Source organism: Chenopodium album, chromosome 7, assembly GCF_948465745.1.
Source record: "Chenopodium album chromosome 7, dcCheAlbu1.1, whole genome shotgun sequence".
NCBI classification, from domain to species: Eukaryota; Viridiplantae; Streptophyta; class Magnoliopsida; order Caryophyllales; family Amaranthaceae; genus Chenopodium; species Chenopodium album.
This window is the reverse complement of record NC_137840.1, coordinates 67,269,788-67,325,194: the sequence shown is the minus strand read 5'-3', so window position 1 is coordinate 67,325,194 and position 55,407 is coordinate 67,269,788. Positions and strand designations below refer to the sequence as shown.

General features: G+C 31.8%; 3 protein-coding genes across 3 annotated transcripts; 1 reads left to right on the top strand and 2 right to left on the bottom strand.

Annotated features, from left to right (window-relative positions):
• Positions 1 to 13,330: 13,330 nt before the first annotated feature.
• Positions 13,331 to 15,637, bottom strand: LOC145638149 (uncharacterized). The gene has a single exon (XM_081689110.1). The coding sequence runs from the start codon at positions 15,128 to 15,130 to the stop codon at positions 13,787 to 13,789; it is 1,344 nt and encodes a 447-aa protein (XP_081545236.1). The 5' UTR covers positions 15,131 to 15,637; the 3' UTR covers positions 13,331 to 13,786.
• A 10,207-nt stretch (positions 15,638 to 25,844) lies between these two features.
• Positions 25,845 to 33,332, bottom strand: LOC145638148 (biotin carboxyl carrier protein of acetyl-CoA carboxylase 1, chloroplastic-like). The gene is made up of 7 exons (XM_081689109.1): positions 33,014 to 33,332; positions 29,758 to 29,811; positions 29,520 to 29,665; positions 29,128 to 29,434; positions 28,885 to 28,956; positions 26,266 to 26,331; positions 25,845 to 26,169 (listed from the first exon to the last, which is right to left on the bottom strand). Exons 1-7 carry the CDS (start codon positions 33,179 to 33,181, stop codon positions 26,146 to 26,148), a joined length of 837 nt encoding a protein of 278 aa, XP_081545235.1. The 5' UTR covers positions 33,182 to 33,332; the 3' UTR covers positions 25,845 to 26,145.
• Positions 33,333 to 44,767: 11,435 nt separating this feature from the next.
• LOC145638147 (TPR repeat-containing thioredoxin TTL1-like) lies at positions 44,768 to 48,563 on the top strand. Its single transcript, XM_081689108.1, has 6 exons — positions 44,768 to 45,829; positions 45,917 to 46,112; positions 46,216 to 46,388; positions 46,477 to 47,015; positions 47,099 to 47,199; positions 47,961 to 48,563. The coding sequence occupies exons 1-6, from the start codon at positions 44,994 to 44,996 to the stop codon at positions 48,111 to 48,113; spliced, it is 1,998 nt and encodes a 665-aa protein (XP_081545234.1). The 5' UTR covers positions 44,768 to 44,993; the 3' UTR covers positions 48,114 to 48,563.
• The last annotated feature ends 6,844 nt before the right edge of the window (positions 48,564 to 55,407 follow it).

Below are 55,407 nucleotides of genomic sequence, written 5' to 3'. Positions count from 1 at the left end.
TTGAAGCAAGCTGAAGCAGAGGCTATGTTTGTGGCGTGTAAGGATCCAAATCTGATAAAAACAATTTAAGCAAATATCAATAATAAAGTACTCAATCCCAACAATACAATAATATAACAAACACAAACATCAATTAAAATAAAAAATACAATACCATATAATTAAATTATGGTTTGAATAACAACTAAAACAACAAACAACATCAAAATTAGGCTTTGAATAGCAAAGAAAAACAACAACAACAGACATGCAAGATTCGTATCTAAACAACCAAAAAATCGTATAAAAGCAAAATTCAAAATAGCAATTACCTTGAAGGTTGAAGTGGTGAATCTTTAAACACTTAAATTATGAAGGAGAGGAAGATCTAAGGATGGGAAAAACCGAGAATAATTTATTTGGATTGGAGGTTTCAACTTTCAAGAGTTTAGAGTTGAAGAGAGAGAGGAGGAGGAGGAGAGAGGAAAGAGCCTAAACGGCTGATTGTGTGAGGAGGAGGCATTAAGGATTTTAGATACTAGTTACATATTTGGGCTTGGGCTGAATTTTAATCCATCAGGTTTTTTTTTTTTTTTTTTTTTTTTTTTTTTTATTATACCGTATAATGTTCGAGTTTATCAGGTCGGGTTCGGGTTGACCCGACCTGATTTTGACCTGAAATTTATTTTGGGTTAAGTGGGTCGTTTTCGGGTTGAGATTTTCAACCTTAACCTAACCCATTTAATTTCAGGTTCGGGTTCGTGTCGACCCATTTAAGTTTTCGGGTCGAAAAACTCAACCCTAACCCACTTTTTCGGGTCGGGTTCGGGTCGGGTTTTCGGGTCGGGTCAGTTTTTGCCGGCCCTAAATAATATCTACCTAATTCACTTTCTCTCTCTATCTTTCTCTCTCTCCATAACTGCTTTGTTATTCTTCTGGAAGATTATTTCCGCCATTGATGGAAGCTTGAGCTTCTTCGAGCAGAAGCTATTCAGGTGCAGCTAGCACATTTTATCAATGCTTATAAAGGTATTCATCTACTCCATTGATATAAGCCCTTTTGACTTTTTGAAAGGGTGTGTAAAAAAAGATGTTCAGAATAGACCCCAAGCGGATAGTAATAATAATATCATATGAATATAAAGTGAAGTGGTCGATCCTGCTTAACATCCGGTCTATTCTAAATGTCAATCATATGTATATTTCTAAATATGAAATTTTCATGATTTATTTAAGGATTTTTTTGTAAATAACCACCCCTAATTGTACCCTATGTTGAATTAACCACCCATTTTTTTTAAAATTAAAAAATACCACCCCTAATTTACAAAACCAATAGGTTTTACCACCCTACTACTATTCGAAGCGACCAGTTTTCTTGCCAATTTTTGAGTTAGGATTTTATAATAAAAAAATAAACTAAAAAAAAAATTGAAACCCATCCATGCCACCTCCGGTGGCGCAGCAGTCCTGCCATCGATCTTCGACACCTCTCTTCCCTTTCCTGTCTCTAGCACCCCTTCTTTTTCCGTCCTTATTTTCGGCCCCCTTCTTTTCCCTCTCAACAATTTCAACCCCCCTCCTTGTTTTAGGATAGTTTTAGAGTTAGGCACTACAAGAATCAGGTCAAATAATGACGGACTAGTTCCGACGGACCCAAAGTTCCGTAAAAAAAAGCGATATTTCCGACGGATTTAATTTCCGTCGGGTAATTCCAACGAAATAAAAAATTTCGTTGGAAATCCGTCGGATTTTTCCGACGGAAAATAAATCCGTCGAAAAAAGTGGACATTCCGACGGAATATTCCGTAGGAGAAGGTCATTTCCGACGGAAAAATATTCCGTCGGAACATGTAATTTAAAAAAAAAAAAAAGGAAAAGCAAAATATATATTTAATTCTAACCCTAAACACCTCATTATATTTCCGCCCCTTTTATTCCCCTTACTTCTGTTTCCTCTTCTTTCTCTCTCCTCAACCTTCCTCCTTTCCTTTCTTCTCTTTCTCTCTCCTCATCCCCTCCGTCCGCCCCTTCAGCCCTTCTCTCGTCTTCTCTTTCTCTCTCCTCATCCCTCACTTCCTCTTTCACCCCCTACCACCATCAACAACAACAACACCATAATCACTGTCACAACTCCTCTTTCACCCCCTACCACCATCAACAACAACAACACCATAACCACCGTCGCAACATACAACGACGACTACAACAACACCGGCGACCAGCCGACCACAACAACAACGGCGACCAAAAGAAGGACTACCACATGCGCATAGATCTAGTTAATTTTCTATGTAATTGTAATGTTAATTTATAAATTTAATTAAATAATTGTATAATTATATATTTCCTTTAATTTTTATGGTTTAATTATTGTTTTTGTGAATTTTCTTTATGAAATTCTTGTTAAATATGTAGATCTATTGGTTTTGATTTATTTGTGTGGCGTTTTTTGATTTTATTGTCTCAATTTTCGCATTTTTGGGTTGATTTTCGATTATTTGGGTTATTTTCGGTTATTTTTTTCTAAGTTTTGTGTTTTGGGGGTTTATTTTTGGTGTGGTGGTGTCAGTGGAGGTGTTTGAAGGTGGGAAGGGGCTGGTGTGGGTGTCGGTGGCGGTGTTCGAAGGTGGAATAGGGGTTGGTGTGGGTGTCGGTGGCGGTGTTTGAAGGTGGGATAGGGGCTGGTGTGGGTGTCGGTGGTGGTGTTTGAAGGTGGGATAGGGGCTTGTGTGGGTGTCGGTGGTGGTGTTTGAAGGTGGGATAGGGGCTAGTGTGTGGTTGTGGTTGGTGTCGGTGTGTAGTGGTGCGGGGTGGTTGCTGTTGATGTGGGTTGGTGGTAGGGTGGGGAGGCTTTTTTTTTTTTAAAAAAAAAATAATTTTCCGACGGACTTTCCGTCGCAACATACCGACAGAATACAGTCCGTCGGACACTTGCGACGGACTTTCTCGGGCCTGAAAATATTTTCCGGCAGACTGAATTCCGTCGGAACAGTGTTTCCGACGGAAATTCCGTCGAAAAAGGCCCATTTTCCTACAAATGATATTCCGACAACTAGTTCCGACGGAAACGTGTTTTCTGACGGAAAACAGGGTGTTTCCGACGGAAATTTTCCGTCGTTATTTGACTGTTTTCTAGTAGTGAGGGTTTCAGGTGAGGAGTTTCAGGTTAATAGAGGATTACAGGGCTGTGGAGGGTGGCTTAGGGTTTCGGTTTCAGGCGAAGGATGGGGATACGAGTTTTAGGCGAGGGATTAAGGATGTGTTACGGGTTTTCAGGCGAGTGAATGGGGAGCGATTGGTGCTTCTTCAGGGGGTTGTTCAACAAGATGCGAGTTTCAGGGTGGAGGAGGGCCCGAGGCTGGGGTTTTTAGGCAATTTAGTTTGCCAACAGTTCGGAGAAGATTGGTTGCCGATAAGGAGGTTGTGTTGGACGGTTGTAGTGAAGGGGGAGGGGAGAGGGTGGCGCTGGTTGATGTGGGTGTTCCAATAGGAGGGTGGCTGTACCGCTGGCAGGAGAGAGGATGGTTTCTTTTTTTAAAAAAAAAAAAAAAAATATATATATATATATATATATTATTTTTAAATTTCGTTATTTTAGACCAATAGGATAATGACACATGGACCCTCAATCGGAAAACTGGTCGGAATATAGGAGGGGTGGTAAAATCTATAGGTTTTGTAAATTAGGGGTGGTATTTTTTTAATTTTTTTAAAAAATGGGTGGTTAATTCAACATAGGGTACATTTAGGGGTGGTTATTTATAAAAAAAACCTTTATTTAATTACAAAACTAGAGATAAGTAAAAGCAAATGAAAAACCTAATTTGATGTGATAATTTCTAAAATAAGCTATAATTCGCTTAGATAAACTATACATAGCCTAATATATGTGGATGACAAAGAATTACAACTTTATTTACGTGAATCATACTTCTATTGTCCATAATTAACGTTTTTCATTTATTCTAAATTTTGTCTTCAAATAAAGTTTTCAAATTTAACCTAATGTTTTATTCACCAAGTATATGCATGTTCTTATTTTTAATAATCAGTCCATGCATGCACATGCATCATTAAGGATGTTTGGTAAACACATTTTAGGCACCCTTTTCATTTACTTTTGACTTTGACAATGTGGTCAAACAACAAAAATATACTTCGTATGTGATAAATGACTTAGCTTTTAGGTAACAAAAACCTTAACTTTTTAGCTATAAGTAAAAAGTTGGTTTATTAATGAACATTAGCTTCTTCAACCTAATGGTATTGAACAGGCAACAATAAATTAAGTATAGTAGTTAATTTCACTAAATACATTTATAAGAGTCAATAGTCAAAGAACTAATATCACAACAAATACAAGCAACTAGTCAAACTAATACACAAATAAAACAGCCATCAAGCTAAGCAATAATTGTCAAACGCCCATTATCATTTTACCTTCTATCCGAATTCAATTAAACTCCAATGCACGGTAAAATTATTAATAAGAAAAGGAGGCATTCTTCCTCTTTATATTTTGATAGAAATTTATTGGCTAAACATCTTAACTCTGGTCGATCGAATGGTATTGAAACCATATTGCTAGAGGCCTAGATCATTATCGGCTTTTTAATTTATTGTCAAAAAAGTTACTTGTATATTATATTGTTTTATTACTCATACAATCTAATCTATTAATACATAATTCTATCGTATTCACCTCTAACTTGTATTTCAAACAACGTACGTTACTACCAAATACTTGGAAGTAGGAAGTAGATCCAGGACAATTTCAGGTATCATAACTTCAAGTGAAGGTCATAAATTGAGTGTGTATCCTTATCAATTACATTAAACAAGCTTAGCTTGATTATAAATTGATAATGTATTACGGAGTATTAAAATACCGTGTACCATTACTTCTGTTGTCGTACTGTCATGCATATCCGTGTTCGAATTCGTTTTGAGGTAATTTAATTAGCCAATCATACAAGCATAATATTATGTTGAGTGTACTTAAAACTTAAAAGGGGGTCCTCGAGGAATTAGGGGTTGGTTTTGCATTAGCAATAATTAATCGTAGATTGGAAAGTAATACAGTAATAATGAAAGTAAATGGAGCACCGCCCCCTACCCTACCTCCACGTGGCAAACCTCATCCTGTCATCCTATGTGGCACTTCTATTCCTTGAATTCCGCTCTCTTGTTCCTAAATTGTCTAGCATCAAATTATCTGATGGTTAAATTCCAAACTTAAGGTCTGTTCTCATACGTTTATTTTCACTTTAGTTCAGCTCCTAATTTTCTACTCTTATAAAATATTCATTTCAGTTCAGTTTAGCTAAGTTCAGTCTATGAAAACAGACCCTAAATTTATATACCTACAGAGTAGTATTTTATGCTCTGTATTGTGTTAGGTTTTACTTCGTATTTATATTCTATCACAATTATCACACATAAGAGTCATTTAGGATTGAATGTGAAACGTGAATGCAACACATACTACCTTCCTATATTTAACGATAAATATTTTATGTAAAAAGGAAGGGTGTGAATGAGAAATGAAGCCATGAGCCCATGACCTTCACATCACGTAAATTCTTAGCTTGATACTAATATACTATGTCAAAACACTAGCTCAACTAAAAGTTTAAGATTATATAATGCTTAAAGACTTAGCGTATGTCCATGACTGTATTTATACTCTATTAAGTACGAGTAGTCGAGTAAATAATATCTTGTTGATAAAACATATTGTATGATTTTTGTTAAAATTAAGCCCATGCGGAGGTAGCTTAGTGCTCGTGTATGTCTTATGGACAATGGACTTAGAGACTCAAATTCAATGCCTCAATAATTATAATTGTCTTCTTGGGCCATAAAAAACTTTAAAAAAAATTTAACAGTTTACCAATTATCTATTTAAGGGTCTGTTCTCATATGTTGAAATTCAGTTCAATTCAGTTCAGTTCAGTTCAGCTCCTAATTTTCTTCTCTTATAAAATATTCATTTCAGTTCCTTCTCTTATAAAATATTCATTTCAGTTCAGCTCCTAATTTCCTTCTCTTATAAAATATTCATTTCAGTTCAGTTCACTTCAGCTGAGTTCAGTCAATGAGAACAGGCCCTAAGTCGAATATTTTTAAAATGATTGGTAACATACAAATCAATTGTTTGATACTTGTCTCATAAAACAATGAAGTATAATAATTCATAATATATTCCGAGTACTTCTTACATTATTAGACATCTCATTAAAAATCTTCTATATATCAAGTAATCAAGATATGTCAATTTCCAATACATATTGAACTTAAACAAGCTAAGATTTGACATAAAAATAAAGAGGAAACAAGTCTGATTGTTGTAAATAATATAAAACGGAGGTAATATATGCGACTATACAAGTCTCTGAAAAAAAAAAAAAAAAAAAAAAGTTTAAAAGTTTATGGATGACACAACTGAAGCTAAAGTCACAAACTCAAAAAAAAAAAAAAAAAAAAAAAAAAAAAAAAAAAAAAAAAAAAACATTTAACGGGATTATTACGGAGTATTTCTCAAATAGTTACTTGAATTTGATGAATAAAAACCTTCATCGCCACATTATTTTATTTATACCACCAAAGTTAAGAAAAACGGAGAATATAATTGGACGCCCATGGTTTGAACCTATCATGACGTCACTCAGTACGTCAGATTTTGCGTAATTTACTTTTGTGTCATGCTAATATGACCTCATAATTTAGAATAAGCTAATTGTTGTGTAATTAAGAACTTTAATTGTCAAAGTTAAATTAGTACGAGACTATCAATAGTACGAGTAGTAAATAACACAAAGCATTATGCATGCAGTTTAAAGGTCAACACCGTTGCTAATCTAGCTATAACATTATGCTTTTGTAGATTTTACGGAGTAATTAGTTCTTTTTTAAACGACAAATCAGAGTAATTAGTTTAGATAAATAGAGATAATAACATTTTAAGAAAATCCTTAAAATGATAATGAATTTCTTAAACGAATTTCCTCATTTAATTTTATCCAAATTACGTAGTATTACATTTAAGAAGATCAATTTCCTCATGTAACATGACTTATTATATGATATGACCAATTAGTAGCAGCTAGCAAATGACTTGCATAGTTGCATGTACTTGTACCTTAATTAATAAGAAATAATAGATGTCATTATATATTAGTTGTCGGCTAAATATATAAGTAATCCCCTTTAAAAACGTGTTAGCAAACAATTAAAAATATCAACAATAATATTAAAAGGTTTGTCTTTTGGCCCTCAATTGTTTAAACATAAAATCTTTTAATTGCCGTATAAGTGTGTAACTATCAAGCACACAAGCTTTTAATTGTCGCGTAACAATCAAGCACATACGCACAACTTTTCGTGCATTTTTTTCAAAAAAACTTATTTATTTTAATTTTTGAAATAGTTTTTGTACGATGCAAATGAGATACGAGTAATATAGAAAACTTAAAAAAGAACATAGAGATAGAGAATGTAGAAGAAATCCAGAAGTATGATTGCCTGTTAAAAACAAGAAAAAAAAAATCATGATTTTATTCTCTAGGGAAGGAGCAACTTAACTATCATTGTAATTCTAGGAGAAGGTCTGGCGCATAGCTCCTATATGCAAACATTGCATATAGGATGGCAATGTAGTAATAAAGTTGAAGTTGTAGTTGGAGTATAAAGTACCATTTGATAGGTAAATAGTACCATTAAAAGTTGTAGTGGTATAAATATTATGCTAATAGTACAAATAAGTATGTAAATGGTACATCAAAATATTATACCATTGTGAGATATAATAGTAGTACTAAGATCTAATGGTACAATATACATGCATAATAGTACAAAAAATGTACCACTGTAACCATAAAAAGTACCATTCTGGATGTCAAACCTCAGCGCTTTTCCACTTTTGCCCTCCTATATGCATTTTTGCATATAGGGACTATGCGACTAGTGGGACTCGAGAAGTGAGAACCCTAAGTACATTATATGACAAGTCACAACACACAAAACTAGCCATCCATGCTCTATACATAGTGTAATGGACTGTTCAAAGTGGGATACTCGATCCGATAATTATGCAATTGAGTATGGTTACAGACTTACGGGTATTATTTTAAAATTTTCAAATACTAAATAATCGATATAATAACCCTTTCCTTACTACTACGTTTTTTTTTTAATCTCTGTTACTTTCTCTATCTCTAACCCTAACCTGATGATTATACAAAATTGTTACTAATTACATTATACATGTATCCAATGTTCCATACTAGGTTTTTGTGTTTTAAATTACATTGAGATCACATGTTAAAGTTGGAAATACGTGTTCGGCGTGATATTTTGGTCACTAATTAAGTATGACTATATGAGTTTGTCTTGCTAAATTTTCATATTAATACAATATATACAAAGTAATATGTATTAATGATGGTCAAATCAGTATTTGCAATTATGTCAAGTTTGATTGTGTTTACTGGAGCATGAAGCTCAAAAAGTTGTCGTTTCTAATTATTGATTTTTAATTGTAATTATTAGTTGTATTTAGTGATAAGTAGAGATAAAAAGATTATTTTAAAAGTGATTAGCCAAAGGTCAATGTTAAAAGCTAGACTACCATATTATTTTGGGGTACTATTGTTTGGCAATTGATTGTTGGCTTTGACAGCATGAAATATTAGCTGTATGGATTGACTTATTAAGTTGATGAATTGTTTAAGCCATCTATTTATATTACAAAAGTGTTTGACAAAATTAGCTATGACGGTTAGCTATTCATTAGTGAAAAAGTGGGCCAATAATCAGAAAACCAGTAACAAAAGCTATTCCTAATAATTTTTTAGCTTTTAGATGAAAAACCAATTTACAACCGCACATATTTATTTGACTGTTAGACCAAATTAAAAAGCCAAAAGCCGAATATAAAACCATTTTTCAAATACTTCCTTGTATTTCAGCCAAAAATCAATTAAAAAGCCAACTTATAGAGATTAGCCAAAGACCTTTGATATGGGGACAAAATATTCCATAAAAATTGAATTAATTGGACAAAGAAAGCATCTAGCTATAGCACAATATAATGTATGTAGAGAGGGGGGGTGGGGGATGGGAGACAGAGACACAATAGGTTAGCGTATCCTCGCAAAATCTCATGGCTAATCATTTCTTCTGGCTATATTGCCTATTCATATGATTTTGACACACTCACTCCTTATCACCCTCTTTTTTAATCATCACATTTTTGTGACTATGCTCTACATTTTTTTTCCCAACTTTAGATTTTTTTTTTGTGTCTCTTTCTTTTCTTCTTTTGTACCTCTATTTTCTATCTCAAAATAGGAATAATTATTCACTCAAGATAATTACAGAAATTTCAAATAAACAAGAATTTTATTAAGGAAATTCACTAATAATAAAGAAAAGTAATTCTTGTCTCCATTGATAAAAAAATAAAAAAAATAAATAAAAATAAAAAATAAAAAATAAAAATCTTATCTAGGATCTTGAAAGTGTAAGGGTTTATCTAATTAGATATGGAGTAGAACTTTTCCACAAGCTTAATTATGTTAATTTAATTTTATTTTTTCAAAAATGTTACAAAGTAATTAATTGAATGATTATTTTAAACTCGTAGAAATACTTTTCTTTTTATTGTAGTTAAACCGTACCTTGGCAGTCAAATCTTGCTGCAGTTTGATGAGTGCATTGTGTAGAATTTAGAACACATGCCGACTAATCATTCTAGTTTTGAAAATAATAATTAGGATCAATATCTAGATTGATTAATCATGACTATTGATAATTGTGTTCTTATTGCTTAATTAGCTAGCTAGGAACTTTTCATCTTGTCCAAAAAAAAAAAGCGAGGAACTTTGCAATAGTTAAAGGCTTATACACGTTAGTTAGTAGCCATAGCTCTTAATTAGCACACAAATGAAGTCATGGTGACTCATGCATCGTTTTTAAGAAATATTCTCTTTCTTTTTTGTATGATATGTAATTCAACTCCTTTTATTTATTTATTTATTTGGTTTTCCCTTATATAAGGGCTAAACTACTTTTTTTCAAGTTATATTGGTGCATTCTATTTTAAATATTACCTCCGTTACAGGTTATATGCAACGATTAGACATTTTTCCTCTCTACTTTATGTCAAATCGTTGCACATAACCTGTAACGGAGGTAGTATATGATTACAAGTTAAATAATGTGTCCATTACTCAATATAAATTCAATATCAATATAAATTCAATAATCATCATATTCATGGGAGAATTGTATTTATGTTTGTCCATGCAACTACTTTGTACGTCGAACCCTACCATGCATGAAAACAAGCTATTTATTTCACCTAAAATTCGACAAATGATGGATTACTCTAAATACACTAGTGTGCTTCTATGAAATAAAATCTCATTTTAGCTATATATTTGGACAGGCTTAATGGAAACAAATTTCTCATTCAATATCATAAATATTTGCAGTTTTTTGTCAAAAAAAAAAGTTAAATTAATTATTTGCACTTATAGAAGTATCCATTTGTACTCCTTTGATCCTTCCGTATGTTTTACTCCACTTTTGTAGCATTATTTAAGAAGGCTTATTTAAGAATGTTACAAACATTTGTCAAGGTACAAATAAAAAAATTCCAAAAATACACAAAAATTCCATATACATTAAACTGGTCAAACAAAAAGTTAAACAAAAGAAGCAAGTCAAAAGCAAAATAAGAAAATCCGGGGATATAGTACTGATAGAAATACAGATGAATAATAATGTACGAGTAATATTTTTGTTGGCATCTTTGCTAGGGTAACTGGCAGTCATCTGTAGAGAAGTTGCAGTCCAAAACATGTGCTTGGATCGAGCCAATTAGACTTTACATTACATTTACATACCCATTTTTATTCTTTATAGTCAATCATCTCACCTGCTACTATATTATTGACAGCTATCTATATCTACTTTGATGGATTTTAATTCACTGCTCTAAAAGAATTATGGATGTTGTTTGTGTTACATATCAGGTATGTTGTGCTTCATATATCTTTCTACATTTGGATTAGAGAATCTGTGTCCATGAGTCGATACTCGATAGACAGTGTGGTCGTTTAGTTGAACATACAAAGTACCACTCCCTTCGATTGTTTTAAGTGTCTCATAGTGGCATGATATGTATGTCGATGCAAAACTTTGACTAACAATATCTTTAATTATGCTTAACTAATAATTGAATATTACTCCGTAGTTATCTACTCTTGGGACCCACAAGACTATATTTCTTCTTATGTATTTTCGCAAAAATTGGTCAAAGTATGTTTAGTGAATACTAAATAGTGCCAAAATTCCCAAAGGTCAGGGCACTTAAAAAACCGGAGAAAGTATATTCATGTAATTATATTTTCCTCAAGTGATCTATGAGGATATTTCTACGGTGAATTATTCATGTACGACTTTTACAATAAACCATTAAACCTTGTTCGTTGTTTTAAATGACTTTAATTTGCTAAGGTTTTGTTAACTAAAAATTAATTTGGCCTTTCATGTAGCTAGCAAACTCAAACATGTGTTAAAGCCAGCTATTTCAATGAAAAAGAAAAAATAAACTAGAACACCATTACTCGTATTATTTATACACCTTTCGTACCGTTGTTTTTATCCAAAGATTGTTACTCTGTAGTTTGCACCAAAATTTGATAAGTAAGCTCACTAAATATCATATTTATATGATGCAAATATTACAACCAATGAATTAGAAATACTACTAGCTGGTCAAATTAAATAAGCAAACTGAACCAGTGATCTAGTGAACAACTAACTAATAAATTCCAAATAACATTCTTTCAAAAAATATAACCACACGATTCAAGCAGACACACTCATATACTTTTCAAACTTTCACAAAAGTCTAGCTGCGCTTGAATATTTATTACCTTAAAAAAAAATAGAAAATTAAAGAGTGACATAAAAAGTATGGTTAAAAAAGAATATAGAAGGCAAATTTTTGATCTCATATGAAATGTGATGGTAGAAGAAGCTTAAAATTTTCAATAAAGTCGCCTATGTTCCTTTGAAATCAAATATCATTCCTTATAAGAAATCATACACGTCTCACCATACACCTATCTCACACAAAAATTACTCCGTACTTGTTTAATGATAATTGCTAACGGAAGCTCACTTCAAAACTTACATGTTCTCTCTCAATTGATCAAGTTAATCAATTGCATAATAAATTTCATCTACATGCTTTCTTCAAGTTTCAACATTCATGAGCATGGATTTTTGAAATAATTCCTCCTTTTTTGCACACAATATTTATCAAGGAATATATATTTTTACGCTCTCATTATATGACCAAGCTGTCCATAAAAAAATTAAAAAAAAAAAAAATCAAAGTATAACCTAGCTAGTGAAATAGAGTAACAAGGACTAATAAACATAATGATGAGTTGATGACTATGTATTACTATACACCCTATTTAAGTATTTATCATCATTGTACACATATAAAACTCACAATTTCACAATATAATTAATTAAAAAATACTTTTTTTAATTAAAACTTTTTTTTATGGAAAACTTTTTCAAAGATACCCAAAAAAAGGACTTGAAATCGGAAAATACTTTTTTATACACACCTTTCAGCACGTTTAGGATTTTTTTTTTTTTTATTAACTTATTTAAAAATAGTGTGATAATCATTTTAGTGTTAAGGCAATTCCATGCAAATGCATGAAAAAATGGTGCAATGCATATGAGCACACAATAATTATGGTGGAAACAAATAATAAATGAAAATAATGTTGTAAAATTAATACAAAAGCCAACTATACTATATCAATGTTTCCCATGCATTTTACATTATTTTTTGCCTCCTTAATCATGGACTTTTACTATTTCACATTGGATTTGATCCGCACTATAACGCAGTACTACTGCCTAATTAATTAAATGGTTTTCCAAAACGACAAATCATATTATAAATATATTAGGAAAAAAAAAAAACTCAGAGAAGAACTTTCAAAGCAGCTACAAAGGAACAAAATGAGTACACTAATTCAATTTTTTTAGTGCCATAAAATCACCGACTTTAATTCAATTACCATACTTAATTTTCTTGCTAACTTTGTCATTCAATGACATGTTTTGTTTGGATTTAGTCGTCACGTTCGTTATTATTACTGGTTGTACTAAACCATTTTGAACGGACTTAATACTTTATTTTTAATGGCAATTACAACAACTCTCAAATTCGGTTGTAAAGAAAGATAAGGAGAAAGAAATAGATTCATTTAACCTCAACTTTAGTTCTTGTACTAGTACTAAAGACAGTTTCTATTGGACGCGTAATTAAAGTCATCAATTGTAATAATGATTTATGCAATGAAAACAAATTGATCCAAAATTATGAACAAAAAGTACCATTCAAATGTGCATATAATAATTTCACCTCTGATTAAGATAATTAAGATATAAATAATAATTAAAAAATAAAGGAGAGAGAAAAAAAAGATGATATGATAAATTGATAATTATAATAATGTGCGTGGTTGATATTCAACCTTAGATTGTCTGATCTAGTACTATGATTACAACTATAATTATAACAACAAAACTAATCAATTATCTAATCCACCCTCCTTTTTTTTCTTTTTTTTTTCCAGCCCAAAATTCTTCATTTCTTGTATTCATTCCTAGGACTATATAATTCGATCCTAATCTATATAAAATTTGGTATGTAACAATATAATATAATTAAAAAAAAACTAAGTAGAAAATTGAAAAAAAATTAACCAAGAAAATCACCCAACGTACCTTGGGTAGCATTGTCTAAGGCTTTATCTCTTGAACAATTGATATTCACATTATAATTGGACGAAGTCCCACCCCCACTAATTGACCCCCCCATTTGCTGATTACTAACATTATTATTATTATTATTATTACTCTTTTCAGCACCCGTGGTTTGGTGTTGCTGACTCATTGCACCTCTCATATTCCCATCATCATCACCTTGTTGTTGTTGTGGTTGTTCTCTACCACCTCTCCAACCACCACCACCACCACCACCCGTGGTATCCGGAAGCAATTGCATCGGCGCAAACCCGAACATGGTTTGATCATGATTCCCAAGTACACCACCAAGGTCCGGGAACATAACGGGTGGTGGTGGTGGTTGAGGGTTAGCTGCTGAGGCTGAGGCTGATTGCAGAAGAGACTGAAATGATGAATGATGATTATTAGTTGTATTGTTGGATATTGTACTATTTATATTTGTATTAGTATTTGGTTTTTGAGGTAAGGGTCTAAATGGGTAATTGTTGTTGTAACCAGCAAGGAGACGTTCGAGTGAACTCGGGTTGTGACCCGACATCGGATGTGGTAGACCCGACCTAGCTCCGCCCGAACCTGAACTTGACCCGGATAGAAGATCGGTGAGTCTTCTAGATATAAGAGGTGATGCTGCTGCTGAGAATGGAGATGATGGAATGCCAGTGAACTCTTGAACCATCGCTCGGAAATTAGTCGTATCCGTCGTTAATACCGTCGTTGGCGCTCTTCTTGACGCTCGAGTTCGCTTCCTCGGGTTCTTACCGCTGCTGGTGGTGCTACCACTAGCACCAGCACCAGCACCAGCACCAGCAGTTTGTTTATGTGTTGACATATCTTGTAACGGTACCGATCTTGGAGGCGGAAGGTGGGTGGTGTTAGGGGTATTGGTGCAACTTTGACTCGGCATCGAAGGAGGAGGTGGATGAGGAGGATGATGATGTTGGTTAGGATCGGACAAGCTGTTACCAGTAGAGAATTGGTTATTAGCGGACCACCCGAACATCAAGTTCTGATAATTAGTTTGAGTATCAAAAGAGTCCAAGTAACTAACAGATGGTTGAAGTGATGGCGGAGGAGGTGGTATTTGATTGTTGGGAGATAATACAAACATAGAATGATTATGATTATGACTATTGTTAAAATGATTTGATGAAGGTAAGGTGTTATTAGTAGTACTACTACTAGTATTACTCAACAAGTAATTACCTCCTGTTGTTGCTGATAATACTCCGCCGGATTCATATTCCTGTTCATCGCCACCACTCGATGATTGCATGCTACTACTATTCCCCGATTCCATGACGGAGGCGGGGAGAAAGCGTGAGGAGCGAGATCGATCTAGAGAAGAAGATATGGAAGATTTTGGAGGTTCAAAGCAAAATCTAAAAAGATTGGATATGAAGAAGGTTTATGATCTCTTTTTTCTTACTTTTTCTCTTCTTACATTTGAGAAAAAAGGGGTGTTATATGATCTAGAAAAAAGATTGAATTACTGTTTTTAGAAATAGTGCAGTGCAATAGCTAATTACTTTTTCTCTTCTTACATTTGAGAAAAAAGGAAGAAAGAAAATAAAAAGGAGGGGATTTTTGAGATTGTTGAGCACTCTCTATGTATGTAGCTGAGCTACCTGCTCTATGTTCTGATGAGAAGAATGATTAGGGTTTATTTTTTGGGGAGAGGAGAAGAAAAGGAGAGAGAAAAAGAGGAAAGGTGATATTTAATGAGGAACTTTTTGTTAAAGAGGAAATAAAAATTGTACAAAAATTGAAAAAAAAGAGAGGAAAAATGGAAGTAGCTTACGTTTGAACTTGGGAAGAAGATCCTTTTAGGGATTGAAGGGGATAGGTGGGGTTTGTGTTTCTCTTTCTCTATATTTTATTTTCCGATTATATATTTTTTTAAATTTCAAAAGTATGGTTTGGACAATGGAGGATGACTCTACTAGCCTATTAGGCTATTAGTATCGTTGTATGTTCACGTAGTTAAGAGAAAGGATAAAGAAGTCACCACTTTTAAAAACTGCAACTTGTATAAGCGTAGCTGGTACGTGACATTTACCATTCGTACCAGCTACATGTCACACACTCACACCAATGTTTATATTATGGAGTATACTTTTAAATATCGAAAAAAATGAATAACACAATAATAATAATAATAATAATAAAAAAAAAAAAAGTGAGGTGAGGAAGAATAAGCAGCAGTTGGGTAATGGGAGGTGAAGTAGTCAAACTCAAACAAGGAGAGAGAAAGAAAGGAAGGAGAGGGAGGATGGGGGGTTGGTTGGCGAACTAGTTAGTGGAGTGTGAAAGCAAGAAAACTACGAAAAGGATGTACTACGATTACTCATTTTTGTGGTATTTAAAAGGGCCCAATGTATCCAATGCCAATAAATATTAATATTATTATAATTAATTATTTAATATATTAATTGGTTTTATTTAATTTAAAACACTAGCATTGTAGCACGCAAACATGAAAATATGATAAAAGTTATGGGCATTAAACAAGGATGGGTTTATATGGGTAAGCTATCCTTTACCTAAAAGTGAAATTATAAAGAAGGGAAAAAAGTGAACATAATTAATTGATGCTAATTATTATATGGAATGAAAGCAAGGTTTTGCTTCTATGGTCACTATTTCATGCACTCATTACCTTTTTCAACATCTTTTTTTCAATATTCCCTCTTGTATTTTGTGTTTTGTTTTTACTTTTATTCATAAATTAGGTTTTTATTGCCTTAGCTCATATATGGTGAATAGCTTTAATAATTTACCACCTTTTTCGAGCTGAGTTTATGTATGTCTCTAATTTTCGTACGGATTGTAATGAAAAATAGTTATCTTAATTATAATTATGTTATCACTCAATTATAGAATATGTAATAACATTCTTAAAGGAGGCACCATCACATTCAAAGTAACTTTTTTTTTTTAAAATTTATTATTATTATTATTATTATTATTTTATTTTTTTTTTCTTTTTTTGAAAAACATTATTATTATTATTATTATTATTATTATTATTATAGTATAAAAATTGATTTCCATCCCACTCCCTTAGCCCTTTCGAGTTTCAACTCCTTGTCTTCTCATTTTGTTTACCTTGACACAAGACATGCAATGTTGCAATAGTTATAGAACCTATAATAGACACATATATATAACAGTGATACGAAAAGGGTAGAGTCAAGCATAAGATGCGATGATGTTGATAATAAGGTATATTTAGTTTATTTGGCCCTCGAGTAGCTTGTGAATATGTTAAATTATATCAATGAACCTTGAGAAATGTTTGGTTTTATCATCACCCCTATCTCATTAACTTAGACCAATGTATTTACTTATTTAGTTATCCACTTATACCCCTATCTATCACTTGTTTATTAGACTGTGTTTCAAACAAGTTGACTAAAAGTCATACCGTATATATGAACCAAAGAAAGAATGTATGTATACAAATTACTCAGTATTATATATTTTGGTTGGTATAGAGCAGTTAGCTAGCTAGCTTTCAAATTAATGAATCTTGGTTTCTAGCACTATTGCATTAGACATTAGTGGTTCTCGAAGAAACTCGTTACTATACAAATTACAAACCCATAAAAAGTTTATGAAGCTATATTATATATTTCTATAAAATTAAAATAAATTAAAAACATAGACCGTGGTTGGCTGGTTGCCTAACATCAACTTCACAAAGGCTAGCTACTCCGAGCATGGTATATGGGTTGCTTAGCAAGTAATCAACATTATCACATGCCCTGAATTTATAGTAATTTTTTATATTTGTATTTCTTATTTGGTAGGTATGTATATAAATATTTCTTTATTAATTTAACTTTCTTGCATAATTTCTTGAGTTCTTACTTGGTTTATGTCATTTTTTAGGTGCATAATTAAAAGTGTATTATTTATACAATCATGCGTCATGAACTAGATTAAATTATAGTAAATTCAATTAAACATAATTTGAATGCTTTGACCCAATTAATTACGAAGATATTATATTAGTTAAAAATAATAAATGTAAAAGGTTACGTTTACAGAATCTCTTATTTACAACCTTGTTAGAATTGAAGAAATAGATATTTCACATGATTCTAGAAATTTTTTTGGTTGAACGACTTGACTGTTCTACCTACTTGTCGTGTTCGTAGTAGAAATTTATATTTTATACTCTATATCACTTAATTGTTTGGCTAATTTTCATATTAACAACTTACATTTGGGCTTTTAATTAATTTATTTGGTTAGTATTTTATTTTAATTCTACTATTTGATATGATTAGGATTGCGTTATGCCTAACAATATAATGCAAGATATAGCTTACGTGATAGTCTAAACACCATCTTAGACAAATGTCATTAGTACGTGTATATCTAGCTCAAGATCATCTTGTAGTACGTCAACTACTTAAGCAATTAACCTTCTCTCAGTTTTTTCACTTATAGCCCCCTTTTTTTTACTACTTCCTTAGGCTTTACCAATAATACTTACTGTTTTGCAAGCGATGATCATTCATGGCCTAGCTAGCCTGAAAAATGTGGGTTTGAACAACACGAGAAGTGTATTATAGCCAAAACCTAGCTAGCCTGAAAAGATCGGTCGTGACATAAACAATTCTACATACATGATTTTGTTGATCTGGACATGAATTATTTTTTTACTTAACCCGACTTGGCTTGGAATTTGATCACCTCTACCATGATGCTTACATCTCACCAATAGTAAAAATCAATTAGCCAAACCTCGGGGTTAGGGCTATCCATGAAAAATAGGATTAGTTGTCGATAAATTACAATACATCTTGTTTTGACATTGTATATTATTCTCTCGGCAATAATATGTTTGGAAATTTATTTGTTTCAAGGTAAAAATTCAAACCTAAAACATTGTTGGTAATTTTTAGATGAATTGAAACGAACTTATCTAATACTTTGTACCTATTTAAAGACGGAGTGAGTAATGAAGATCAATTGTTCAAAATAATAGCATTGTGTAATATGAAATTATAATCTAACTTACAAGCCATACAAAGATTGATCTACGATTTCGGGACACATACACCAAAAAAAAAAAAAAAGTGACTAATGCATTTGGAATGGAGGGAGCCTCAAATACGTAACATAGTTCGTATTGCTTTTAATCTTAAACTATATGGTAGGGTATAATAATTAAGGAGTAATTAAGCACCTAATCAAAACCTTTTGTGATTAATTAATCTTTTGTCACATGGTGTATAATACATCCTTGATCGCTTTCATATTACTTGCAATTGCAACGTACGGAGTAATATTTTGACACGTATTTTAAGGAATGAAGATATTTAATGGTGTTGCAAACGAGCAGAATAATTTAAACACGAGTAAGATGAAAACTAGCTACGGAGTATTTGTTACTGTGTTGTTAAAGTTATTTTGATTATTGTATCGTTTACAGTGCACTCTTATATCTATTTTTTAAAATAAGTGTCAAAATACTAATAGTATGTTGTGAGTAATATGAAACTAAGGAAATATAAGCTAATGCTAATACGCATTTTGAAATCAGTGGCTAGTAATGATCGTTTGATCCACATCCATGACAACCAAAAATTTGATTACTTGATTGCTAATATTATCATTACTTGTAAAATTCTAGATCACTTATGTTAATTGACGATTTGACGTTATACGTGATCAAATACCACAATTGATGAATTTATCACTTTGATTAATGCCCCCTTAAATATATGCTGGTCACTTCATTATTCTAAAGTGACTAACTAATACAAATTAAAGTGATAATTGTCTTCAATTCAAAAAAAAAAAAAAAAAAAAAAAAAAAAAAAAGTGATGACAAGGGTCGGAACTTGGACAACTACACAAATTAAAAGTTGTTAAAGGAAATAACCACATGTTAATTAATTGAATGTAGTTATTCCACATTATTAAAGAAAGAGAAGAGGATGATTAACTTTATAAATATGGCGTTTACTCTACATATATACCAATTGTTTTAAGGTTGAAATCATGCAAGAGATCGCTTGTATGACATCAAACTCTCCTTCGTTATAGTTGTATACTAATGAAATTCTACGGATCTTCTTGCTCCAAGCTAGAGATCGAGGGCCTATTGAATAAATAATGAAAGATACAAGGGCCTATGGTGTCGTAAAGCCTTGGTCGTCTTTTATTCCTACATGTTTTATCTAATGTTAAAGACTCTTTGTATCTTTTTGAACCCGAGTTAATGTATGCTAACAATCGCGTGTTCTCCGCCTTTTCGTTCTCTTCCCAATTAACATCAACATAAATGGGGATCCAAAGCCAACACTGGAAAATTTTGGTATCTCCTACAGCATGTTCGAAGGCAACGTGGGTGTTCAAGCCGGCATTTTCTTGTGAGTAAGGGCCTGTTCTCATACGTTTATTTTCAGTTCAGTTCAGCTCCTAATTTCCTTCTCTTATAAAATATTCATTTCAGTTCGGTTCAGTTCAGCCCTGTTCAGCTCAGCAGAGTTCAGTGTATGAGAACAGGCCCTAAGTTGGATTGTACTTATGTTTTATTTGTACCCTATATAATCTGGGAGCTAGTAAAACTCCTCTAAGGAGTGTAGCGAACTTATTTCATCTTCTGTAATCCTTATCTTTAATTTTTAAACATATGTCAAAAACAAAAAAAAAAAAAAAAAAAAACAAAAAATTAAAATGCAAGATGCATGGAGAAAATTTGAAAAGAATTTGGAGCAATTATTCCAACAGAATTGATTATTGCTCTCAGTAGTGTCTATAAATCCTTGAATTGGTTTCAATTAAGTTGCAATTTGATTGTATATTTTTTTTTTTTAATTCTCAGGGCATAATTTATTTTTGGAGTTGGATACAGACTAATATGTAATTCATAAAAATAGGATTGTACACCTGGGTGTACTGGTGCACCCGAAAGGCGGAAAGAACATACGGTTGTTTGATAAAGAACATACCGTATTTGACAAAGAACGACATACTTATATTTGACAAAGAACATACTCATATATGTTTGATAATGTGTTCTTTTATACTTATATTCTTTAACATATGTTGATTAAAGATGTTATTTGAATTTGGCTCGTATGTTATTTGAGGTAATGAGTGATGCACAAACTCTTTTTTTTTTTTTAATTATCATATATCATTTTTTTTTAATTATCGTATGTTCTTTGAGTTTGATCAATGTGTTCTTCGGGTATGAATTATATGTTTTTTACATTATAACTCATGTTCTTTTAACCTGTGTTAATTTGAATTTTGAAATTTAATTTGAAAATGAAATCTTGAATTTTATTTAGTTGCAAATATTTTAGAGAAAACTAAAATTATTATGGAAAGTAGAGTTTTTGGAGAGAAAGAAAACTATTTTTGGAGAAATGATATCTTTGGTAAAGATTTTTTTCCTTTAATGTGTAATTTTTCATAAAATTTTAATAAAGTTTATGTCACGTTGTTTTTGTAATGTCTTTATGTTGTTTAATAATGAATGTTCATTGTTAAACACAAACATGTTCTTTTTCAAAAACCTGCATGTTCCTTTTTGAAAATCTAAATGTTCTGTCCACCTTTTTTTTATTTAATCGGGTGCACAAATCATGCATTAATGCATTATGTACTTCATATATTTTGGTTGGTTCTATGTGATTTGACCTAACTAGTCTAATAGACTTTGTACATATATGACAGTCTACAATTTCTATTTAATTTAATATTAATCTCATGTATATAAAATTATAAAAATTTGATAATATTTTACATTAAAACAAATCTAACAAAATCAATAGAAAGTCTTTACTATTTACCCATATGTATAGAATAATTATCTCCTGATAAACAATAAAACATATCTGATTAGTACATAAAGAAACTCCTAATTATTTGAATTGTGTGAAAATTTTCTTGTTCGCCCACAAGTATAGCTATAAAAATACTACTCCTCTAAAGGAAAAATTCCAATCCACTTATGACCTATTCTGATTACTGAATTGAACTGAAATGAATTATTTATGAGAGAAGAAAATTAGAAATTTAACTGAATTGAACTTATTTGAGCTAAACTGAAATTAAGCTGAAGAGTGCCCTTATTGTTACTATAATTTTATAATATAGTGCCAATTTTGTACTATACGGTGTTCAAGATGCATTTTTTACCATCAAAATGGGGTATGAATTAAAAAATATATTTTAAATATAAAAAATTGGCATAATTAAACTTCACATTGAGTCGAATTAAAAATATTGTACATGACTATGGTTTTCGCAAATATTATTAAGATCAAACTTTTAAAATTTTTGACCATGAAGATATAAATGAGCATTATATTACAAGATGACAAGGAGAGTATATGAAATGAGATTTATCGAAAAAAAAATCAAAATATAATAAGAAAGGAAGATCACATATTTCTCTCTCCAATCATTTATACACGCCAACAATTAATAAATAACATGTCATCTCCTTTCTCTACCTTGCCTTAATTAACTCGTCTCTCCATTTTATATCAGTTGGCACCAATACTGAACTAACATATCTCTTCCTTCCACATTTCTCTCTTTTATGAAACGACTGCTTAAATTGTATGACAGACACGTTATATAATGAAAATTATTTGATATTTTTGTCATAAATAATTTGATGGAACTATATATAAATTCCATAATACATACAAGCTAAGTCAAAACTTTCCTATTTCTATTAGCATTGTACACAATAGTTTTTAACAACAATAATAATTGTTTTTTTTTTCTTTATTTTATTTGACTTCATCTCCATTACCTACTCCCACTACCATTATATTGCTAGTTTGCTACAATGTCAATTCCTCCAACTATTCTTTCTCTCTACCTTATAATTTAAACTCTTTTATCAAAGCCAATTCAAGCAAGTTTCTCCATGCATGTATCCGTTTATGGCACCATGCATGAATGAAACTGCAACTCCGGCGAGCTTCCACCCCTCTCCTTCCTCCTCGCCGCCGTCGTCGTCCGTCCTCAATCCATCACCAATGCATGTAGCTAGGACTACGTACAATCACAAGTCCAACACATTACACATACATTCATTCTCAACGTAGCCTAATGAGCTTCCTAGAAGCATTGGTTTGACTAATTTTCGCGTTTGAGCGGAAAATATTTCTTCCAACCAAATGTAACTTAGCAAATACTCCTTATGTCCTTGTTATAAAAAAAAAAAAAATAAAAAAAAAAAAATAAAAAAATCCTTATGTCCATTTGACTATGTACGGTCTCCAAGACGCGTTTTAAAACGCCTATATCTTTATTTTCATACACATAAAAATTATAAAAATGTGATAGTATTAATATATGTCACTCATGACTATATTATCTCTTATAGATTAACGGTAATTTATGGTTAAAGTATTTAAAATTTGACTCAAAAAAGGACAATAGGACAAAAATAAAGGGACAAATGAAGTATATTTTGATAAAATTTACAACTAATATGGTATACCAAGTATTCTTATGTGATCCATGAAAATATGTTAAGGACTCTCTGGAAATTTATATCTTAAAATACTTTTAATTTAGATGGACAAAGTGATTTTTTTGGTGAAGTAATATTTTTTTTGGTGAAATAATACTTTTAATTTAGATGGAGGCATTATATTAAGTCTAGATATTTTCAAATAAAAAAAATAAAAAATAAAGTCTAGATACAGGTAAAGTATAATAATATGAAGTGACAAGAATATGGCCTAACTATTATTAAATTAAACTTTGCTTATAGTGTACTCAATATATTAATGATATAACAGCTATACTTATTTATTAATTGAAAAACCTTAACATGAGTACTAATGAGCAATTGAATTCAAAATAATTTAGTGAAATCCAATCGAAAAATAAGCCATTAATTTTAATAAATAAACTTCCATTACTGCACAAATAAAACCAATGCTATATGTCAATCAAATTCGTCAATGATTCTAGTTGTTAAACAACTAATATGATTAAGACATTTCCCCCATGCCTAAATAAACAAATGGATTTAGAATATAAATACTCCACTCTTTGCTTAAATGTTGCAACAATTAACATTTAAAATGAGTTTGGGCAACTCGAATAAGAAGGAGGAGAGTTTGATGTACAAACAAGGCTAAGAATATTCCATACTAAAACAAATTGGTGATAGTAGGGGTAAATGAGTAATTCTCTACCTTATAAAGTGAAACAATCGCTCCTCTTTTTGTAATGTGGGACACGTAAGTGGGTTTACAACGGGTTTCAACATAATTACATAAGGTGATCATTTTTTCCGGAGAACATTGATTATTCTACTAAATGGAGATAGTGTATGAGAGTTGCTTTATTGATATGGTAAATCAAGTTAATCAATAACTTGAAAAATTCCTATTCTTTTATGATAAGTTCTCAATAATTCCTTCAAGCCTAGCTTTTTGGAGGATCTCGATTTGAATGTTAGTTTTATATGCTCCCCTTTTTCTTTCAAAAGAAAATTAACGAAAATGAAAAGATTGCACCACTTATACGATGCTACTACTTTATAAGGAATTTTGAGCATTATAAACCTAGAGACAATTACATTTGGAGTATGATTTAACACATATGACATATTATAATGAGAAGCAAGTCACACACACAATGAGAAGTCATAAACACAATAGTAAATAATTTTAAGATGAAACTTTTAAAACCGATCAACGTTCCTTTTGTACAGAGTGATTTGTAGACTTACTTAAAATTTTAATTTAACCATCTTAACTTCATAGCAAATTCAAAAATATGTTACCTTTAATTCAAAATCGAGGAAAATATTTAAGAAATGATTTAAATGTACTACAATATATAAAAAAAGTTGAAAATTTTTTATTGAAATCCAAATTAGTTTGAGACAATTCTTAATCTTTCTAGAGTGGTCCTTGGTGAGTTGGATATTCGATTACTTGCTATCTATTCTCATCTTTGAATTTGATTGCTCGAAAAGACATAAATTTTATTCCACCAAAAAAAAAAAAAAGAAGAAAATCCCTTTCCGTACAACTTCTTCATGGTAGTGAAAGGTCAAAAAATACACAAATAATTTGTCGACTGCAGCTGTGATGGTGTTTAGTGATAGCTATATTTCATTATTTCTTCAGGTTTTGCCTAACTTTTTAGCACCACTATACATAACTTACAACAATTTTACTTGAAAAAGAAATGTACTTATATTATTAGTAGACCAATACATCACCTAATATTTGGTTATTATCAGCTGCCAACTAAAGTCTAATCTATTATGCCAAAATAACAACCAAATAATTTATTTGCAAACATGTTCAAAATCTTTGATACCATAAGGTGGTAAACCAATTATTAATATAGGGTCAAATTTGATTTAAGTAAAATTTATGACCAACACTTGTAGCGATACTTGTTTGCCGTGTGTCTTATATAAGGAATTTTTTATTTTTTATTTTTTAAAGATTCCTCGATTGTATATAATATGCTCAATTTAATCTAAATTACCTATTCGTGGGTTCACCTCGAATTTTAGGATAATCTGGGTTCATTAACAACTATTGATCGAGTAGAAATGTAGAATCCTAATTATATTGAACTATTACCAACACGTTAAACACATGTTAGTTGTGCTTTGATTGATAATATTCTTTAGAAGCACCATTATTGCTAGGATAAATTGGGACTAAGGCGAATCTATATAACGACACCATTATACAAGTATACATTACAAGCAACATGTGAAAGACAAATATACCCTTATGACCAAAAACCAAATACTTTTGGTTACAAGTCTTTTCAATTCTTTGTACATACTACATAGTATACCTGATTATATTTAAGATTATTGTCAATTAGTCACATTAATTTTCAAATCGGACCAATAAATTTAGCTCAAGTCAAAATAGTTTCAGGTTAGATAATTGAGTATGGTTCAAATTTGCTGCGTCTTAAAATTCTTATTAATGGTCGTAAAAATTTCCAAAAATACACGTTCAAATACATCATTCTAGTCATGGAGAAATATAAAAGGTCCAAATAGAAATGCACAAAATAGGAGAAAGTTGTCCTACAAAAACTTCATGTCAGACAAAAAACTAAAGTAATTTTAGCAATATGGAACAAAAAGGAAAAAAACAACTGACAATTCCCCAACGTGCAAATCAAAATGGTTAAAAATAATTAAATAAATAACAATTTCTTTTTCGACTTCATCTAGCACCTCATCTGAATTAGAAAAAATTTTCATCTACGAGTTTAGAAGTGTGTTTAACCAATAATCATACAGACGCTGGACCGGCTGGTTAGCGTTATCTACGGCTGAATGACAAATAGAGGCTGCAAAGGCACCAAGACAAGTCAAAGATGATTTTAGTTGGAAGCAGAAAACAAGTTTTATACTCCATAACAAAAACATTCAAGAAGGGAACTTACTGTATCTAAGCTGACGGGTTTCCCATCTTCTGCTACAACTTCGACAACTGTCCCGGCTTGATCAGCCTACAAAAAACAATTTTTATCAGATTTTACAATTTGCAGGCCATACATACCAAATTATCGCCATCTTAAGATGGAAATGTAAAAGTGTCCATCTATTATGAACATAGCATTCACTCATCATGAAGGATCTATAGAGTACATATCCAATAGTCTGAAGACGGAAAAGTGCTTAACTTTATGATAATTGATCATCAAGAAAAGGTTTCTCTTCTAAGGCAAAGCCAATTCAGCTAGCAGAAGGTGTGGCTGTTAGGCTACCAACTCAATCAAGTTTTACCTCACACATCAAGAATCAAATTGGCAAAGGGTCCCCTACTAATTTGAAAGCGAAATGAAATCAGGATCTGCCAAACTACAATTGACCGACCCATATCTGGAAATTATAAAACAACCTAGCTATTCAATCAGCTACAAATCATGTAAAAAAGGTCGCTAGAATATTTCCAAAACAGCTTAAAGAAAAATAGTTATGAGGTGAAAGAGGAAAGTGACATTGTTGCAATATTGTGAAAATAACAGCAACTCAGTGCTGACTGTGAGGCCTAAAAGGCTCAGAGGAGCACTTGTTAAATCTCTTAACAGTGAATGCTGATGGGGCAGGAAACAGAGAAAGGTCAACCCTAGGCTGGGATGTGGCATGCCCACCTCACAGGAATCTACAACAGAAAGGCTAAATCATAGACGAAAAAAAAAAAAGTTCGATCTTAATAAGAAACAGTAGCAATAAGCTTAGCATATGTAGGCAAAATCCTTTCAGAAAGCTTGGTAGAAAGAAAATAGGTAACATAAAAAAAGATCAGTCAAAAATCTGAAACCATAAAATAGCAATTTATCATAATCCATAAGCTTGTATCCATTAAAGTTACATTATTAGAGCAATGCCAATGGTAGTAAATCAAATTCTTCATGAGGTGAAATTATGAGGAAAAATTTGACTCTACATCTTCCATCAATGTTGCGGGCTAGTCTTCCTCATGGGGAAAGATAGTTTTCCTCACTCGGCGAGGAAAAATTAACAAATTAGATCCTGCCATGTGTCCCTATCAGCTATATTTGTAACATGTTACTATTTGTAACATGTTACTATTTGTAACCGTTGTTTTAGCTAAAACTTAATTATATAAATAAGAAGATATATAACAATAATCATAAAATTTTGAGATCTATATATAGAGACCCATTTTGCTATATTTTTACACAATTTATAAAATCACTTTTCACTATCAAAACTAATTAAATCAACATTTCATTCCCCAACACTTTGCTTAGATAGAAGGAAAAAAAGAGAAAGGGAGGAGGACATTGTTTGGGAGAAGGATGGGAAAGGAAGGGGAAGGAGAGAGAGCGATCCATTGTCCCTCTCTCTTTAATAAAATATAATCCCTACAAAATTGAAGAGATTTGGAGGGAAAATGAAGTTCACCTTAACTTCTTTCTTTCTTTGTTGTCCAAACAAAGCTAAAATTATTATTACCATAATTTAGATTAGTTAGATAGGAGAGAAAAAAGCGAAAGTAGGGGAGCACGATTTTTTTTCCTCACCAAATTTCCTTGTGGGGATAATGGTGTAGAAGAGTAAGAAAGTAAGTAGAGAGAGATTGGTGAGGAAAATTTTTCTCATGGAGAGAGTGTTCTGAGTCAGACCTCTGAAATCTGAACAGTGAACACAGCTGAATGAGTATATGGAAAGAATGTTGATTCCATTTCAGCAAGTCAAGTTTTGACTACTTTTCCCTATATACACTCATTATACTACCTCCGTTAACTTTTATGTGCAACTTTGGAATATTTTATATCTCACAAATAATACCCCAAAGTTGCACATTAAAAATTAACAGAGGTAGTAATAAATCCCATCTCTTTACAGTGATTAGGTAAAATGTATCTGAAAAGTGATATCTATACAGAGCACTGATATAAATCCTAAGAAATCCAAACCTTTTTTTTTTTTTTAATCAGAAGTATTTCCAAAAACCCTACAATGCTCAATTAAAGAGTCTTGGGCTTAACTATGGAATTTTACCTGAACTTTATGCACTTTGTCTAAAACACTAGGTGGAAATACAGTGCAAAAACTTTACCTACACAAGTTTAGCCTGACATGAAAGTAATGTATCGATACCATATAAGCGATCAGTGGAATGGACTGCTGTTTTTATATCTTCTATTTCTAATAAATAATCTGTCAACATAATTGGGAATATGTTTGTAATGCTCTTTGTTGGTCAATCAGCAGCATAAAGCCAAACGAGACTCATGATATTAATGGGATTTCTCTCATTGGTATTAAAAGATCCAACCTCCAACAGATAGGACCATTCATTTATTAAGCATATTTCACATGGATTTCAGAAATCACAACTGAAAGGTAGACAAATATGTGAACATGGAGGTACAGGAAAAATAAACCTCAAATTTCAAACTGACATACAATAACTAGTTTTCGTAATGTTAGCTAAATAACATGAAAAAAAAAAATATATTACGGAGTAGGATTGAATGGTAGCTATCAAAATCATCATAATCTAAGCAGACTTTAGATAAGAGACTTACTTCAATTTCGTTCATTAACTTCATGGCTTCAATAATACATACAACCTGTCCTTTCTGCACTTTGTCTCCAACCTATTATAATAATATTGGGAAAAAAAAAAAAATTAACTCAATTTTAGTTACAATCTTTTTTTTAGTTACAATCTACAATGAGTCAATGATGGGTGAAATTCTGAACTTGAACATGCAAGATAAATCAACAAATTTCATGGCAATCATGGAAATGCAAATAAAAATACTAACCTTTACAAATGGTGGGGAATTAGGTGCAGGACTTCGATAAAATGTCCCAGACATAGGGCTCTTTAGGGGAGGAACTGATGATTTGGCAGCTGGTGGAGCAGGTGCTGGGGACGTTGTGGGTGCAGGGGCGGCTACTGCCAAAGAAGCAGGTGGGCTAGCTTGTGGTGGTGCAGTAGGTGTAGAAGGTGCCTGCATCATATACATAGGAGGGGGTGTTGGTTGTGAAATGGCTTCCTTTTTACGAATCAATAGTTCACAGTCATGTTGCTTCATCTGCAACTCCACAATGTCTCTTGAGTCTACAAGCCTGCAAAATAAAAAAAAAATGATTTGTCACATATTTAAGCTTGATTAAATTACATACAAAAAGAAAGAGTAATTAAGTCCATTACTTGATAAGACCAGCAACTTGGGTGATAAATTCAGATATAGATTCCTCTGTAGCCACTGGTGTTGAAATAGACTCACTTGATGGTTTGCCATTCTTTGTCTCCTTTGCAGAAGCTTCAGATTTACTTGAAGCTTCACCTATGCTAGCCTTTAAAGACAACAAAGTGGGTAACGAATATCAATGGAGAAATTTCATGGAATAAGGATAATCCTTGAAAAACAAAATTACAAGAAGCTTACATTGTTCAATTGGGCCTTAGCTGCAACAGAATGTGTGATAACAGATCGGGAACTCTGCAACAAAACAAAAAAGAAGGAATTCTTAATGATGCAGAATTGCAGATGCCCCAACAACGCCTACCATTCTCTGATTACAATTTCATCAATCTTCACTGTTTGCTTATAGACGCAGTTTGCTGTTAATAGCGTTTTACCCTATTCATATGCCCTACTTTGACCACAACTTTTACTTTTCAATGTATTTTTGTAAAAGATTGTTTGATTCGTCCCCATGTATACTTCCAAAATATAAACTTTTTTATAATTTTTACTATTACATGGTTAAAGATATTAACGGTCAAAATAGTGTGTTGGCTAGTGTGAAAGTTAAAATGTTGCAGTTAAATGTTAGTATAACTTTGATTCAGGAGTGCTTCACATATTTACCATTTAAAAGTACAATTTTTTTTACACATCACATAATGAGTCACAACAAGAACATCCAAAATGCAATAATATGCCTGTCAAAAAAAAATGCAATAATATGATGTGTTGCACGCTGGGACTATGGGTGGGAGGATACTTTTGCTACAGACCTATACTAACTATATTCAACAAAACTTTGCATGGCTTTGGTTAATTCTATAGGGTCTTAAATGCTAAACTTATATCCATTTCAATCTTTTAAAAAGTTCAACTGTTATGTCAAAGACTGAAAATGTTGACTATGAAACAATTTAATCAAATAAAAACAAAGATCAGTTTCATAACTTGAAACAACCATTTGTGTTACACTCAATTTGAGGAAAAGTAAACATTGTTTAGGATCAAAGTGAGAAATAAAGAGACAAAAGGAGAATAAAGGAAAAGATATAAAAAAAAAAAAAAAAAAAGCAAAAAGGTTATATTACGATATTAGAACTAGTAATAGATTATATACGGCCTACATATGCCATAATGCCGAGTTTTTTTTTTTTTTTTTTTTTTTTTTTTTAGCAAATGAATGTTCTTGCATGCTTTTTTGTGGGGGTAAATATTAAAATTTGACCTAACTATACAGCAACATTATAGTTCCTTGCAAACAAATGCAATAGGAAATTTTCTTTTCTCATGTTCATGGTCAAATGAAAGCCGGTTAAAAGATTAACTCACACAATGAATCCTTTACTCCTATAACCTAACAGCTACTCCTTCCACCCCTAAATGCATGCACCATATTCTTTTTTGGGTGTCCTTAAACGAATTCTCCATTCCATTCATGATCATGTGTTCTCATTGCATTATTCTCTCTTCAACATGTAGTCCCACACTCCCACTAGTTTACATTTTCATCAACATATACTTTTAGGGATCCCTGATAGGGATACAGGAAATAATAAAGATCCCACATAACTCTATAGTTAACCCTCAAGAAGATAGTTTAGTTGGAGGGAACATAGCCTACGAGGCACAAACACGCACTAAAGGGGTTGAAACCTCTACCATTTTTGCACTCCTTGGCCAATTGATTGAGACACATTAACTTTTCAACAAATAATCTCTCTCCATGAAAGTATCAAGCACAAATTCCAATACTTGTATTTATAACAGCACTATGCACTACTATTTCATAAAAGCTTAAACTGCTCAAAAGTTCTTTTATCTATCAGCTACACAGAAGTACCTTCAACTTAGCAAGACCACCAACCCATTACAGCTGAAAACCTATGTTTTTTTTTTTGTTTTTTTTTTTATATGTTGCCTATTGCACTATAGCCCTATAGGTGCTGAGAGAAACTAATCCAAAGCCAAAGTCTAAACCTTTCATCATCATCCAATTCTCCATTTATTAAATGTTAATTGTGTATACTTCATTTAAGCCCATTTATGCCCTATAACAAGCAAACATCCATGGAAATTTATTCTCTCAAGTTAATGATCAAACACATGAAATATTGGCAAGAGTTTCCACAAAAAATTACCAGACAAAAGTTTAACTCAAAAACCGAATCTTTCACTTATAGCATAGCATTGTTCCATCCCTAAAAGCATACACCATTTTCCTTTTTTTTGGATGTACCTTAATAAATGCTCCATTCCAATCGAGATCCCAAATCACTCAATAATTTATCCTCTAGAGGATAGATTAGGTGGATGTAACATGGGCCTAACTCATGAGGCACAAACACGCGGTAAAACAAAACCCCTCAAACATGATTGCACTTCTCAACGAGATGATTGAAATACATTAACCTTTCAATATATAATCTTACCCTTTCTCCGCGGAAGAAAGTATTGAGCTCATTTCCACTAGTTGTATTCATGACAACAATAAGCATTAAGATTTCTTAAAAGCTAAAATTGCTCAAAAGATCTTTAATCTAAACTTGCTCTCTTGCTTAACTATACCTAGTAATAATAATGGTGAACGCACTTACAGTGTATAGCAGCAGCAAAAATCTCTACAAAAAAGTGCTCTTATCTTTGTTAGACCACCATCCCATCACAACTGAAAACCCAAGGTGGGCAAGGTCATGAAACGATGCCTATTCCACTATTCATATAATGAGAAATTAGCCTAAAAGTGACGAATCATATCTTAATATCATTCCAAACAACCCCACAAACTGAAATTACCCGATATCATCCATCTGAAGTCTACACCCTTCCATCATCATCCAATTCTTAGTAATTCAAGTGTTAATAATACTCAAGCTCCAAAACAAACAAACATCCATGAAGCTTGATTATCTAATATTTCGAACATTGAATGTTTTCGGTGCTTGATTAAAGCAGGAAAGCTCAAAACAACACAAAGTACAACAGTACAAGCATAATAAAGTACCATCATCAATTACCATACAGCTTAAAGTACATCTCTTAACTCAAATAAATCATTCTTTTACCAAATGTGCAACCCTTATACCATTAAAGGTTGATTTGAGCTAATTTGTCAACTAAAAAGCCAATTCTTCATTAATCCTAATTCCAAACCCTTTTCAAATAGTAGAAACATTAAACATTCAAATAATCAATTAGTTTATAATTACAAATCCAACTAATCTCCAAGATTTAACAAATTCATAGTTCATAGAAATTAACGACAAATGCATCAAGCAAATGCATAAATAGCATCAATTAAACACTGCTGAAAAACATAATACTCAATACAATCAACATAATATAGCACACAAATTAAATTCACAATACATCATTAATCGATCTAGCACATACAAATCAAATCAATCAAACAGATCCAGTAAAATAAACAGAAATATAAAAAAATAAAAATAAAAACCTTGGAAAAAAGACGAAGGTCGGGTTTAGAGGAGAGAGAAAAGGCAGCATTGGAAGGAGAGAGAAGTTGACGACGGCGGCCGAGGAGAGAGAGTGAAGAGGTGGTGGTGTTAATGGCGGATTTATCGGCGACAATAGCGACGGCTGGAGTAGGAATACACGACGACATTGAAAGAGTGGTAGTGTTGGTATTGGTGAGTTATAGTTGGACTATAGTTTGAATTGCAGTGATAAATTTGGGGGAAAGGTGGGAAGTTGAGAGATTGGAATTTTGGTTTGGGGGAGCAGGAAGAAACTCACTGTTTAGGATTATTTGTTTTATTTTTCAGTCTCAACTGAATTTTGTGGGGTCGCATTTATTCATTTATTTTATTTTATTTTTGACATTTTGTGTTTGGAGTATGAGGAAAAATATGATTTTTGATATGAGGCCCAAGGGGTTGGTTTGGTTTTGATCCATTGGTTGTTTTAATAAGGCCGGGCTACAAGCTTGGTAGTAGAAGTTTATATAAATCAACTTTTCATAAAAAAAAAAACAAAGGGGTTTCATAATTGTTGATATAGGTACAAAAATATATTATGGTGATTGGATTTTTTCAAATTGATTTATTTACTCCATTTTGTCATATCAATGTGATAAGTGGGGACTTTCTCCTTGAAACAATATACTACAAATTGATTTGATTAATTTGAAAGTTTTAATGGTTGTTTGGTTGACAAAATAATATGGGAGAAGTGAAAATTCATGGGATTTTAATTTGGATAGTTGTTTGGTTGATACAAAAAAGCAAAAATGAAGGAAGTTGGAATTCATGGGAATTTCCACTCCCCACAAAATATAGGAAATAATTACCTACCCCCCGTCTTGATCATTCAAATTTCATGGGAATTCCAACTTTCCATTGCACAACCAAATAACTTAAAGAAATTCCATTTGGGAAATAATTTTCCATGAAATACAACTTTTTATGGGAATTTATTTCCCATTTCAACCAAACGAGGCCTTAAAATCTGACGCATTATTCATTTTATTTTTTTTATTTCTGGAAAGTATATGAATTTAGAGCCCTTCATCTAAGAAAAAGATCAATAGAATCTAGAAGCCCTTTCTCTTATGGATAGCTTAATAGATTGAGATGAACGAGTATTAATTTGGTTTAATAGTTATATTGTTGCATGATAAATTGATAATTGATAAGGTTCAAAATATGTGTTCTTGTGGAGAAAACTCTAGCTAATACATAAAATCAATAATCTATTGTCGTTAAGTAACTCATGATCTCCGTCCACTATATATAGATTTGACTCCAATCGCCCCTCTAATTTTGCATTGATATATTTGTCAAAAACAAGTATAAGGCCATGTTCTCTTCACCTTAATTTTGCTGAACTGAAATTATTTTTACTGAACTGAAATTATTTTTGCTGAACTTAAATTAATTTTACTGAACTGAAATTATTTTTGCTTAACTGAAATTATTTTTACTGATTTTCTATTATAATTCTTCTTTAAGAAAACTGAATTTTACTGAACTGAACTTATTTTTACTGGACTGAAATTATTTTTACTTAATATTATTTTTTTTAAGGTGAATAGAACAAGGCCTAACTGCATATGCTTAATATTATTTTCAGCATTTAATTGACGTTTATTGTTTATATAGTTATGCATAATGTAGCATCGATGTTGTGACAAATTTGTGAATCATATATATTATGTTTTAACAAAGTATGTCTTTCAAAGTTTCAAACCAAATAAGTATTAATAGCAATATTGAACATAACCAACATCAAATTATATGCCGATCTAATTATAACACGCGACGTAAAAATGTAGGGAATATATATTTGATCATCAATGAAATATTCTACTATAAGGAAGATTTTATAATCAAATATGGCCGATCGATAAACACATTAGGTTAATTAGAAAAATACCTTTCACAAAGTTTTGTTTGTGTATCTTCATAAGATCTATGATACTTGATACCTCCCTTTCCTAACTTGTGTGTTTTTTTTCTAGGTTCTACTTCGTATTAATTAGATTTGCGCAACTAACCTAACCGTACGCTACCCTTTGGACGCCATGCATGAGTGCATGACCAAGAATATTGAAAATTTCCAAATATTTAACCGCCATTGTCGTAATTATAGCTCTATATATATTGATTAATAGAATATAAGGGAGAAATGTGCATCGTCTAGTACAACTGTACAAGTGACAACTTATACTCGTATTAAAATTTTACTTACCAAGTAATAAATTGTCAAGCTAAGGTTTAAAAATAATTATACTCCTACTTTACGTATTTTGCACGTGTGCTAATGACTTTCCACTTCTTGCAAGTTTTGCTTTCACGCAGTTCGATCAACAGTAAAACCCTTGATCACCAAGCTTAAAAAAAAATAATAAAAAATAAAAAGAAAAAAGAAAAAAAAGTTAAATTGGCCCATTGACGTACGTACACTATGTAATGCATGTCGTCCAAATTTTACTCTCCTCCTTTTTAGATGCCAACTTATAAGCTGCTTCAACAAGAATATCAACTGCTTAATTCTCAAGATAATTTTAGTAATGGCGTTGTTGTAAATATCACAACATTACACCCACATACATAACCGACTTTTTAATTTTCTCTCTCCTCAAACCCAGCCCAAACTTCTCTCCACTTTCTCTCTCTTTAAACTCACCATATTCTCTATCCTCTAAACAACAAAATTGCTCAAATTGAACCAAAAAACAATGATTGCCTTCAAATTTTTGCATAATTTTATGAATTTTCTCATAAAACTTGCACAAAACAAGTTAGATCGAATAATTCTAGTAGAAATTTTGCAAAGATGAAACCCTAGATTTCGCAAAAGTTGATTCAAAGTGAAATACGAGTGAAAATTAGCGAAGAACAACATAATGAAGCAACAATTAACCTGTTTTGAATGTTAAAATGTTGATTATTAACTACTAAAATATCCTATGAAGCAATGAGAACCTAATACGTAATACTTGACTTTTGAGCATTTCAATATATGTATGAATTAGGTGTTCTAGTTTTCCAATTCCTTTAGTTTCTTTGTAGCAATGCTTTAGAGAAAGTGTTATTATAATGGTTTTGAGATTTTTGAATTTTTAACTCCATGAGCATGTTAAAGAAGGTAAAAAAAAAAAAAAAATTAAATAGTTTAGTAGTTTGATACCTCTGTATTAACATGTTGAATAAGGTCAAATAAATAAATAGATGGTTAAGATCAATGTTTGGGATAATTTGGAGAATTTTATTGTTGAATGTTTGCTGCATAATGAGGTAAAACTTGAAATGGACATAGTGTTTAATCAACATTCGTCTTCGGGCATTTTGGTAGACTTTATAAGTTTATAGTAACTTTCTTCTTTAGGTTCACCTTTTAACTATTGATTTGTTGTTATGAAATGGGGTTAAGGGAAAAGAGGAAGTGTCATTACCTCATTAGCTTGAATGTATCCTTAAATGGATGGTTCAACAGTAGTAGGTAGATTTTGTAATAATTCTGGTAATTGTGGCCTTTTATGGGCATATGTATCACACTTTTTAGTTCTTGTGAACCATCTTGCAAATCTCTCTAATAGGGATCGACCTCAACAACCACATCCATACTCCATACCGGACAAATCTTTTATATATTCTATTGTTGCTTTTCACCTTCTGTTTTGGCCTTCTGAAGTATAGTGGAAATTAGAACATTGGTTTAGAACATGGGATAAATCATAGAAAAATGAGAAAAAAAAAAAAAAGGTTAGATTTAGAACATATGAAAAAAAAAAATTAGAACATAGATAGAAAAAATTTAGAACATAGGAAATAAATTTAGAACATAGAGAAAAATTTTGAACATAGGAAATATATTAGAACATAGACAATTATATGTAGAACATAGGAAATAATTTAGAACATACATATATTTAGAGCTTAGATTGAAAATTTTAGGGCTTAAGAAGTAAATTTTAGAACATTGCAAATAATATTTAGAACATATGATAAAACCTATTAGCTCAATTGGAAGAGCACTATGCAAATGCATAGAGGATGTAGGTTCGATTCCTACATAAGTTATCTCTCTAAATTACTAAAAAACTTTCGAAAAGGAAACCATAATAACTTAAAAGTAAAATATGAAAATAAATTAACAAAAGGTTGGCTCGAAATGATTAACAACTATAAAAATAATTGTCACAACTATACTCTTATACAAACTCTGGTCTTCACATTATACAAATGAACCTACATGGGATTTGAACCCACATCTTTTGTGCATTGTTGAGCTAGTAGGATAATGTGAATTTTATTTAGGAAAAATTAAGAAGACAATATTATTGGAACTCAAAGTCCACCAAAGTTTGAATACTTTGGGAGAAAGTGTTTATACAAACTAATTTCGAACTCTCGTTTGTGTCCCATGTCTAAACAAAATAAGCAACAATATTTCCCGCTCTCCTAATTGTTGTAACCAAATCTTTACACTAGCTGCAGGCCATATATTAGTGAGATGTGTAGGAAAATAATTATCTGATAACTGAGAGGGATCATTGTTATTTGCTGAACCGATGGCAGACAAGGACGTATAGAGTAAACCTTCGAACATATAAGGTAAACTTTAGAATATAGTAAGATGATTTTAGAACATAGATTTAAAAAACTTAGAACATATAAAGAAACTTTAGAACATAAGTATAAAATAATAAACCATTGCTTACTTTGTTCTAAATATTTTTTCTCTTCTCATCACACATACTAAGCAAGTTAAAAACCAACAATTTCTATTCATATAATCGAATTATCTTCTCCTCTGCACAAAAACATGCAACTGGTTTAATACTTCCAACTGCATCATTAGCAACTCAGCTAGTCTCCTCATAGTTTGCAGGAATAAACATGTTTAAATTTTCTATTCAAACAGAGGAAGAATGAAGAGTGTCCAACCTTAGCATCAGCAATACATCCTTGCATAAACTTTAGTTGAAGATAACCACTTAGTCCAATGAAAGAGATTAAGAAAAAGACAATAAATGAAAGTATCTAGTTTTAGAAGGAAACCAATTAGCAAACCTTATAAAGCTCAAGAAAAATATTGAACTTGTAAATCCAATGTGTCTCTTACTAAAACATGCATAGTTGCAGCATTTGTAGATAGCTTTGCACCTAAACCACCACTTGAATTATCTGCCTCACTCCTCTCTTGAAGCATAATGTTCTTATTTTAGCTACGACATAGAAATAAGTTCTAGATGGAGCGTAGATATGACATTAGTGCTCGTATGCCAATGACTACAATAATAAGGGCCCAAAACCTTGAATGTTATCTCAAGATATCAGGTCACTTGTAAAACATTTTAATCACACTAGCGAATACTGTATACTAAATACTGGAGGTACTACACCACTTACAGCTGCAGATAGACTTCCTAAGATAGATATTGGGATTTCAGGCTTGTTGAGAGAGGCCAAACTCTTAATAGAAACTTTTGGTTGATTAACAATAAGGGCCTGTTCTCATTGGCTGGGCTGAGCTGAGCTGAATATTTTATAAGAGAAGGAAATTAGGAGTTGAGCTGAGCTGAACTGAACTGAATTTCAACGTAAGAGAACATGCCCTAAGTGGTGATAAAGTTGCATTGTTTGCTTCTAGGTTTGTGGTTTGTGGTTTGTTGTTAGTCCAGACACATAATTCAAAAATGAAACAAAGTTCACAATAATCAAACACATATGCAATAAAAAAAATAAAATCGAAAGAATAATACTGTAATGGAACACGAATTCATAGTCAAAAAAAAAAAAAACGATCATTAAAAAAAAATCTAGGGGGAAAAAACGCAAAAATCAGGGAATCGGAAAAAAAAAAAAGAACAAAATTGAGTATACAAAATTTTTTAAAAAAAATCAGGAAAATAAATCGCAAAATTGAGCATACATAATTGCATAAATGAAAAAATCGCAAAATTGAGCATACAAAATCGCATAAATGAAAAAATCGAGCATACAATATGAACAAATCGAGCATAAAAATCGCAAAAATAAATCAGGACAAAATCGATAAATTTGACAAATAAAATCGCTTAAAAAATCGAACAAAAAATAAAAACAAAAAATAGAATTATGAAACAATTGATAAACTTACAATAATGTATCCAAAAGCTGAGAATTTTTTTGATTAATTTGATGAAATTTTGGTTGCTGAGTAGTAGGTAGCGTGAGGAGAGAGAAAGAGGCGAGCAGCGTTGAGAGAAACAAAACAACGTAGGGCCTGTTCTGTTCCGTTGAAATTCAATTCAGTTCAGCTCAGCTCAGCTCTTAATTTATGTCTAATGATATTGCTAATGATATAAAGCCAAATTTCATTCTTTTAAGCTCTTATTACAACGACAACAACAACAACAACAAAAACAATAATAATAATAATAATAATAATAATAATAATAATAATAATAATAATAATAATAATAATAATATTAACAATAATAATAATAATAATATTAACAATAATAATAATAATAATATTAACAATAATAATAATAATAATAATAATTGAAATAATAATACTAATAATAATAATCAATAAATAATAATAATAATAATCATCAATAAATAATAATAATAATAATAATAATAATAATAATCATCAATAATTAATAATAATAATAATAATAATAATAATAACAATAACAATAATAATATTGATACAATTCATTGTTCAAATGGTTCTATTTTTTTTTATACAATAGTTCTATTCATTATAATTATATAGTATATTTTTCGTAAATATTTTAATATATACATTTGTATATACACATATGTATAGTAATAAATAATCAATAAATAATCAAAGATCACTAATCCGTAGTTAAAAATCACTAATTAATAAGTTAAGTTAAGTTCAGCTCAGCTCAGTTCAGTTCAGTTCAGCAAAGCTGAGTTCAGTCAATCGAAACAGGTCCGTAGTTTTGTTTGAAAGGGAAATAAAAAGTGGTTGTACAAGATCTTAATATTACGTAAATGCCATTACTAAGATTAATTTGAGTAGTTAGATCAAAACCAATGGACGACTGAGATTAGTTCTTATATAAGATTGCGTTCTTATATAGAGGAGGGTTCTTACATGAGTCTTCCTATATATATATATATATATATATATATATATATATATATATATATTTCCTCCGTTTTCTTTTACTTGCAACACTTCCCTAAAAAGGAAATGTTACAATACTTGCAACACACTATAAAAGAAAAGTTACTTTAGGGAAAAACTATACTATATCCCTTATTTAAAACACATGACTCACTAAATTACACTCCTAACAACCACTCATCCTATTTTAAAGTTTATTATATCATGAAACCCCACTTTTCTTAATTACCGCGCTAATATATATATATATATATATATATATATATATATATATATATATATATATATATATATATATATATATATATATATATATATATATATATATCTATGAAACTTGGTATGTATCTATTGAAGTTATAGTCCGTTTATTAGTGATGATGAATTTATAAAGAAAGTGTCCTCTCATTGTCATCAACAATCCAACAATTTAAAAAAAAATTGAAAAAAATGAACACCTTCAAGTGAAGTTTCTATATATCTTCAACAACATCCATTAGTATTTTTTTCTTCTTCTTAGATTAAGGTTGATTTGTTTGGTGGAATGAAGTCGGTTAGTCCCCTTATTAAGGATCTGTTCTCATTGACTGAACTCAGCTGAGCTGAACTGAAGTGAAATGAATATTTTATAAGAGAAGGAAATTAGGAGCTGAACTGAATTGAATTGAGCTTAACTGAACTGAGCCGAATTGAACTAAACTAAACTGAACTGAACTGAATTTCAACGTTAGAGAACAGGCCGTAAATTCATTTTTGTTAAAGACCATCTTAACCAAAAGTTAAATTAAGCTGATGCTTGAAGCACATAATCGGTTTATATACTCTATCAATTTTCAACCACAAAATAATCTAGTTTAAATGGCAAAATTGGACAATTAATTAAAGGTGGCCTATGCTTTCAAAAAAAAAAAATAATAATAATAATAAAGGTGGCCTATCTTTAAGTTAGTAGACATTTTTTAAAAATTGTAGACGCATAGTAACATTAGACACCAAAGTACTAACAGATCATCAAATGTTCCTTGGGACATATAATCTCTAATATTTGAATTTTGAAACCTTACTTAAGGATTTTTTTCTTACGAATTTTCTTTTATTGAGTTCTCCATTATCCTCTTTGTAACGTAGCAATTTTCCAAAACATATATCCTTCAATTATATTTTTTAAATGAAATCTAAAGTATTTAGAAAATTAGCCATTTTGTCACCAATTCATTAATTTTTGTATGTATATTACACATACAAAATCTAATAGCCGTTTCTGTCGCCTTAAAGGACTATAGAAGAAGATCTTGAAGGAGACCAAATACCGACGTTAATCTTCCTTTTTGTCTTCAATTGAGTTGCAAAATTTGACCCTTAATTCGTTTGGAAATAAAGATGGAATAGACAATATACTACATAATAATAGAAGACGAAATTCTCTTTTTTTTGTGTCTCTATATTATTACAAGTACACATCACATTTTTTTTTTTGAAGAAACAAGTACACATCACATTAAAGTAATAAAAAGGGAATTTTCATATTTTATGTCACTTTATTTAATTTGATTTAACATTTCACTATATTTGTTGGAACAATGTTAAACACATGGTATGCAAGACCATGCAATTCATAGTGTAGTTTGTATTTCAATCCAAACTTTGTGAATTGTGATAATTGGCCCTTTTTGCTTCTTTACGTACAAAATTTGCACACTTTGATTGTTATTTCATTTATTGGTAAATACAGTACTTGGAGTGAGCTGAAAGATTAGTTTGTTTTCCAGCTGTTTACAAAGAAAAATGTAAAGTTGCTTGTGATAGTGACGAGTTGATCTAATTAAGTTTATGATTTTTTTTATTTTTTTTGAAATAAAATTAAGTTTGTGATTTGTGAAGGATAATCTCATATAAAAGCCGCGTAATATAATTATTATGGGGTGATGCACATGAAATCATGAGTCATGATGTGAGCTTAAACATTCGTACATTATTGATCACTTGTGACTCTCTTAATAGCAAACTGCGGAGTATATAAAAAAACAAGTAGTTGGTTCAAAAGCTAAAAATCTAAAATTTACTATTCTAATGATAATTTAAATCAAGGAAATATCATTGGATGGTCGTAATTTCAAGACTAGATTTTCATTATTATATAGTGTAGTTGTCATTTCGAGTTTTCAACGAGATAAGGAATGATAGTTAAGTAATTAGAATTTAGTCAATCAAAAAACATCAATCAAGCTATAGAATATCTCCTACACAACCTCATTCCCAACACCATTGATTGCATTATTGTAGTTGAGATCAAAAGGTTTACACTTTTTTATTTTTTTATTTTTTTATTTTATTTTATTTTATTTTTTATTTTGTTGTTGTTGTTGTTAAAAGAGCCACAAGGACAAGTGATTAAAATCGATCTCCAAGATTAGATGAAAGCTCGATCTAACCATCTCTCGAGCTGCTTTACAATTATTAACTAAAGTAATACTACTACCAAATGGAAACTCAAACAAAATACTAAAGAGTACTCATGAAATTTAAGGATCATTCTTGATTTTTGATTTCATCGAGTTGTATGTAAATTATAGGTGTGCCTTTTTCAGCTGAATATCATTTGATAAAGTATATGTTATTCCTGAATTTAACATATCTAACCATTTTGAATTTATAATCATGAATTTAACTTATATGAACTCGTAGTTGTATTGTGAAATGAATTTTGGTCCCCGTCTATAAGAAAAAAAAAGGAAAATAAATAAATAAATAAATATTGATTTATGGTATCCCTTATTGTCTCTTAACTAAATAATCTGATATTACTAACCTTATGCAGAATTCCTTAGTCCTAAATCATATTTATATGGACCTATCTTATCGAAATAAATGAAGATATTTATAAGAACATAACATGCATGATTTAAGATTTCCAAATTAATTGGAAATAAGTAAATAACTTTGCCTAACTAATTCAACCTTGCTAACGTGACTTAAGAATATAAAACTGAAAATATTAAGTCAAATTAAACTGTAATTATACTATTAATGCTTATATGCAATTCTTAGAGTTGCATATAACATTACCTTTTTACGAAGTATGTGCATTTTTCATACAAAAAAATATATGTTATACTTGTACAATTATCATACTCTTACAGAATATAATACAAAGACCGTATAAAATTACGAGTAATACTTAGGAAAACGAGAATATTTTCACTTATAAGTACGTCAAATGTACAAGAAAATACTCAAGCACAACATCAGCCAACCTAATCAATCACACAAAAATGTGCACAACAAACATCAAAAAGCAGTATTATTCTTGACAAATTAAGTGAAACAATGAGGAAGTTGGTGGTCAAAAAATACACAAAATTCTGTCGTTTTAGTATAAACCCCATAATTTATCTGCCGGCACCGACTAAAGAAACCCTTCGTCATCACCTTAGCCGAAGCCCTCATTTTTGGGTTACATCGAGTGGTCCAAATTACTCTAATTAACTAATAAACGACCCTACTTCACTACAACTCTTTTTTATTAATTATTTAATTAATTAGCTAATTAATTAACAATTTTTCCTTTAATTCAAAAATATTTTACATGAAAAAAAAAATTATAAAGATAAAGAAAAAAATAATGAAAAGGAGAATGAATTGAATCCATTTGGTGAATATGGGATTAAAAAAAGTTAGCTAAAAATCAAAGCTAAATTATTGAGCTTCCTTAATTATTGGATTAAAGTTTCTTGTTGGTAGGATTACTTATCGTATTACTGATAATAGTCTACTGCTTAATTAATTTTACACCTGTTACAATTTTATTATAGAATAATTCACCTGATTAACAAAGTTTGTCATATTAAAGTTAGTAATCAAACTACTTGAAAATGAGTTGAATTAATTAATTATGTTCTTTGAGATTAGGTAAGTTTTATGTTTCTTTCACTATTTGTAGTTATGTTTTGACTATGATTGACGGGGTCTAAAAAATGAAAGTACAATTATTACTAACAAGGGATAAGTCATAGTAACTCATAACAAAATATGAAGGATTTTTTGACTAGTAATTTTCAAAGAGTTTAGAGGTATGTTTGTTTCACCATATATTTTGTGCTTGATTAATATTAGGATGCTATAAATTCGAGACGACTTATACCTTACAAACGTGTAAAAAGTGTGATCTATATTTCATTGCTTCAACATGAATCACAAGTAAGTTGTTTTTCACTAGGTTTTAACTGATTAATGTCATTACACACACAATTTATATATTACCTCCACCGTGAAATCATATTAATTAGGTTGTTGATGATGCCACATAAATTACGTGTTTGGCTCTATGTAATTAAGCTATGAACAATAAGAGTACTGTATTATAAACCAATTAAGCACTCCATTAAACAAAGGAAAGAGTGGATAAGTGTACTAAAAAGTAAACAAAGGCATACTTGGGGTAGTTTAGTACAAATAGTAACAATTTCTTAATAATTGTTTTAGTTTTGCTAATCTTTCAACAAACCCAAATAAATAATAATATATATTATTGTTTCTTTTTATTAAAATTAGTGGACATTTTTTTTATAAGAATCTTCCTCTTTCTCCCCTGAAATTAGGTAATAAAGTGGGTTCCTTGATTGCCACTCCAAATTGAAGTGAAGAATTTCTTAAGGCTATACATATAAGCCCCCCTTTTCCACTATCCTATAGGATAATCTTCAAAAACAATGCCCTTCTACTTGAAGTCATCTCTTTAATCATATTTTTCTCTCCTACCTTCCTATTTCATTAAATTACTGTTTTATTCACATTTTTTCTTACATCAGTCCTTCAGAAAAATGGCTACTTACATGGTTGAGTCGTCGTCTGACAGTGGCTGTGGCTTCATAGGGGGCTTATTTCAACGTCGTAGTCTTTGCTCTAGGAGGTCCTCGGTCCGTTCTCTGCCTTCGACTACAAACAGTAAGAATGTAACTGAGAAAACAGATCAGGGTAAGCCTGTTGAGGCTTCTGCTTCTGCTGCTGCTGTTAAATGCAGACCTGAAAATGTTGTGACAGAAAAATCAGTTACTCCAACTGTAAAGTCTAACGTGGCAAGTCCGAGGTGTTCGATTTCACATAATCATAATCAGAGTAGGAGACTTTCTGATGCTGCAAGAATCTCCACAACATCATCTTCCTCCTCTTCCGCTAACAGAATTCAGGAACGACAGTCGTCAGGTGATCAAAGCGAGGCTGGAACTCCACGAGCTCCTTCAGGGAACATACTGCAGTTGGCTCAAATCAATAGCCTGAAACAGAAGTGTGTTACTCCTAACAGTAACACCATTCTCAGCAAGACTTTGGAAATTAATAATGTTACTATGGGAAATATACTAAGGAGAAACAGTACTGATGAACCGCGGTTTCAGAGTTCACTCAGTAAATTAGATCCTGAGGAGTTAAAATCCTTGGGAAATGATAAGTATAAGCAGGGGAAATACGAGGAAGCTTTGGTGTTATATGATCAGGCTATAGCTATTGATTCTAGTGTAGCAGCCTATCGAAGCAACAAAAGTGCTGTTTTGACAGCCCTTGGCAGGCTCCTAGAGGCAGTTTTCGAGTGCAGGGAAGCTGTCAGAATCGATCCTTGTTATCAACGAGCTCATCATCGTCTTGCAGGACTTTACATAAGGTACTAATCATGTTATTGCATAGTTAAATTTCCCTGCTTATTTTGTTTCTCTGTATATGTTGATAATGACTTGTTTTGTTATGTAAGACTTGGGTATGCAGAGGAAGCGGTCCAACATTTTAGTCTTTCAGGAAGCATAGCGAGTATTGCTGATATAACTCAAGCCAAAGCTCTCGGAAAATGCCTCAGTAGGTGTAATGAAGCCAAGGAGCTCAAGGACTGGGGGACTTTGCTAAGGCAGACACATGATGCATTAGCTATCGGTGCTAATTCTTCGTTACAGGTGCCTAATTCAATCAAGCATATCATAATTGTTAGTTTTATACAGAAATTCTAGAGTTTAGGGGTTCTGACATTTGCCTTCCTTCCTGAATTTTGACAAGAAGATCTACGCGCTGCAAAGCCAAGCCTTGCTGAATCTCTTCAGGCACGACGAAGCCTATGCAGCTTTTAAGAGGGCACCTTATTTTGACATGGATCTTTACACTCGATTATTTGGTGAAACAAAAACTACTTTCTTGTACTTAATCAAAGCACAAATTTATATGTCAACAGGCAGGTCAGTGGAGTAACATTAGTTTTAGTTCTTAATGAAGTGCAAGGAGGTGAAATATGCTAAAGACTGTTAATTATTTTTTTTGGAGCAGGTTTGAAGACGCGATTACAGCAGCTCAAACAGCAGCACAACTCAACCCAAACGACAAGGAAGCAAGGAAAATGGTAATAAGAACACGGTCTGTGGCAGTAGCAAGGTCTAAGGGAAATAAGCTCTTCAAGGAGTTAAAGTTACAAGAGGCTTGCAGCATATACAGTGAAGGACTAGAGTATGATCCTTACAACTCAGTGCTTCTATGTAATAGAGCAGCTTGTCGGTCTAAGCTAGGCCAATTCGAGAAAGCAATGGAGGACTGTACTCTGGCACTGAACCTGCAGCCTTCTTACAGCAAGGCTAGGCTAAGACGCGCACATTGTAATGCAAAGATGGAAAGATGGGAAGCTTCGATACAAGATTATGAAATTTTGATCAGGGAAAAGCCAGGGGATGAGGAAGTAGGCCGAGCATTGTTTGAGGCTAAGGTTCAACTCAAAAAACAACGCGGTGAAGATGTCAAAGACATGAAGTTTGGGTCTGATGTGGTTTTAGTATCTAGCATTGAGTGTTTTAGACACTTGATCACTTCTCCAGGTAACTATACAACATCACCATAATCGCGTCACTATTTACTTGGCTAGATTACTGACTTGTGCACTCTGTATCGAAAATTATAGGAATGTCAGTGGTGCTGTTCTGCAGCAAATCTAACCAGGAAAAGGCAGTGACACACTTGGAACAAGTTTGTCTGAAATTTCCATCCATCAATTTCCTCAAGGTTTGTTTGGTTTAGCTAGCATTATTCAACATACATGTACATATTTTTCAAAGCATAGGCTAAAATATGGTCAATATGAATATATTTGTTTACATTCGAAGTACAAAAAACATGCTTGAAAATGATGTGATGTGAAAATTAATTATGTAAACAGGAAGGTATGTACTGTGTTTATTTAACTTGGACAACTCATTTGTCAAGGAATTTTTAGTCAACGCCTTGTCATTTAACATATTCAAGGCTTGCATTTAAAGCAACCAAATATTGCAAATTGTCTTAAATACTACAGAAGGAACAAAATAATATTCCTTATTTGGTAGGAGATGAATACTATATTTTGTTTGTTGCAAGTACATTGTAATTAGATGTGCCAAATGTATTGATTGGTCAGATCGATCGATTTTATTAAATTGGGTCATATATAGGTGATAAGTCAATTAGTTCGGGATTTGTCAAATTGGGTCCATTGGACTTACATTATTAACATGAATCAAACTATATTAGTCCTACATATGTTAAAGTCAGATCACCTTTGATCTAAGTAATCGGATACGAGTCAGTTTTGTCACATTTTATTGTATAAATTTTAAATTACATTGTTTATGAAAAACCAATCAATATAGTCCTACTCTCCTTCTCCTACATATGCCAAGGTCAGGTCACTTTTGTACAAGTAATCGAATATGGGTCAGTTTTGTCACACCTTAACGTGTAACTTTTAATTTGGAAGCTCTTACAATTATGTACATGTACACAATCAGGTGGAAGTACAAGATCACCCATACTTGGTAAAGTCAGAGGAAGTAACAAACATTCCTGCCTTCAAAATCTACAAGAATGGAACAAGAGTCAGAGACATACCAGGAAACAACCTTGAACTACTACAGAATTCAGTTAAATTGTACAGCAGCTGAAGATAGAACAGACAAATTACAAGACAAGAAAACAAACAGCAACATAAATTAATCAAAAATGGGGCGGCTCATTATTAGCCCCCACCTGAACAGTATTTCTGCCGTTTCAATCAATTCAAAGAAGATACTCAATCATATTATTACCGACATTCTTTAAGAATTATAAAAGATGGAAGCAAGCACAGCATTGCAGAAAATGAAGAACCCTACATGTTTGATTTTGATTTTGGCGAAATCTTGTATGAGTATGAGGCGTGCTTACAATAATTTATTGTAAGACCGAAGTGATTATATATAATATATTTAAAGAGTGATCCCTTTCTTGTTAGGGAGTACGTTTTTTTATTTTATTGCAGCATTCCTTGCCCAAGACTAATTAGTTGTTAGATGTAAGATATATTATTATCGTTTCTAAAGGTTAGATTTATCTATTATAGTAACAAAGTCCGATGAGGATATGAGAGACCGAGAGAATTTAGAAAGTGGGACATATATTGAAAAACATAAGTGAAAGTCTTCAAAGTATGTTATTATTGTAAGAAATAATGTCGTATTACTTGTAAGTGAGGTTTGTGTAAGAAAAAGTTTTGCCAAATTAAATGTTAAAAATGTAAAACAATAAAAAAGAGAATGGTATGAAATAGAAAGTATAATGAACAAAATAAATGGATAGACGTAAAAACCAAAGGAACAAAGTAAGCTCGAGGAATTGACCAAAAATCCAAGTGTTATTATGGCAAGGAAAGAAGACAAAATACCAATTGGTTGTTGGTGTAGTGGTGATTGAGACTACACTTGGTAGGGAGGACCCGTGTTCGATCCCCCGCAACAACAATCGGGAGGGGACTGGAACCTAACCACCCAGAACTGATCCCCGAATCCGGATTAGCCCAAAGGGTGAACCGGATGGAACACCAAAAAAAAAAAAAGGAAAGAAGACAAAATTAATTAATTAATTAATCAAGTTTAAAGGGAAATTAGTGATTTAGTGTGTAGGGAATTGTTGATTTGGTGGTCGGGGTTGCTTCTACTTTTCTTTTGTCCTACTTTTAACTGAAAATATAGCATATGAATTATTGATTTGGTAATAAGGATTTTGATAGATTTGTTTAGAGTAACAATAATGTTTAAATTTAACTATTAATTATCTTAAAGCACTTGTGTAGTGGGTTAGTTTTTCTTGTTAAAACATGGCTTTTTATAATTTTTTGTTTAGTGATAGCTTTTTAAAACAATTCTAATAAGGGTGTATCCGGACAAAATGCCAAATTATGAATGATTTATCAGAACTTTTGTTTAGCTATATAGTCATTGATGACCTATATTTTTTCTGTTTCATAAAGGGGAATCAGTTCCCTTATAATATACTTCCTCTCTAACCTACAACTTTTGTATTTCTATTAATTTTGATGTTTTTTTATGTGTCTTGTTTTATTGGCGTCATTAATGATAATTTTCAATGTACAACTAGTATAAGTGACAGATATTATAGTTTGTAGCATATTTAGGATATATTTTGTATGAGAGTGAAGGATAGCTCAACTAGTTAGAGTTTTCAACCCGATCTTGGGATCAATTCTCACCCTTGCCCTTGTGGCTCTTTAAATTCCAAAAAAAAAATTGTATGTATTTTGTATCCTTATCGTTACATATATATTGATTAACATGGTACACACTCCAATTTGAGGAGTTTTCCTAAAATCTAAAAATAAGGTATTGGGGTTAAATTTTAATTCATACGGATTATGTTCAATTTCAAGTTGATTTGGATTTTCTATTGTCAAATAACTAATTCATATTAGTCTACTTGCTTCAAATTGAATTGAGTTAATATAAATTGGATCAAATAGGTTGTTTACACATGTTTATTTAAAACTTTATGAATGCATATTCTTTTAATATCATTATTTAACACAAGTATATGTAATACTACATATGTTTTTTTGGTGTGAAGTTGTATAATGTAAAGAGCAAATAATGTAAGGTAAATTTGATCATTAATCTGAGTACCATCTTTCAATAAGATAGTTGATATCTACTAAAAATAAGTATTATTGTAGTAGGTGGTTAGATGAAAAAATGGCATGTTGTGACTGAATCTTTAAAATATAGTTTGATGCAAAGTTAATAATTGTATAAGGGAAAACACTCCAATAACACTCCAATAACAAAAAAATAACATCAAATTGAACATAATTGAATGATAAAGCCGAACTGCATTCAGGCCCAATAAATATATAAGGCAAAACACTCCGATAACACTCGTCCTAGCTGCTAAGTAGTCTGGCCCAACTTCACAATGGGCTTAGCTGATGAATATAAATTTTACAAACATTTCGAAAGACCATGGCCAAATGCATACTGTTCTCATTGACTGAATTGAGTTGAAATGAAATGAACTGAACTTATTAGAGCTGAACTGAATTGAATTGAATTGAAAATAATTTGATGAGAACAGGGCCTTATTCTAGTTATTTAAAATCTATTCACTTTTATTTATTTATTTATTTATTGAGGTTAAAGCCTAAAAGGTACCCAAAATCAAGTAAAAGTGACTCAATTTATGTTGTTAAGCCTTAATCATCATATTTATAGAAGGTTCGAAGGCAAATATGAAAAAGCCCATTTTATCTCCTTGATAAACAAAGGATAAACGAATTTTGTTTATCAAATAACAAAACGGTAAATAAATCAACAATTTGGCCTAGTCATCATTGCATATTTATAAACAAATCAACTATTGTGGGGTCCATTTTCTAGTCATCATGGTATATTGGTATGATTATTTTGAGTCACCATTTTTAGTGAAAAGTTGTTGATTTATTTACAGTATTATCATTTAATATAAATATCATATAACTAATATATAAAGCTAAACTTTTAGCCAGACGACGAGATAACGACACTTGGCATTCCAACTTTTCGCCAAGTGTCGCGCCACGTAGGGTAGAGTTATAAAAAAGTTAATTTAGAATTGTATTTTCAATCAAATTTGGATAGAATTTTAGGATAAAATTATTAATTTAGAGTTTTATTTTCGATAAAGTAACAATATTTCAAATGTACAATTTAAATTATAATTTATTAAAAAAAAAAATTATAACACTCATAAATTATCATATAAATTTATTTTTTGTATCATATTATTTTTTTTGGAGCGAAGGAATTAGCTCAAAATGCACCACATCCATTATTTATAATATATTCTAATCAATTAAAACAATATACTTTATTATTTCAGGTTACGGGTCAAGAAATGTTTTTCACCAATATTATTATTAGTCATTACATGCCTACTATATAGTTTAAATCATCACAAAAACACATCAATTCCTAACTAATTTTGTATCAATGATATGTTTTAAAATTTGACATATAGTTAAAAATTTATCTTAAAATTCAATAAACAACCCGGGCATCGCACGGGCACAAAACTAGTATTTTATAAATATATTCTATTTTGAGTTTAGCGATTGAACTTATTCCGTATTTTATAGCTCTTTTATTTTGTCTATAATATTAATCTTTAAAAAAAAAAGGTTGAAAAAAATATCTACAATTTATTTTTTTTTTTTTTTTTTGGTGCGAAGGAGGGGCAAAAAAAACCCCGGCCGGTAGAAAAAAAAAATCTACAATTTATAATACTCCATATTAATCTTTCAAACAAACTAGGTATCTATAAACAAACTAGATTAAAAGCTAATACAATGATATAATTGTTGCCGTGGACTAACCCGTCCACTTTTTAATTTGTACGTTCTCAAAGAGTAGTTCAAGGAGTGGCCGCATGTAGCTCATGGCTAGCTGCAAGCAGGCTATGGGGAAATTTGATTTATGTAATGCATGTACTAAGGGGTCGTTTGGTTGTGGGTAATCAGGAAAGGGAATGGGAATCAACTGGCTCGATTCCCTTTATTGATGTTTGTTTTGCACTTTCTTTCATTTCCTTTCCCCTCTTCATTACCCCAAATCCCTCTAAGTTCATTCCCCACCCCCTAGACTTTTCCATTCCATTCCCGGCCTAGCCACCACCACATCACCACCTTCCTACCTCCACACACCACCGAGAAAACCCAACCACTGTACTACCCACGATTCGCCGCCTCTCCGACGACCTCCGACGATTCTCCCCTCCCCGTAAAACTCTCTTCTCCTCACGCAAAAACATCCCAACCCCTAGATTTCCCTCCCTCTCCCCGAAAAACCACCGTCCGATAGGGTTTCGAGGGTGGGGGAGGGTCGGACGGTGGTTTTTCGGGGAGAAGGAGGGATTTCTAGGGGTGGGATGTTACTAGGGCTTTTTTGGGTTGGTTTTTGGGGGAAGTGGTCGCTGCGTGAGGCCGGAGAAGGGCGGCGAAGGTGAGGCGACCGACGGTGTAGGTGCGGCCGGTGGTTTGGTGGACGAATGGCGGCTAGAAAAGGTGGAAAGGGAATGAATTAGGTGGTTGTGTGGTGGTTGTGTGGTGGTGGGATGATGGGTTTGTTTCCCTTGGTTTTGAAAACAAACAACATAGAGAAAATTGGGTATTTTCATTCCATTCTCTTCCATTCCCTTTGTTCATTCCATTCTGTTTACCCTGGGTGAACCAAACGGCCCCTAATTGTTGATTTGATAACCTCCACCATATTATATGGATGATTATGTATGGTTAAACTCAACACTCTTTAGTTGTTATTCTGATTTTTATTTTGAGGTTACATCCAAATCATTGAAAGGTTACAACGTGTGACCTCTTAATTTGAAATTTACACTAAAAACTTAGCCCTTCAATTATTATGTTTGACTCACGAGTATTTTAGACAAATTAAAAACTAATAAGTTCATACAAATTAAGTTTGACTAAGGGCGTATTCGGCAAAATATAGCCATGAAAGTAGCGGTTACTTGTAATTATAGTTGTTAGCTGTGTATGTAACTGCTAGCTGTCAACAAGTTGTTAGCTGTGTATGTAACTGTTAGCTGTCAACAAGTTGTTAGCTGTAAAGATAGATAATTTAAGTATGAGTGTTCGGTAAAATAATACACTAGTAGAAAAATACAATAAGGCACCCCCATAAAGGCACCGGTTCAGGCCAAACCGGTGTCCTAAACCGGCCCAAATTTGGGCGCAATTTTACACAAATATAAAAGGCACCGGTTCAGACCAAACAGGTGCCAAAAATAAAAAGGGCACCGGTTTGAACCGGTGCCATTTGAACCGGTGCCTTAATTTAAAAAAAAAAACCGCTTAAACTTTCTTTCTTCTTCCTTCTCTCTTTCGTTCTTATTCACTGTTTCATTCAAATTCCAGCCCTAAAGCGCAACTCTCCATTTTCGTTCTCCATTTTCAGGCCACCACCATTCATTCGTTCTCTCTCTTCGCCCCTTCTCCTTCCTCGGTATTCCAGTCTCCAGGTCCGGCGACCGGCGACGCCGCGACGGCTAGTCAGTAGTCACCCTAACCCCTCTTCAATTCGCCTTTTTGTTGAAGCTTGAAGTTCCTCTTTTTGCTCAGTTACGGTCTCATACCTCACCCATTCACGACCCAATTTCTTCTCGGCGGCAAGTCGGCCTCCAAGGCAGCAAGGCTCCAACTCCTCCAACGCTCCAAAGCCTCCAACCGTAGGTCCCCTTCTTTCCTTTCTCTTTTAATTTGTTTCAAACTTTCAATAAGGTTCCGTTTTTTGTTGGTTAGAATTTGAGATTTTGAGTATGAAATTATGAATTAAATTATGAATTGAAATATTGAATAATTGAATTCATTAAGGTTGCTTTTGGAAACAAGGAATTCATTTCAAATACTTGAATTGAATTTCTGGAATTGAAAATGTGAATTTCAAATTCTAAATCTTTGTTTGGGAAACATAAGAATTTCAAATATAGTAATTCAAATTCTATGGGTAATCTATAGTGTCGTCCCAATACTACTCAATTGTCCATGCAAAAGACCCAAAGCTAGCAAACCAGCAAATTTTTTTTTTTTTCTAAAACAGCAAAGCAGCAACATTTAAATTGATAATGATAATTAAAAAAAAATAACCTTAAATTGTGTAAATATGCAGGAAATTAACCCTGCGTTAACAATTGATAACAATTAATTAGAAGATGTTAAAATAAAATTGGGCAAAGAATCGTTAATTATGATCGAAAAACAAAAGAGGAGTGAAGCATCTCAATTTCTTTTTCATCAAAATAAATTAAATTGCAGGTTTTTTACAAAAATGCAAAGAAAAATAAAGATAATAAATGACATACACGTTAAAAAAAAAAAAGGAAAAAGTTTGAGGAAGCACTTTCAAGCTAAGCTTGTTTTCTACCTTTAATGGTGGCTGAGAGGAGGAGAGAAAGTCAGGGATAGTAGTTTTTTGGATTTGAAATGACAGCCTATGGGAATGGATTTCAAATTCTATGGGCTAAACATAAATTGATAAAGGCTAGAATTTGGATCAAATTCAAATGCAATTACATGAGATTCCCAAACATGTGAATTGGGCTAAATGCATCATTTCAAATGAAATGTCTAATACCAAACATACCATAATTGAATTGAAGATTTGAAGTAATGAAGTATAATGTTGTTGTTTGCCTGTTTATATAATAATTGAATTGATCCAATTGTTGATGAATTTAACTTGCTTCTTTCCTCTTTTTGCTATGTTGAACTGCCTTACTCACTTACTGCCCAGTTTAATTTCTAATTTTTTTTTAATCCACCGCAGCGCTGCCTCCACCATTGCGCACCACCGCTGCTTCCTCCACTACTAGGGTCGTCCTCCTAGCTGCTGCCCTCCTTGTCTCCTCCTAGCTGCTGCCCTCCTTGTCTCCTTCCATTCAAGGTTTCTTTTTAATTTTTTTTTTTACATTATTTTCCAATTATATAATTATATATATTAATTTGTTTTGCATTTTGAACCATTGTTAGTAAATTAAAATTTAGGTTTGAATATAATTTTTCTCAATTTTAGGTTTGAATATAATTGGGAAATTGTGAAAATATTAGAGATTAGTAACCTTGTTACTCAATTAGTTGGATTTTATTATGTTTTAATGGTTAATTTAATGTGTTTTGGTGGATAATTTTGAAATAATTATAGAAAATATATTAACCTTGGTACTTAAATAGGTGAAATTTGGTATTTTACTTTTAATGGTTAATTTGAAGTTGTTTTGATGGATTATTTTGAATAAGTTAGAGATTAGTTAACTTTGTTATTAAATTAGTTGAATTTTGGAATGTTTAAATGGTTAATATTAAGTTGTTTTGATGGGTATATTTGAATTAATTTGAGATTAGTAACCTTGCTTGTTACTAAA

Coding starts and splice junctions, on each gene's coding strand:
- LOC145638149 (XM_081689110.1), bottom strand. CDS start 15,130: ATGGAATCGGGGAATAGTAGTAGCATGCAATCATCGAGTGGTGGCGAT.
- LOC145638148 (XM_081689109.1), bottom strand. CDS start 33,181: ATGTCGTCGTGTATTCCTACTCCAGCCGTCGCTATTGTCGCCGATAAA. Junction 29,666..29,757: donor CTAAGGCCCAATTGAACAAT/GTAAGCTTCTTG, acceptor TTGTCTTTAAAG/GCTAGCATAGGTGAAGCTTC. Junction 26,170..26,265: donor AACCCGTCAGCTTAGATACA/GTAAGTTCCCTT, acceptor GTGCCTTTGCAG/CCTCTATTTGTCATTCAGCC.
- LOC145638147 (XM_081689108.1), top strand. CDS start 44,994: ATGGCTACTTACATGGTTGAGTCGTCGTCTGACAGTGGCTGTGGCTTC. Junction 45,830..45,916: donor CTTGCAGGACTTTACATAAG/GTACTAATCATG, acceptor TTGTTATGTAAG/ACTTGGGTATGCAGAGGAAG. Junction 47,200..47,960: donor CATCCATCAATTTCCTCAAG/GTTTGTTTGGTT, acceptor GTACACAATCAG/GTGGAAGTACAAGATCACCC.